General features: G+C 48.1%; 4 protein-coding genes and 2 long non-coding RNA genes across 9 annotated transcripts in view; 2 read left to right on the top strand and 4 right to left on the bottom strand.

The window, feature by feature from the left end:
- The window catches only part of RRM2 (ribonucleotide reductase regulatory subunit M2), a 5,778-nt gene extending 3,715 nt beyond the window's left edge, over positions 1-2,063 (bottom strand). The window contains exons 1-5 of the mRNA XM_066179920.1: positions 1,864-2,063; positions 1,710-1,787; positions 1,217-1,351; positions 1,001-1,117; positions 364-497 (exon numbers count right to left, since the gene is read on the bottom strand). Of these exons, the coding sequence (XP_066036017.1) occupies positions 364-497; positions 1,001-1,117; positions 1,217-1,351; positions 1,710-1,787; positions 1,864-1,992 (593 nt within the window). The 5' untranslated portion in view covers positions 1,993-2,063. The remainder of the gene's footprint in view (positions 1-363; positions 498-1,000; positions 1,118-1,216; positions 1,352-1,709; positions 1,788-1,863) is intronic.
- A 17,530-nt stretch (positions 2,064-19,593) lies between these two features.
- Positions 19,594-23,109, top strand: LOC136287849 (uncharacterized). Its single transcript, XR_010720381.1, has 4 exons — positions 19,594-19,732; positions 20,756-21,098; positions 21,981-22,067; positions 22,453-23,109. It is a non-coding gene; the product is annotated as an uncharacterized lncRNA (long non-coding RNA).
- Positions 23,110-24,435: 1,326 nt separating this feature from the next.
- On the top strand, positions 24,436-40,971 carry CYS1 (cystin 1). The gene is made up of 3 exons (XM_066179919.1): positions 24,436-24,851; positions 34,358-34,410; positions 39,622-40,971. Exons 1-3 carry the CDS (start codon positions 24,639-24,641, stop codon positions 39,722-39,724), a joined length of 369 nt encoding a protein of 122 aa, XP_066036016.1. The 5' UTR covers positions 24,436-24,638; the 3' UTR covers positions 39,725-40,971.
- On the bottom strand, positions 26,431-32,573 carry LOC136287307 (uncharacterized). Of its 3 annotated transcripts, none has more exons than XM_066179918.1 (5): positions 32,273-32,573; positions 31,309-31,376; positions 31,071-31,149; positions 30,864-31,002; positions 26,431-27,732 (listed from the first exon to the last, which is right to left on the bottom strand). In XM_066179918.1, exons 1-5 carry the CDS (start codon positions 32,561-32,563, stop codon positions 27,725-27,727), a joined length of 585 nt encoding a protein of 194 aa, XP_066036015.1. In that variant the 5' UTR covers positions 32,564-32,573; the 3' UTR covers positions 26,431-27,724. The 3 variants fall into 3 exon arrangements, with proteins under 3 accessions (XP_066036015.1, XP_066036013.1, XP_066036014.1); XM_066179916.1 differs by lacking the exon at positions 26,431-27,732 and adding an exon at positions 27,888-29,625; XM_066179917.1 differs by lacking the exon at positions 26,431-27,732 and adding an exon at positions 27,888-28,504.
- Positions 40,972-45,739: 4,768 nt separating the features above from the next.
- Positions 45,740-60,421, bottom strand: KLF11 (KLF transcription factor 11). 2 transcript variants are annotated; one of them, XM_066179914.1, is made up of 5 exons: positions 60,272-60,421; positions 57,650-57,904; positions 53,887-53,958; positions 50,613-51,606; positions 45,740-48,683 (listed from the first exon to the last, which is right to left on the bottom strand). In XM_066179914.1, the coding sequence occupies exons 1-5, from the start codon at positions 60,311-60,313 to the stop codon at positions 48,379-48,381; spliced, it is 1,668 nt and encodes a 555-aa protein (XP_066036011.1). In that variant the 5' UTR covers positions 60,314-60,421; the 3' UTR covers positions 45,740-48,378. The 2 variants fall into 2 exon arrangements, with proteins under 2 accessions (XP_066036011.1, XP_066036012.1); XM_066179915.1 differs by lacking the exon at positions 53,887-53,958 and having other exon boundaries at positions 60,272-60,386.
- Positions 60,422-61,825: 1,404 nt separating this feature from the next.
- Positions 61,826-63,810, bottom strand: LOC136287848 (uncharacterized). The gene is made up of 3 exons (XR_010720380.1): positions 63,702-63,810; positions 63,061-63,286; positions 61,826-62,912 (listed from the first exon to the last, which is right to left on the bottom strand). It is a non-coding gene; the product is annotated as an uncharacterized lncRNA (long non-coding RNA).
- Between the last annotated feature and the right edge of the window lie 5,161 nt (positions 63,811-68,971).

Genomic DNA, 68,971 nt, shown 5'->3' with positions numbered 1-68,971 from the left:
AAGCCACTCTTGCTACAATTTAGCATCCCAGAGTAGAAATGACACAGCAAGCTTTTAAAGCAGCAGTAAAACTCACTTAAAACTTAATATACTCCCCTTATTTCACTGCTCCATCTTTTACATTGTGTAATTCCTTTATTTCAGTACATAGTGATTTCAGTTTCACTCTTAATGTAAGCAAGATCTTACGCCTCAGAGGAAAAAGATATTGTGAAGTAAAACTGCTCTTTAACAGCAGTAGCTTTTTATATGTGAAATTTACATCCTAAAATTAGCCTCAAAACTGGAGAACAACTGACATGCATTAGTTAAATTCTGAATATTTACTGAGTTCTGAACTTTTCAACATCAAGCAATACAAACCTCTCTTTAGAATCCTTAATGTAGGTGTCAATAAGAAGACTGTACATTTCTGAATGTATATTTTCCATGGCAATCTGGAAGCCATAGAAACAACGAGCTTCTGTGACTTGTACTTCTTGACTGAACCGCTCCACCTAGAGGAAATAAATAAGCATTTGCAGAAGTGTTTGTGATTTGCAGGTTAGAGGCATTAATGTTGCATGGACCAGTTACTGATCAGCCCACAAAATCTTCAGATTAATTTTAAAGATGCAGGTTACTAACACCAATATGCAAAGCAGCAAGCCCTCAGAATTTCAACTCAGGTGTTTTTTTGCCCCATGGGAAATGGGAAAATATCTTAGTTTTACTTATACCCTTTATGGGGGGCACAGAGGGCACAAGCAGAGCATGGGCCGGGAAACAGCTGTTACTGTAGGGCAGCACTCAGCACCCAATGGGGAGTGAGCAAACTTGGAAATTACAAAACTGACACCAATTAGTTAATTTACACAGGACTGCCCTATGCATTCTAACGGTGTAACACTCCATGATCCAGCAAACCAGCTGGATCAGCCACAGAAGGCATGCTGGACATGTGAGTTGTCTGGTTATCTACCCAAAGTCATTTTTCTGTCGGGACTTTTTACACACTCACCAGGTTCTCGTTGACAATGCCATCACTGGCAGCAAAGAAGGCGAGGACATGAGAAATGAAATATTTCTCCTCAGGCTTCAGGGACTCCCAGTGCTGGAGGTCTTTGGAAAGGTCCACCTAAAACATTGCAGGATAAATAAGGAACTAATTATTCTCCGGTGGGAGGCCCGTCCCTGAGCGCCGGGGCAGGAGGGGCCGCGGGCGCCCACCCCTCACCTCCTCCGCCGTCCAGAAGGAGGCCTCGGCCTTCTTGTACATCTGCCAGATGTCGTGGTACTGGATGGGGAAGATGACGAACCGGCGGGGGTTCTCCCGCAGCAGCGGCTCCTCCTCCTCCACGCCCCGCGGCACCTGGAATGGCGGGAGAGCGGCTCGGGCTGGACTCGGGGCGGTGCCGGGCCCGAGGGAGACTGAGGGGCTCGGCTCGGCCGAGACCCCCGAGAGGGAGAAGAGCTGGCAGGACGGGAAGACCACTCCGAGGGAGAGGGGCTGGGCAGGGCGGAGAGACTCCCCTGAGGGAGAAGGGACCCCCCTGAGGGAGAGGGGCTGAGCCGGGTGTGGTGGTGCAAGGCCCGGCGAGGACCAGCGGGCTCGGTCGGGGACAGAAAGGAGAGACCACTCATGGGGAGAGAAGAACGGAGCGGGGGTTGCAGGAGCCTCCGGGAAACAGGACAAGGGCAGGCGGGGTGCCCGGGCGTTCTACACTCACCGGATTGCTGTCGCCCTCCTGGAAGATCTTGCGGGCCGTCTTGCTGGCCAGGACACGGGCGCTGCTGAGCGCGGGGGGCTGCGGGGAGAGACGGGCAGGGTGAGCGCGATGCGGCGCTGCCGGGCGGGGGATGGGAGGGCGGGCGGGAGCTCACCGTGTTCTCCTTGTCGCTCAGCACCAGGCCCTTCATGGGCGACAGACTCTTCATAGGAGACTGGCTCTTCTTGGGCGACACCCGGGGCTGATCGTGGCGGGCGGCGAGAGGAGTGCGGGCGGACAGCATGGTTGAACCTGCAGCGGCGGCAGCGGCGGCAGCGGCGGCAGCAACAGCAGGAGCGGCGGCGGCGGTGGCGGCGGCGGGACGAGCGGCAGGAAGAGGAATATCCCGCGCAGGCCCTTTATATCCCCTTCGAAGTTGGCGCCAGAATGGCCGGCTGGCCACTCACAGCCCTCGCCGCGCCCCCCCCGCTGCCCGCCCCCGCGCTCCTATTGGCTGGTGCCGCGGGTGGGGCCCCGCCTTCCATTGTAGTGGCGGCGGCGGGAGGAAGAGACCCGCCCGTCGCTTTGGCGCCAGCGGCGCGCGGGAAAGGCGGGAGAGTGCGGCAGGTCCCGCCCCGCTCCGCTCCTGCCAGAGAGCTCCGAGTGCGGGACCGGCACCCCCCCCGCCCGGGAAAGATTCGGCTGCCCTGGGAAAGTCCAAAACTCGTCTGGGGTACAGATCTGGAAATGCCACTTTGCTTTGCTTTTCCCGTTTCTTTTCTGGTCCCTCCCACCTACCCATTCATTTTCACTTTCAACACTGATCCCTGAATTTGGATAGAGATTCCACATTCCTGCATTGAAATTGGCAGAAACTGGCTTCCTGGAGAAACTGACTCCGTATGCCACCCGGTTTCACGTGTTTTGAATAAGTAGCACAAGAAAAGAAGTATATAGGTATGAAGAAGAGGCGAATATTCATAATTTTTAAATCAGCTTTTATTTTTTGTTGATTAAATTGCAACATCGTTTTCCCCATCCAATTCCATAAGAGATCTGCTTCTGTCGGCTAAAATGCTTTCTCTGAAGCAGTTTGAAGGAAACCAGGAGCTCAATGAGACTTGGAAGCTCTTCAGTCACATAGGATGAAGAATGGCCTGGACTGGTCCCTGTCACCTGATCGTATTGTCAGGGATGATGAGTTATGTGGCCCAGCACTGCACTGTGCTTGCCTGGAGAAGAGGCAGGTAGAGCAGGAGGACAGCAGAACTATATGATGGTACTATATTAAATTTGCCGCTGTGGATTTGGAAGAAAAACAAAAGTACTCCCCTCCAGCACCACCTCTGACACTGTAAATTCAAATCAATTATTCATTTTAGCAGGTCAGTGTCAAAGTCACAAATTTGGCTCTGAGCTCTCTTCAGCTGGGATATTATCAGAAATGGCCAGCAGAGACAGTAGGCTTGGGGTTTTTTTGGTCCTATTTAGGACATCAGACTGGTGCAGACAGCCACCCAGATGTTCTGTGTGACTTTCCGAGTTAAATATGCATCCCAATACACACACCTAAATATACGTCTCCAACCCAGGAGAGTGAGCACCACAAAACCCACCCTAGTGGGCAGTCTGGACAAGCACAAACACGCTCCTGCTCTGTCCCAGGAAACTGGTCCTAGAGGCAGGAGTACCAGGCATCTCTCAAAAGGCTCACAAGTGTCCATGTAACATCCCATTATCTCCTGCCACCTCTACAGCTGCTGGGAGAGTTGGCAGAGAGTTAGAGCAGCACCCTCCCCATCCCACCCAAACTCATTTACCCTCCCATCCCAATAAAGAACCCTAAAGCCACCACAAGCCCTGGGCCAAAGGCTGTCACAATGCAACAGCTGTGCTATCTCTGCAGTCCAGCTCCTGTTCTCAGAAGCCCATGCCAGTGCACCAAAACCTTGTCCTGAGGACAATGGCTGTGCAAGGAGAGAAAAGTCCTAGGGAGAGCACAGAGAGGGCGTGTGAGGAAGCATGTTGCAACTCTGCCACTGGAACTGCCACAAAATGGTATTTCAAAATGAGTGTCCATGCTGAATTTTCCTATTACAGCAGTTTAACCCAACTGTATTTGTCCCTCCCTTCATGTACATCCTCTCCATGGTGCAACTGCATTTTGGGACTGGCATTTTCACAGCAGCTCCTTTGGCAGAGCTGGGTTTGAAGGCAGTAGGCTGCTGCCCTGCTCTGAAGTGCTCAGCATCAGGGATGACAGGGATAGTGACCAGGGATGTCAGCTAGCTCCTGCCCTCTCTTTGGGTGTGTGAAAGAATGCTCTGCCCTTATGGCTTCGGGCCACTAGTTCTGAGTACTGGGTGCTTAAAAAAAACAGCCCCAGACTTGTATTAGTTTCTCGCCTTCTTTGTTCTCAGGAATTCAGACACTCAGAAAGGTGGAACTAAGAGCAGCCTGGGGTGTCTGGGTGAGGTGGGTGTGGGGTGTTGTGTAACCACCCTGTTTGCAGAGTGCCCCCCAGACCCCCATGCTGGAGTCCCAGCACCCAGCTCCACCCAGGCCCTGACATTCTCATCAGCTGCCCGTGGAGCTCAGCAGCAGCCTCTGTCCCAGCGCTGCTGTTGTGGTACCCTCCGTGCCAGCATGGCAAAGCCCTGTCCCACCAGACACAGCCTACAGGCCCCGTGGCCCCCTCACACTTCTGCTTCCTCAGGATGGCTGTTGCTGTGGCTCTCAGCTCACTGTCCCGATGGTAATGCTCAGGGCAGGGTTCTCCTTACTCACAGGATTGGTTTTCTTCCATTTTAACACAGATTACCTACAGATCAGATAAGTAGTGACTCCAGGAGGCAGACTGCCTCCCACGGCTGCAGAAAGTGGTCTGATTAAAGTCAGTGAGGAGAACTGACTCATCCCTAGCTGAGGACTCAGTGTTTGCTGATGGTTTACTCCGGATTTATTTGCTTGGTCTCATCCATGCCAAATCCTGAAATCCTCACTCACTGCTCAGTCTGGTAGGGTTGATATTTGTATAGAGCACCATGCTTGAGAGCCCCTGTTTTGGTCTGAGTTCCAGATGCAGCACAAAGAAATCTAGGTAGTCTAAATGTAAGCTGAGACAGGGTAGGTGAGCAGAAGAGGCCACCAGCCAACATCTCTGAGATGGTAAGTGGTGGTCTCAACGGCCTCCACTTTTTCTAGCAGGTTTGGAGGTAGGCCTCAGCATTTTCTCAGCCATCTGTGCTGAGGAGAATGCTCCACATCCCTCCAGAACCAATCTGAACCATAAGGACTCAGACCAAAATTTCAAAAATTTGAATGAAAAATTTCCCCCTATAGCTGTCTACCTGTTTAGAGGTGGTCACCCTCCATTTACTCCAGGATTTATAACTGCAAAAACTGAACTGCAGGGCCAAGGACACTTCAGCAGGCTGTTTCACTGAGAAATCTAGAGGAGAACAAAACAAGTCTTCATTAGCATGATTCTGGCTGGTATCACATTTGCCAGTGCAGCCCATTCATTTGCAGCACCATCATTAGCCACATGCTTACCTGACAGTGAGCTTCTTTGGTGATAATGAGCTGTTGGAAAGCAAAACCCTCACAGGGTTAACATCCCCAACGCCTTGATTTTTTTAAAAACTGTCGTTCTTGCCTATTCAAGGTCCTTACTCAACATTTACAGCTCTCAGGACAAAGTCTGCAGGTAATATATGACCACATGCAGCGTTTTAACGGTGTAATTGGACATGTTTCTTTGCTGTTCATGAGACTCAGCTCACTGCTGCAGATATAGTCCCACAAGTGCCAGGTGGATGATGCAGCACTGAAAGACTATTAAGAGCTGGAAAAATGAAGCTTTCCAAGCAGCTGCACTGGCTGGCCATTAGTAATATGCAAAAGCAGCACTGATTCTGGTGCCTTCCTCAGGATCTGTGAGTACACTGTGGAGCTGGAGTAGCAAAGCCCCCATTGCATTCATACCTGTGCTCAAGAAGGTTGTCACCTTTCCTGGCTGGTAGCACCTTCTTGTTTCCTGCAATAGCAGAAGGCAATGGCTCCGGCCTCTTGGCCCACCACTGACTTGCCTCAAGCAGTCAGTGTTTTGGTCTTGTTTTGGTCTCAGCTCCTGTGCTCTGGTCATTGAGACAGTGGCTGATCTCTTGCCACACATGGACAGCTACAAGTCTCCCTCTAGCAGCCTGTCAGTTACCACAGAGCAGTGAACTTTCCTGAGGGTTACATTCCTCAGCACTTACTCATTCAGAACTGCCTGTTGGAGGGTGCAGCCACAGGTCCTTAATTTCTGAGCAGGCCCATGTTGGTTGTGTTGAGCAGGGCTGTTGCACATCAGCACTTCTGGGACACCTCCTTAGTGCTACCATACACACACAGTGGTCTGAGCCACCCTTTCCCTCTTGGTCCAGAAGACAACCTTGCCATCTCAGTAAGGCAGCCAGGAGCGCCCCTGTACTTCCAAACGGTTCCAAAGAAAACCAGCCTCAAACCATGAAAGTCAATTAACTGAGGAGACAAAGGTGGGACTTCAAATGATTTTTCTTAACTGGGTCAGCAGTGGGCAGTTTTTTTACCACCCAAACCTTATTCACCTGCAGGGAACTCATATGTGTTCCACATCCCTGCTCTGTCTTCTTCCAATGACCTTTTCTTCTCCAGCAGAGACTTTTTCCCCCCTGGAAAAATGCAGATTATCTTCAACAAAGTGGATACCTCCTACTACCAGACTTCCTGGTGTACATTGGCATTCCTATCCTAAGAAACCACCAAGTCATGAAAAGACTGAGAAAGAATGCTGCCTCCCACTTTTGGGACAGTATAACATTTTAGCCCTTTTCTGCTCCAGATGGCCATGACATTTGCAGTCATCCAGCAGGGCAGTGAAAACAGGGAGACTTGTCATTGAACATTTTTCTGGTGGCATCTGCCAGACACTTCCCTGCAGAGCATGAAAATGTTCAGTATTTGTCAGGATTCAATTACAATGTTGCCAAAGAAGGGACTGGGAAAAGCCAGCTCCTTCCATGCCCTGTCCTGTTGTTCTGCCTTGGCAATTTCATTGTGGGGTCTAGCAGTGACCCCATGGTGATAGGAGAAGGTGCAAGGGACTGTTTACCTGGTCAGTCCCTGTGCATGAACAGGCAGCAGCAGCAAAGATCCCAGATACATCCAAGTAAGTGAAAGATGAGCTAGGAATATGCCTATATATGAAGGCAGTAATTGATCCTGGGAATTGTAACCAGGGGGAAAAAAGATAAAATGGAAATTAGAAAACTAGAGAATCAAAGGTGGCCGCAGCACTTAGGGGACCATGAAAACACAGAAAAATGGGTTTATGTTGCACTTGCATTCAAAGGGATAACCAGAGGTAGATAAATTGATGCAGGTATGATATTAAATGAGACAGAGTCCTGTATGGGAATGTAATGGGGTGTAAGGGGTGACCAAAAAAAAAAAAAAAAAAAAAAAAAAGACTATCATCTATTATCCCTTTGGCAGTACTCTCAGGCTGATAAAATAAAATCCCTTGCTTTATAAGGGCACATTTGAGTCACTGTTTTGTGATACTGAGAGGATGAAAACTGGCCAACTGATATATTTTAGAAAGTCACTGTTGGGGCATATCATTACCAGCTCACTGTCCTGACATGCTTGCAAAGTTTTATGTGGTAGATGTGGTGAGTAGTGAATGTGTATAAAAGTAACATGCCCTTGGTATTAATGAGGCTAAATGCAGGATCATGCACTAGGAAAGAAAACTAAAGGTCACACTTATGAACTCCTGGACTGGCCCTGCAGAGACGGGCTCCTGGGTGATGATTCATAACAGCTCCATCAGCAGCTTCCCAGGCTAACCCATGGTCAAGGGAGCAAATCAGATCCTCTGCTCCATCAGCTGAAGGCATGACTGCTTCCCTCTCACATTGTGTGGGGCAGGATCCATGGGGCAGCACCAGCAGGGCTCAGCTCAAGATTCAGCTACCCAAAGGCAAGTATCTACTCATGGGTGGGGTGTGCAGGCATATTCTAAACCGTCCTTCCTGACCTCACTGTGCCATTCCTTCCAGCCACATATCCAGGCCCTCTGGAGCCTCTTAGATGGCACAAATACCCATATTCAGGCAACCAAGTCAAGCCATCCAATATGAGTTGTCTGAAACGTCTAAATGCATTGTCATAATAGCAAAACAAACCCACTCCCTGTGCCCAGTCCCAACAGCAAAGGGTGAAAAGGGTGAAAAGGGTGTTGACAATGTGGGATCTGTTCAGAAGACAGCTCCAGTGCATACCAGAAGATTACAAACCTGCCCTGGAGCAAGATGCTGGAGCAGGCTGTCCTGTTCACTGCTGTGAGAGTGAGCTGGGGAGCAGACAGGTAACCACCCCAACCAAGCATGGCTGTAATCAGCCAGTGGGGAAAAAAGGCCTAAGATCTTACAGCTTTGAACAGTCACCAGAACATGAAGTTCAGAGAGAAGGTATTTCCCACCAGGGGTAATTATGCATTGAACAGCTTTCCTGAGCACATAGCAGATTCCTCAATTCCCAGTCATGATTTCAAGATTTCACATGACAGTTTTATTCAAGTACATTATGTTTTGCTCAGCAGCTACCATCAAGTTTTGCTGGGCATAAAAGGATTAGGATATATTATTTTACTACTCCTTTTGTCTGGCATCCATCAAGATACTCTCATTGCACAGCAAGCTCAAGGGCACGCCAGGAGCTTTTCCCCAGCTATGCCTGTTGGTGCACCCAGTTGAAGAAAAGGGGGAAAAAGAATCTTCAAGATAAAGTTTTAACATTGAATACATAAATAAGTAAATAAATAACTGATATTTTGTTGCAGCAAAACACTCTGGTTTCATGTAACTCCAGCAGAAAAAAAAAAAAAAAAGACACTATAATACAGGAGACAACAGGTCTCTTACCATCAGACACCCACTGTAACTATTCCACCATATATTGCCACATCTCTCTCTTGGGGCTTCAATGACTTGTAACATTTTCAGTGAAGCTGAAACACAAATAATTCCCTTAAAGGATATTGCATTTTCCATATTCCCTTCCTTTCAAAACCCTTAAGCAGATCCACTCCCTCCTCCTTTCCCACACTAGCCCGTGGGGATAAAAGAAGGATTATGTAGCTGAAGTGTCTCCTTCCTAGCAGGAATTGGGAAAGCTTCCATTTTGTAACCATCCTAGACCAATCACAGATGGAGACAGCAAGGCATTACATGACCATTCTTTGCCTATAGTGCATTGCAGAACTGCATATCCATATACAATTTTCTACAATAGTTGCCTTCCCTGTGACTGTCCCTATCTCTTCTTTATTTCATCATGTTACTTTTAAGTTCCCATCTACCCCCTTTTCTCCAGTGCTGCCACATTGCTCAGGACAAGGAAATTTGCACCCTCTTTCCACTGGGACCTTGTTCCCTCCCCACCTTGACCCTGAAGCTCATTTCTGAGCTTTCAGTACCAGCTTTGCTCAGCCACTTCCATTCTCATTTTTTGCAACTGCCCCAGATCCAGTGTCCAGTTGTCCCAGCTCAGCACAGATTCCAGCTCAAAAGCAGCTTTGGAAAGCAACCTGTACCCCATGCAAGACACATCTCTTCCCTGGCTGCAGTCCTGACCCCCCAGCCCCACATCCCTTATGATGAGACCTGATGTCTCCAGCTCCATGCAGTGAAAACACAGGCACATGATAACTTGGGCATGAAGTGTTTCCTAAGGTCACTGTCCAGAAAAGAGATGAGACTGCTACACAGATGCTTGTCCTATCATCTCCTCTCGGCAGAGCTCATGGGTGCTTGGCTGCAAAGTTAATGAGTACAGGCACAGAGCTCAGAACAGCAAGGCTGCAAAGGGGAGAGGAGAGGAGAGAGGGCGCAGAGGATCTGCCCTGTTTGGACTTCTTAAGCCAGTCCAACAATGCCATGATCCTTTTTGGCATTCTCTGGGCACTGCCTGAAGGGGAATGAGACTTCACGCAGATTAGCAGACCGGACGCACACAAAGAGGGGAGCAGAAACAGAAGAGACCAGAGCTCCTTTCCTTCTTCCTTCTGGTCTTCCTGAAATTCATGCACTCTGGTGCCTTTTTTTTTTTTTTTTTTTTTTTTTTTAAGAAATAATATTAAAATGGCCCAAGCTCCTGCCAGCAGCTGCCCTGCCCTGAGCAGAACACACTCTCCCTGTCTTGTGCTGGCAGATATCAAAACACTTTGCAAAGGAAATACCAGAGGTGGAGATAAGCACTGGGTTAAATTCACCCCCACTATATTCAGGTTTCCATTCTCCATATCACCTCCTCCTCTTTCCCTAGCTGATGGCCCATTAATCTTAAAACCCAGAGAAAGATGTGCCACTGGAAGAAAGCAGCTTGCTAGCCAAGCTGAGCAGACTTCAGCCACACCACCTGGAAAGAAAGGGCACTATAGGACTGCTGCCATCACACTGCTTCCACAGAAAAAAAAAACACTTCTCAGTACTCTGAAAATAATCTAGAGCAATAACCTTAGAACTCAGAGAAAGTTGCGCTATGGGAAGACAGCAAAAGGAATTAAGGTCATCACTGTTTTCCTAGGTGCCTGTCATCACCAGGAATCAGTTAACCACCAAGAAATTATTATTCACATGGACATTGAAATGCTGAGAGGAATGATCATCAGATGAGAGCCAAGAGCAGGCCTTTGTCTCCCACAGTAGTGCTAATGGTTAGGGAAAATACACTTTAACTTCTGGCCAAGTATTTCCTGCTCCCACCATTGCCAGGAGGAAAAGGTGCCTTTTCCCAACACCTTTTCCTAATGTGCTCACACTGGTTTCATATAGAAGCACTAATAAAAGGGGAAGATGTCAGGGATTGTGAGGAACATAGACTCACAACTGCTTCATTTTTCAAATCAGTCCAACTGAGTGCAGCCACAAATCATACAAAGTTTTGTTAAATAGAGAAGAAAGCTGTATTGAGCTGGCCTGGCAAGCACAGGATGAGCAACCATGGCTCAGAATTTTATCACCTCTCAGTGGGGCTAAGCTGGCTTGGCTCCCATTGATTGTGGAGAGAGGTGAGCAGCTATCATCTGCTCTGATGAGGCTGAACAGAAGTAGAGCAAAACCAGACATATTTAGCAACAGGGCATTGATACAAGAATCTGATGATGTAAAGAGTAACCACCACCCTGCTGTCAAACCAAAAAAAGCATATGGCTGCCTGCCTTGAGCATGGTCCAGGCCTCAAGGGGCACAGGACAGACATCAGCACCTCCCTCCACAACCCTTACTCAGCCTCCAGAGTCAGCTGGGGCTTTTGATTCTAATTTCATGGTGTGAACCTGGACTTTAGTGAGTGAAGTGCAGTGCCCCTGCAATCTACAGCTTGGCAAGTGGATGTGAGAGGTGGGAACAAACCATTGCTAACTTACAGAGGTGGTGAGGTGAGATGTGAGAAAACACTGCAAAGCACCACTCCTTTAGCTATTAACTAATCTGAGCCAGCTAAATTCAGGGCAGGGCCTAAAAGCTGCCCTGCCTGTTGCTGCTGAGGCAGGAGGAGGCACATCCCCGCTGCGCCAGGCACACGGATGCTCTGCTTGCACACAGCCTGTGTGTGCAACACAACACCACCCACGCTGGGAGCAGCCGGCAGGCTGCAAACCTCTGAGCTCCTTCTGAAGTGCCAGGCAGTAGCTTGCCCTGCGGGCTGGGAATTCTGTACCCAGCACAGAAGCAGCAGCCAGCACCTCAGGGGCTCTGGCACAGGTCTCCAGTTGGCAAGGCTGAGGAGCGACCTTGCAAACTGAGTCTCATCCTCGATCTCCTGCCACTCCCCAGGCTGCAACCACAGCCTCATCAGGGGTTACGAGTATCACAGAGGGGAACAGCCTTCAAAACTGGGTGGCCAAAGCCAAATCACCCCACAAAAGCAGTCAGCAGCACTGTTAACTCACAGGGGACCAGGGCCTGGCAGGGAGGACAGAGTCATGCAAAAGTAAATGCTGCTGAACTGGTCAGCCCTCTCCATCCCCTCTTTTGAGCTCCGAGATGTAATCCAGGCTGTGTGTCAGGGACAGTGCTGCACAAAGGACATCCTGGGTACCATCAGTGACACGTCCTGGTGGTAAACAGTGGGTTTCCCAGACATGCACCACTGTCGCTGCCAGGTTTTCATCCTCCCTCAGTGCCTGATATTGACTGAAGAAGTAGGACATTTCCACATACATCTGTGTTTTGAACTGTGTCGTGTCAGAGATGAAAGCACTGCTGGCTGCACCCCTGGGGTCTACTCATAACTCCAAAAGGTGACACAATAGATGCTCGTGTTTGAGAGGTGCTCATAAAAATCACCATCTGCTGAGGTAACAGAAAACAGTGACTTCTGTCACCAAATTGAACAAACGTTTCCCTGCCCTGTGTTATCTCCTTTTCACAGGCTCCCCTCAATGCCATTTTATGAGCATATTTTCAGACAGCTTCTCACTGTTAGCTTGAGCCAGTTCAATTTCTTATAACACTGTATAACCAGTTAGGGCTGTTTTACATGGAATTTGGGTTTAGCAAAAGAAAAAACACGGTGAAGTTGGGGGGTTTTGTTGGGTTTCCTGGACCTAAACCCACATTAGCCTCTAGGCAGTGAGCTAGAAAAAGCCCCCATGTTTCTAATCTAGAAAAGCTCCCTGGTCTCTATTAAGCAGTAAATGGCTGATTTATTCGCCAGGAGGATGGTGGAGGGGTTTTCACTCACAATCCTTTCAAGATGATTATTATTCTACTTAAAATGCCTTCCAATGTCTGCTTTTGAGTCTAATCCATGTTAAACAAGAGCTGGGAGAAAGCTTTCTCTGCTGAGCTAACAGAAGCTTTGTTTCAAACTCAAATAACTTCTTTATGGGAAGCCCTTCTGAAAATAGTGTGAAACAAACATTGGTGGGGAAAAAAAAAAAGGAAAGAGAAGAACAAATCATAGCTTTCTTTTTCTCAAATTAGATCTCTGCTACTACAGTTACCCTCTGTGTTGTGAAGAGTCCTTCTTTGTGATCCCCCTTAGCTGAGGCCATGAGCAAATCCCAATCCTACATGCATTTATTAACAGGCTCAGGTATTTAAGGGTTAAAAGGCTCACTTATGATAAGATGAAAATTAAGTATGTTGAGATTGCAAAAGAGCAACAGCTTGCTTAGAAATGCCTGTACTCAATAGCCAAAACTAACAGCCATCAAACAACTATTTTAAAAGACCAGATATTTCCTTTTTCCCATTTTTAAAATGAAACTAGATGAGAAGCAATTGAAATATTCAGTAAAAAGCCAGTCAATTCTAGCTTCTGTTTGTAATATAATGTAGATTACTAAGATGTTGGTTCCGTATGATTAAGAGTATTTAAGATAAAATCTATGAAATAGCCACATCATAAATTCACATCGAAATCTGAATATTACCAAAAAAGTTTAAGAAAGCTAAATAAAAAATCAAAGTACTAAGAATTTCTCATGTCTCACCAGGTGATATAAATTTAGTTCTCCCTTATAAAAAGTTACTGAATTCAACTTTAAAAAGGTCTTTGTTCCCCTTGTGTCTTAAATGACAATTTAAGGATACATTTCTAAAAGCAGCACACTCTAAAAGTCATTGCATGACTCTTCTAATAAAACCAAGGTAACCTTGGTACAACATTAAAGCAGTCAGTGTTAATGGATTACAGACTTTTAAGCAATCCTGCTGCAGAGGCATCCAAGGCACTGCAGGAATGTGGTGGTGTTTCCCTGCACCAGGTTTCGGTCCAGGACTTCTCCATCTCAGTAGGTGGCAGATCATTCAGATTATGGCCTGTTTGGATTGCTCCTGCCATGGAGAGCTAGAAACACTGCAAAAAGCAGGCAGAGACAGTGACTGAGGCTGAGGGAGAGCAATCCATGCCAGTCACACCACAGGGTGAGCCAGGGATGAGCAAGTTCCTCTTAGATGGGTGCAGGAGGCATCACCACTCAGTCACAGAGGGACAGACACAAGTGCACAGGAGGGCCTGGTGCTTGGCATGCTCTGCCTGTACTTTGTGAGTGTGGTCTAGCATGTGGGTGCATCCCCCAAACATCAGTTCTGGGGCGTGGACATTTCTGAGACCACTGAGTGGCCAGGAGCTGCACAGCTTAAAACCTGTCTTCAGTGGGCCCAGCAGGACCCATTCTGCTGGGTGCTGAGTTTAGATACAAGGAGCACATACCTGAAAAAAAGAAAGATAAATTCAGTCACAGAGCCAGTTAACAGGAGAATGAAGAATAAAATCTGATCTTCTCCCTCCAAGGCAAAGACCCATTGCCAATGGTTCCCATTGTATGTTTTCCACAGACCCCAAGAACCTTCACACTATTTCAACAGATCTTCAAAAATCAGCAAAAGCTATTGTCACAACAGGCTGAGGCTCACACCTCTAAGCATCCTTTGGGGACCCCTCACTTCAAAAGAGAACACAAAGATCTGCTGCATTCAACCCAACAGTTCTTGAATCACTGCCAACTGTTGAGCAAAGGCTCGTTATGATTCTGTGGACTGACTCAGCTAAACGCAGCATGGCATTACATTGCCTTATGGGAAATGAGCCACCATCAGCACAAAGGAAGTCCAGCACAAGGTTTTATACCATACAATTTATTATTTCCATCCTTATTACACCAAGGTGTCAAACGAGATCCTGAAGATGCAATGGCAGCAGTTAGCATGCTAATGGCTGCACTCATTTTCAGCATCCTACAAACCACTCAGACTGGGGAAAAAATTGCAGCCTGCTTTGGTGTTAGCACTTTGCAATTAAATCCTCGCCTTTCCCTCTCTTGCTTGGAGCACTGTCTTGCTAGAAATAGTACAGCCACGCCTGGCTTCCCACTTTTCTCACATCTTTATTATTCCAGCAGGCTGGGGCCACTTGGTTTGTGAGGGCCAGCAATTCATAAGCCCTTACCTTGCTCTGTGGAAAGCAAGGTATCATTTCATGATAGCACAAAACTCACACTGGCACTGCTTTGTTATACACAGGCTTTGGAGCTTTGCAGGGAAATCCATTAACCATGTGCATTTAGAGGAGACACAATTACTCTGCCTGTAACTGCACCTCGGTGAGTCATCCTGCAGCAACACCACGGACATTCACTAACAATCACCACTCTGAGCCTCCATAAGGCAAAATGTGATGTCTCTTCACTCAGTTGTGCAGCACATTGCCACAAGGAAAGTGAAGGCAGCTTCTTCCACAGACTTCGTAACTGCAGTTGCAAAAAAAAGAAAAAAAAAATCCCCCCCAAAAACCCAACAACAACAACCACCAAAAAAAAAAAACAACACACACACACACAAAACTCTTAATTAAATAAGTTACTTCAAAACGAAGATCTACCCACATTAGCAGGAGAATTAGCATTAAGTTCTTTTGGGGATGAGGGAAGTGTTTATACCAGCCAACAAAGCTTCTCTGAGCTTTCTGCTTTGCCCATACAGAGAGGAGGTAACCACATCCACCCCCAAGAGTGGCCAGAAAGGTTCATTAACTGGTGGTCACACATTTTCACAGGGAAGCCATGTGTTTACAGTTTCATTTTGTCATAATTAGGGTCACATACTAAAGCAGTGTCTCCAGGACTTTAATACCTCATTTGTGTAAGGGGCATTTCACAAAACTCAGAAAAAAAAAAAAATCCTGGCTATTAAGCAACCTATTATACCCACATCCATACACTCATGCCTTACAGATGCCCCGACATGTCTCAGAAGAAGCAGGTAGTAGGCAAAAGCTTTACTTGCTCATGACTCAATGGCATTAAACCAATTTTAACTAACTCTCTGATGCAGGGATCACTATTTGCTCCACTGCTAAAAAAAAAAAAAAAAAAAAAAAAAAAAAAAAAAAAAAAAAAAGTTTTGCCTTCATTGAAAACAAGCCTGGTTCAGGTGGCTATCTGAACACAAAAATGGAGGGAAAGCAGATGGATTGCTGTCCTCTGGGCTAAACCAAATATACTTTTCAGGACTGGTCAACAGAGATTACAAAGCTGTGCTGTTCATTGTGTAACCTGAGCTGTGACTTCGCTGCAATTGTCACTGACCCCAGGGTGAGGCATTGGTCCCTCTCGAGCCCAAGGCACCTGAGCAGATGTGACAATGAGCTTCCATATGGTCTGTTAATGAAGGTCACTAAAGGCTTTTAGCAGATACATGTTTTGATATCTCTTGTACAAAACCATGTTTCCATTTCATCACTGTCAAATGGTATTTGAGTGTTAATACCTAGAAATATCAGAGGCACTTCACCTCCTTCTTCTGGGAATTTCACCCTCTGTTTTGAAAACACAGACTTGACTTCATGCCCTGCTGAAGTGTTGCTGACATTTCCTGACATCCTGGAGCTGGCTAAACAGGGACAAGAGCCTAGAGGAAGAAAAGGAAAGATTTTAGCAGAGATGATGTCCTGGTGGTATTATACACAGATATTTAAAATCAAGGGCATAAAAGGGTTATTTAAGGTCATGGCTGGGGTCACAGTAATAAACAGTTCAGGCCTGCAGAAAATCAGAGTAATGGCAGAAGAAACTCACATGTGAGATTAAAGGAAATTAGTATATCTTGTGACAGATTCCATAATTTTGTTTGAAATTATTTTTCTATGCAGAGCATTTCTGCTTCCTGTGGTCTGCCCCCATAAAATACCCTCATCTCCCCTGGTCTACTTAGGCTTTCAACTTTCAGCTACACATAGGTGACAAATCCACCAAGTCTATAATTTATGCACATGTGTATCTACCTTCAACTTTCCATCATCTCCAGAGGAGATTCAGAGGGTCCATCTGTGCATGTAAATAAGGCTGGGCAGGACTTGTCTACAACCAGGGGCCACCTGCCACAGCCTGGACACCTCTCTACAGCTCCATTCTCCTCACACCAGTCTCCAGTCTAAGAGCAAAGCTGACCTCCCCAACACCTGTGGAGGCCAAGGAAAGGATGGACATTTTGAGAGAATAATAACTGATGGATCTGGACACAAAAATTAGTGTTAGGAGTAATCCTGAGCAAAGAACCTGAGCATTTCAGTGGCCTCTGTAGGAAACATGAAAAACGCAGCACCACTATTGAGCTCAATAGTTTCTACTCATCAGGAACTGGGTTGTGTGCTGTTTTCCCCCTGTGCAGACAGGCTGTATGCACAATACACCCTCCTCTCCAGGTGGAATGTGATTGCCCAAGAAATCCCAGAGTTGGACTTGGTGGTCCTCATTGATCCCTTCCAACTCAGGATATTCTGATTCTGATTCAAGTCATGGGCTGGTGTCAGTGCTCTACTCAATCACAACACTCATTACTCTTCCCAGAGGAGCTCAGCAACAGGACAAGAGCCACACACTGGAACAAGGGAAATGAGTTTTTACTGTGAATGTGATCAGGCATGGAGTAAGCTTCCCAGAAAGGATGCGGTGTCTCCATCTTTGGAGATACTTAAAAGTGGACAAAACCCTGAGCAGCACAATCTGGCTGGCCAGGCATTAAATGGAGGGTTGGACTAGAGACCTTCCAGGGGTGACATCTCTAGGATATCTCAAATGGTTCTGTTTTCCCATGTGGAGATTCAGTTTGCTGGAGTCTCTGCTCCTCCATGAGCTGAAAAAGTCTTCCTTGCCAGCAGTACCAATTTGCCCATCTCCATTCCTAGTGAAGCTACTCCATGTTTGCAGATGTCAGAAGGGTTTACAAAACCCAAACCCTTGGATCTGTGACCCATATTTCTGGGGAGTTCAAGGGAACAATCCTATGTCTCCTCCTTCCCCTTTTAATTCCCAGCAGCACAAAGATGAAAGCAATGCCAATCCCTGAGCTCTCATACCTCAGGCCTGCCTTCTGGAAAAGCACAGCTTGACAGTTTTAACTACATGCTGAAAGGTACTTTGTACATTAGCTACAGTCTGTACAGGTGAGCGTTTTTATAAAGGAAATGCTTTTTACAACTTCCTTGCCATTAATCCTTTCAGATGTGCAATACCAAAAATTGTACAAGTTCTTTCAACTAGAAGAATGCTAAGGCTTCCCCTGAGGTAAAAGCACCCAATTTTGCACATTAAAGACAGGGTAGATGAAAGGAAGGTCTCTTCACAAGTGGTCTCATCCTGTTGACTCCACCATTCACAGATAAAACCCTGGGAAGCCCTGCCCTGCCTCTCCCTCAGGCCACCCAGCTCCAGTCCCACCTCTGCTCCATCCAGGAGATGGATATGCTCTATCACAGGCCAGCTTCAGAAATCTTTTTAACAAACCCACCTTGTCTCTGGGACTGGTTAGGACACACCAGTTTGCCAGCACCAGGATAGGTCATGCATACCATGGAGGCCCCAGGGAGAATCCCAGCACAGCCATCAGAACGTTATTCCATGGCCTGTGACATAAAACCCAGCATTACCCAAATGCATGTTTTCATCCCAGGTCATCTGTGAGGCATGGATGTAGCTCAAGTCTGAAGTGGGCTAAGGGCAGAGGGACTGCCAGCACAGCCCAGCCCTCAAGGGACAGGAGGTCAACCAATTTAACAGTGTCTCAAGTCACAGGAGTTTTAAATTTACCCTTGACTCTGCCTCTCTTGCAGGATTCCAGGCTCTCAGGCTGGAACAGAAAGCAAAGGTGTGGGTGTCTGAGAAGAGATGTCCCTGGTCACAGACATCTGCGAAGCTCAACTTGGAAAAGTGGACCAACAGCAATGCTGGATGTCACAGCTGCCTTTTGCTCTCTGGACAAAGCATCATGAGGCTGCAGCAAATCTGTGCTGGGCAAGCAGCTGGGGAAGTGTTCCTGTAGCCCCTTGCCTTCTTCCAGGCTGGGACAGGGCAAAAGCCACAGGAGAACTGGGTGCTGTCCAGGCAGCAAAACAGTTTCTGCTGTACAAAGCCAGGCCCGTCACCTGCCTGCTTCCCTATTCCCTGCCTGGTGTCACCCCAGGCTTGTGCAGGTCTGCTGAGGTCCAAGCCCAGCAGCCCCTGTAACTCTGCTCAAGTCTGGGATTTAGTGCTGTAGCTGAAATCCTGTAGCCTGCCAAACACTGGGAAAGTCAGCCTGTCCAAGGTCACCCAGTCTTCACAAACTTCAACCCTGTCCTCACTGAGGGTGAGAAAAAGTCTTCACAAACCTGGAACAAGAACAAAGTTTCTGCAGGAAGGGGAGGTTCATCTCTTGCTGATTAGTTTCACACACCCACAGAATCTCTGCAGAGCTCTCCTGCTTCCTTACCCTCTTGTGTTTACCCAACAGAGTTAGAGCCAGCCATCTCTACGGGCCACCCACCGTGAATACCGGGACAAAGAGAGGAGAAAGACATGACCAGGAGCCTCAGCAGGACACCCAGCAGGGCTCTCTGCAGGAGAGCAGCCCGCCGGGGATGGAGCAGAGGTGTGGAGTCTACAGGGGATCCCTCTTAAGAGATATGCTGGCCTTGGGAGTCACAGTGGGAAAGGCCAGGAGAAAGTCAGAACTGAAAAAAGCAAGCTGGGACAAACTCAAAGGGGCTGAGTGGAGTCAAGGGTGGCATTTATGCTACTGATGATGTGAGAACACCACGAAGACAGCTTGAGTCATCCCCACTTTGGTAACTGCATCCATCCTGCGGCCACTCACTGACTGGAATTTGCAGCTTGAGTAGTAAGTCACTCCTGGGAACACAGCACTACCAGGTGGACACCAGCTCATCAACCTTGTGCTGTGTCTTACCTGCTGTGGAGCTTCCCCCCCTTCACTGCAGCTGACAGTGATTTTGGCCTTTTTCCTCATCTGGCCATAGTTTGAGATCACAGAGGGACTCAATAGAAAGGGCTGTTTTATGAGCACACAAGCTCCTCACACGGGACGTACCACACTCCAGCTGTGCACAGCTGCCTCTCCAGCGCGCAGAGACACTTGGGCAGGAGCCGGCTGCAGCTGCTGCTGGTGGAAGTGCTCCCATGGCCTGAGCCCTCTGCGCTCCCAAAGGAAAGACAGCAGGAAGGCAGCGTGGTGAGAGACACGAAAGACAACTCTTTGCTGGGCTGGGTCTTTGTTCTTGTGTTTTTGAACAAAGCAGAGCCCGTCCCTTGAAATGTGGGGAGCAGAGAAGTGTTTACTGGCAATGCTTAGGCTGTAGTAAAATCCAAGATGTGTTGACAGGACACTCCTAAAAAATATGCTTTTATATTTAAACATCTGTTCTCAGCTCAGGTTTTTTTGTGAATTAGATGAGTCAAGCTACAGCCCTGGGCCAAAGCCTAGCTCCATTAATTACACAGGGGCAACCTCCCTCCCTCCTCCAGCTGTGGCTTCCCCACTGCAACCTGGCCTGAAGCTGCTGTAGGATGGTTCTTCAGTCAGTGAATTGCTCCTCTGCAGCAAAGCACCCACCTTTCTCAGCCTGGAAAGGTATGTTCAGTGTGAGGCAGCACCTTGAGGAGGAGCAGAGATGAAACAGGTTTTAGGAACATTAACTCCTAACCTTCACCTTCCAACTCAGTCTCATGGACTTTTCTTCTCTGCTTCTATATGGCCTCTCTCTTGCAGTTATTTTTCTCTGGGGAACTTGTTGGAGGCAAAGCAAATTTCCTCCTCCCACTCCCTGTTTGGGTCCCCAGACAGACAACACTGGCTCTGTGCTCTTTCTCAAGTCCAGCTTTTTCCATCCACTGAATTTCACAGCACATCAGCTCAGGACATGGCACAGACCCACCAGATATAAGGTCTCTGCATCAAAGCAAATACCTGAAGAACTGTTAACATTAGAAATATATTTTTAGAAGGTTTTAGGTTAGAACTGTAGAAAAACCCAAGTTTATCTGGGTAAATGTTTGGAGAGCCAAGTGATGGATGCTGGCTCTCCTTTGAGCAAGGTACACATTGCCTTTGCTACACACAAGTTAATGTTAGAAAGGCAGATTAATATATAAACTTGTTCACTGAAGGGTAACACCAATGCAGCAATTTACGGTGGGGAAATGAAGGTTTGCCTGCTTGTTCCATAGAGACTAAATCTTGCTGTTCTCTTCTCAGAGCATGGCAAAAGCTGCCTAAGCTAGTTCGAAATCTAAACAACCTTCTGATGGACATTCACTGAACTTCTTCTAACAAATCCACAGTGAAAATCTGTACTAAGATCTCCAGGCTCTCACCAAACATGCCATGGTGTCCTCATGGTGCAAGGCAGGAATGTCCAGGTCCTGGCAGTGGTCAGCCAGCATCTGTGCCACAGTGGAAGACAGCCAGGAAGAGGCAGCATCTCCCCATGCTACATTCCAGGGAAGAGGACACCCTGTGAAGGATGCCTGGGAAGCATGGAAGAAATCATCACCCTTTCAGTCAGCAGGCAAGAGGGAGAGATCCATTCTGACATTATGTATGTTAACTCTGAATTTTAATCCTTTTTGTGGTTAATACAGGTGACCACCAAAAAACCCTCATAGTTTTCCTGAACTGTTATGATAAGGGACTGCATCTATCTCTGTTGAAGACTTGCTGAAAACACAGCAAGTATTAGGAAAGAAAACTAAATCTAAACACATGTGCTGAGACATTTATTGTTATAAGATCAGCTCCTTCAGTGAACTAACCACAAATATCTTAGAAAATTTCTGGTGGGAACAAAAACCTGGAAAAACCCAGCTCCCCAGGTTTTGTTTGGTTATTGTATGGGAGGGAGCCTTATTTTTCTCAGCAAGGAAACTACTTGTGTTTGGCTTTCTGGTGCTCCCATCATAACTCCTGGTAGTGCTGCAGCTGTCCACCACACCTCACCAGGGTGAACAGCAACACAGCCCAGCACAAACACCCCTCCCAAATGCTCATGCTGGGACCTTCTCAGGGTTTTTTCCCTGCCAAGGGAACATGTCTGTGGTATATTCTTCCAACTTCCCCATCCCTGCCTTGCACCAACGCTGCCAAGTGCAAGGGCCAGGTTGGGCTGGGCTGGTCCCTGCACTGGCTATGGCCATGATCTGTCCTGTGGCCAGAGGGTTGGTTGCTCCAGAAGTTGAAGACAAGAGAGCAAAGACCTGAGGAAGCAAAAAGCTCAGGCTCTGCATCATAGAAGAACAACAATTCCTTGGCTTTAACAAAGAATAAGTCTGAACTAGGTGGTTTGACCCTTTGAGATTACAGTGAGGTATAGGATAGGGTCTGTGAGATCATCCCGCAGCAACCATGGACTGGGAAGAAGACAGGGAACAAAAAATGTCGCTGGATATGGCTGCAATTTTTCACAGGCCCTTTCTCTTCACAGATGAATGTCTGTCAGGAGAGAGGAGTGACAGTCCTGCCTGTTAGTCTGGGGATAGAATGAGACATGGCATGGAGGAGGAAGAGTCAGGTATGAGTTAACAGTATGGTTTAGTCTCATACTTGGGGAGTGAGCAATCTGAAAATCAGATGGGAAAGTCACATTTTGTCCAGGCAATTGCATGTCTCAACTCCACTTTGGCCTTTGCTCATAAAAGTCCAATCAAATTCTACAGCAGGATAAATAAGTGCTAGTGGCTTCAATGGATAATGGTAATCTTTAAAATAATCCCACATTTCTCAAATAAATGTGATGGTTTAGAAAGACTCAGATGTTAATATGTACAAGTACAAATGTGTGTGTATATGCATGTATGCATTTATCTCTCTATAATTAAATCTTTTATTAGAAGGCATGATTGAAGAGTGCTAACAGCAGGCATCCATAGCATACATCCTTTTCTTTCTCAAAGCAGAGGCTGAGAGTGGCAGCACAGCAGGAGTCAGAAGAGGCCATCTACCATGTAACTCCAGCATCCACGTCCAGAAGAGCTCCTGGGCTCCCAGAGGATTTGGGAGAGGATTTGAGCACACTGTGCTTTTGATGTGAAGGATTCTGGCTCCTTGCTGGTCTGGCTGGGTGCCATGCAAAATTGATCCACATGCCATATTTGCCACTAGTACTACACATTTCCACCATTGCTCTTGAAGATCAGCCAAGATACTATCCACTGGCCCCGCTGGGAAACGGTCTTAAACGGCACCAGGCCATCATAAAAAGGAATTTGCCAAATTTCATTGATTTTTCTGAGGAGTCATGTGCTTATCAGTCATTTAGCTTTTGGGAAATTCTGTCCTTAATCCTCAGCAGTCCTTCAGGGGCAGGGAAATATCACTGAATGGCCTCAGAGTCCTTCAGTGTCACTGCTAAACCACAGCAGCATTTGAGATCACTGCTGCTCAAATCCTGTCCTGGCTCCAGCAGTGATCTGCTCCAAAACACAAGGCATTTGGCTCATTTTGACAGCTGGTTCATGGAGCCAGGACTGCTTCCAAGTGAATCTGGGGAACTGTCCTGGAATGAACTGTTTCCATCCAGGCAGCCAGGAAACTTTCCAGGAGGCTCCACTCCTTCAGAGACAGCCTGCAGGGATGGAGGAGGAGGAATTTGCTCACTTCTTGTTGAGAAGATTTTTTTGTCTCTGATGCTTGCAGAGCCTGTTCCCTTGGGACATTTTGTTTTGGGCTATTTAATCCCATATTCAGCTCCACCATCTCCTTCTCAGCAACCAAGCCTCATAATTTCTCCTTCCTCCAAAACCTGCCTCAGAGCCAAAACAACTTTGTGACTGGCCTGGCTTTGGACCCAGGGCTCTGCATGTGACATCACTCCCCCCCCCCCCCCCCCCCCCGATAATCTGCTCTTCCAACAGAATATCCTTCTCAGTCACAGTTTTTGTGGGAAGGGACCTATAAAGGTCATCTAGTTCAACCCACTGCCATTCCACTATACCCAGTCTCTCAGAGCCCCATCCATCTGACCTTGAATGTTTCCATGGATGGGGCATCTGCTACCTCTCTGGGAAACCTGTGCCAGTGTTTCACCACCCTCATCATAAAAAATATCTTCCTTACATCTAGTCTAAATCTGCCCTCTTTTAGTTTAAAACCTTACTCCTTGTCCTACCAGTACACGCTCTGGTAAAAAGTCCGTCCCCATCTTTCTTATAAGCCTCCATTGCTATGAGCTCATCTTTCTGGCAATGATCTGACCACTCGTTGCCTTCTGTCCTTCAGCCCCTCCACTGCAAACTCTTGGGCTCTAGCTCAGTGGTTTAGGAAGAACCAGCAGAATGAACGACTGGTAGATGCAATCATTGCAGTCAGTGCCGAGGAGCAGCAAGAGGAATTACACCTCTCTGGCTCTGGCCTTTATCAGCCTCTGGTTTGGAAGGAAGGGAGGCAGAACGGGCTGGACACCAAGCAGCCACTGTACTCCCCTGCCCTCCGTCCCTGGAGGGAATGACAGCCTTGTCTTTAATATCTTTAATCTTCTACAGTCGAACAATGTGCAAATATGGCTGGAAGCAAAGAGCAGCAGAGGATGGCTGGGGGATCAGTTCCACAGGCTTGACAGGCTGTCGGGAAGCAGAGTGATTCCGTCTGAGGGCATGGGCGAAGGGGGTGCCCGCCTGGCCCACCTTTGCCCGGGGGCTTCCCTGTAACTCCAGGAACACGGCCGGAACCGCACTCAGCGCCGCAAACCTGCCCCACGGGGCATCCCCCGGGCTGGGCTGCTCTCCGAAGGTCTGCAAGACCCGGCTGCGAGAGCTGTGCTGAAGTGTAGTAGCCCAGCAGTGTTGCTCCTGCTGCATGGTTCCCGAAGGTGACAATTTCCTGCCCCCAGCTCTGGGAGATGTATGTAAGGATTTGGTGCTTGTGAGGCCCGAGCTAACGGGCTGGGCTGGAAAGTTTTGGAAGGCACAGGGGAGCGCGGCAGCCTGCCCAAAACCGCGATCAGAGACGGCCGCGCACCCCTCCCCTGCGCCGCCGGCTCCCTCCCCCGGCCCTGGGGCGCTCCGGGGTGGGATTCTCCCCCCGCAAGGCTCCCGCCCCGGCCGGGAGAGGCGGCGGCCCGGAGCGCTGCCCGCCGGCTCCGGCCATGGGCAGCGGCAGCAGCCGGCGGCGGGGGCCCGCGGGCAGAGCGGGGCACAGCCGGGAGCTGCCGGGGACCGCGCCGGCCGACGGCGAGGGGGCGGCGGCAGCGCCCGGCCCCGGCCGCCCAGCAGCGGCCGCCGGCGGCAGCGCCGAGCCCCGGGCCGGCGGCAGCAGCGTGGAGGCGGAGGGAGGCGGCGGGGCCCCGCTCCAGCAGGCGGTAAGTGCCCGCCCGGCCCCGAACGGAACCCCCGACCCTCCCAGCGGTGGCCCTGGGCCCCCCCAGCCCAGCCCAGCCCAGCCCAGCCCAGCCCAGCCCCGGTGTCCCCGCCGCCCTCGGCGCCCTGCCGTAGCCGGCGCCACCCGCCGCGGCCGTGCCTTCCTCCGAACATCAACGGCGGTAAATTCTTTTGATCTTCGCTGCGAGCCAGGCTCGATGCTCTCTTTGCGTTTTCTCTTTGCTGCTCTCTTTGCGTTTTCAGTCTCCGATGCAAGGAAAACACGGTCCCGAGAGGGGCCGCCCCGTTCTTCGGTCTCCCGGTGCTACTGAAAGTTTCTTTTCCTGGCTTGTGGAAATAGCTCGACTTTATGAAGTTCGGCTCCTGCGTTTTCCTGGGTCAGGCTTGTATACAGAAGTTTTAAAATGTGAACATAAAGCTGTCCTTTAATGTTTACTAATCCGCTGTAACTGCAGTCTGGCTCTTCCTAAAGACACATTTCAGTCTCTAACAAATAACAGATTTGCTTCCGAGGGAGTTGAGATTTATCTTTTGGGCTTTTTTTCCAATCCAAGAATAACAGCAGCATATATATCAGCTGGTGATGAGGCTAAAAATCACCAACATCTTTCATCTTAGCTTGGCTTTGGAAGCTGTGTGTCTTTTGTTAGATAAACAGTGCTCTCCACAGATACAGAAAAGTTGTCAGAATAAAGTAATAAATTCAAAAATTGAAAGAAATATTTAGGACCCAGGAACATTTTGCCTTGCATGCCTCGGTTTTGCTCTTTAGAAGAGTATCATTTCCGTCACTGAACTGCATGCACATCTGTGGGTTAAGGATTACTTTAATACAAACTAAATTTTCCATTAGGAAACTTGGCAGGGTTCCATATAAGAACCTTTTATTTAGACAGGTTTTAAAGAAAAACCTCAAAGTAAGGTTTTGAAATTGAAGAAAAAAAAAATAGAAATCTTGTACTGACATTTTTTCCTTGCTCTTTAAGCTCCATGGCCTCCTACAGAAGAATGGAGCTCACTCCAGCATTATTTTCTCCTCTGAGGGACTCTCATTTATGAGCAATCCTCCTGACTTCTCCCATTTATCTTTACTTATGGCAATAGATGCTGCTGATACTAATTTTCCCTCCTTTTCCAGATGTGAATATCATGGCTGGATCTTTAATAATTCTATAAGCTGTGAGTTTTCCTATGCATAAGTATCTTAGCCCTATTCTGAAGTGATGTATATTCTGAGTTATATCAGAAAGGGAATGGAGCTGCTCTCATCTTTCTCTTCTAATTCCCCTAGAGACAGTTCACTATGGCAGTAGATACCAGTGAGCTAATGACAAGGAGCAAACTGTAGAGGCTGAGAAATTTAAGATGTGGCCCTTGGGGGTGTGTGGGGGTCACTATGCCCCACGCCCTGTTCCAGACTTCCATCTCTGGCAGAAATGGTGGTGAGGAACCTGTAGCATCACCTCAGCCACCTCAGGTTGTGGTGCAGACCCAGGGTGGGAATGCTGTCAAGCTTTGCAGCACAGAGATGTCTATGAGGGTCCTCAAAGCTAGACTGGAGCAGGTATGTGGGGCCTTGGCCATCCAGTGAGGCCAAGTGTGTGCAGCACACAGCAGTGGGGTAGCAGTGATGCTGAGCATCTTGTGTATCTCCTCATCCAGCTGTTGCTGCTGCCTCTTTTTTGGGAGGAAGTTCACAGCTCTGGTTGCAGCCAGACAAAGACAGCAAAAAACTACCAGTGTTTTTCAAAGATACAAAAGATGTACAAGAGAAGTCTCAGGTAGTTTCAGGGCAAACTTGAAGCTTTTCTTGGTAGCACTTTATTTTCCTGAACCTGAGATGGCAGAGACAGCAGTCATGGGTTTACTATTCTGACTCCTTGAGGCCTAAAAAGTCACTAGCCTGTGAAAAGGAGAGAGGAAACTGCAGCACGAGGTTTTGGTTGTTTACTGTGCAATTTAGTCTTTTAGGTTGCTCTGAAAACTGCAGTCCCACCCTTCCCAGGAGGCTGGGGGAGGAGCTTTCTGGAAAGGGATGTCAACCTCATTGCATCGCTAGTAGTTTTGAGGGCAATTTCTCTCAGTCTTGCCAGCTTTTCAAGTCATTTGTAGTTTTCTCTTGTGGTAGGAACTTGCTTGCTTTGCCCTATTCAGTTGTCCAGATTGAAGGATAAGCAAAGAAATTCGAGAAGAAAGGATGAGTTATTTCAACAGAGTTAGTGGGGGAAAGGTGAGGCAGGAAGAGGAAAGGCAACAAGGAGGTATCACAGTAGGAAAGTCTGATGAGAAATAGCCCCTGGAGGAGCAGATTCTGGCCAGTGGGAAAGACCTGTGACACCAGTCAGAGCAGAATTGCCAGCAGGACTCATGGTTCTGCTGTCACAGCTGGGTTTCTCCTGGGCATGATGTGCATCAGTGTTGTGTTTCACAGCTGAACCCTGGCACCATTTGCCATCCAGCAGCAAGCTAACAGCACTGATGGGCAGTCAGGGCAAGTGACAAGGACTGGTGGAGAGGCTGCAGCTGCCTTTAAAGGCTTGAGCCACCTCTATTATATCAAATAGTGCTTGGGAGCAAGAAGGGTGAAACCATATCACAGCAGCAGGCTGGGAACCAAATCCTGATGGGAAACCTGCCCATGCCTCAGAGCAGACCCCAACACCTCTTGTCAGCATCAAACACCCGTTTTCAGCTTTGCTCTCAATTCCGGATGGTTGTACATGCTTCTCCTTGTTTCTTTGCTCAGGACAGAAAAATATAGTTGAGGTTTTGTAGGTGCTGCTGCAGCACAGAGCAGGGGTGGCAGCTCTTGGTGGGAGCCAGGGCAGAGGCTGTGGCCTCAGGCATTTCCCCATTAGTTTCCTGAAATGGAGGGATAATACAGACATGTTAGGGTTTTGGTTTTAACAGCTTTTTCCATGGCATCATCACTCCTCCTGACTGGAGACGAGATGTGATTTCATCAAGCAAATCACCCCAGCTGCAGCACAGGAGCAACACAGGTAGAGGGTATATTCACCAACTTCTACAGGGAAATCATATAAGTTTTAAACACCTGTGTTCAAAGCTTTCCCTTTTTTTTTTTCAGCCAGATGTTTTTTCTGCAGACTGACGTGGCACAGCGTCACCTCGTGGCTGGCTGGTCCCAGCTGCAAACACAAAAGGGTCCTGAAGGGACATGAAATGCCATGCCCCATTAGTATCTTACAGGAACTCGTGTTTATTTTTCTACTCTTGTTAAAATGTGCTTCCCTCAAACAGAAATTTGATCGTTCTAATTCCACATTGTTAGCAGTTTATTTCAGCATTTTCTTCCTGGTTGTGTTAATAGTCAAAAATGCCCTCAAATCAAGACATTGTGTTACGTTACATTCCATAAGGGAGCATGGGACCTTCAGAAAATGTCATCTCGAGCTGGATATCTGGGACTCTTTGAACTTCCCAAAGATTATTTCAGATTCTGCAGTTAATGTCCAGTTGTAGATCTGGCGGTTGCTGAGTTAAAGGTCCTCCCTCTGTCTCCCATTATATTTCTTGTCATGTTCAAAGCACCTGAAACTTCACCAGAGTCCAGAGCAGCAGGCTGTGCTGTCCCCTCAGCCAGCATCACTCTCCCAGCACAGCTGTGTTGCACCTGGAGTTGGAAAACTGCTGACTAGGTATTATCCACAATTCCCCCCTCCCTTAACTTGGCAGAGCATGGGTTGCTTTTGACCTGGAAACTATTTGTGATCTAAAAAGTAAGCCCAGGGCATGTACAGAATAGCTGAGATAGCTGGTGTTTCAGTAGGGAGGAGAGGAAAAGCGTGGGAACTCCTTGTCTCCCTGCCCACTTCCTGTCCACCGCCTGCTCCCAATTCCTTCGCTGGCCAGAGGATGTTGCTGCAGATCAAAGCAAAGCTGGAAGTGCTTTGCCTGGGGTGCAGAGCTGGGGCCATGTGTCACATTCGGTACCTACTGGCACACTGGGTAAGCCATTTTTTTTTTTTTTTTTGCCAGCGGTAAGTGTGTGCGGGTTGGAGAGGCTGATTGCAGCAGTGCTGACTGTCTCAGCCCGCAGTCCTGTGCTGCCGTCGCTGGAGGGTGCTGCCCTGCTGCGGCAGCGGCTCAGCCCTCCGCGCTCGCTGCAGACTGCACCTGCAGGGCGCTCCAGCTGATGCCCTCCCTCCCTGCCGCGGCAGCGGGTTGGCATTTCCGCTCAGACTGGTCCGCTCGTCCTCTTCATGGAGGTTTGTGAAGAGGGATTTGGGAGGAGAAGAGGCAGGGAAAGAGGCACTGGCATACATTTTTCAGAAACGCTGCACCGCATCCAGAGGACCAGCACTGGCAGAGATCACACTGCTCCCGTGTCGATGCTTTACGTGGCTTGGACGTGAGCTGCACCTGAGCTGCACTCAGGGTCCGTATCTCTACTGCATCTCAGGGCTGTATCCGTACTGGTAAACTGTACCATAGCAGATGCCTGGCACTGGACCGTGGTGGTCTGCCCCACTGAGCTGGCATGATTTTTGGTCAGCACCAGCTTGTAGTCTCCCAAATAATGCCTGGGCATGGCTTAGGGATCAGCACAGGGACCAACTCAAAGAAAGCTTGAATTTGGCCTCCCAGGTTTGGAGACAATATTAGTAGTCAAGACTGTAGCTGGCTGGTTTCAGTGCAGCTTGGAAGCAGCTCTAGAGCCTCCAAAGGTACACAGCTCCAGATCACCCTGTGGAAAGCTCCAGGAAAGGGTGTTCTCACCCAGCTTAGTCACAGCTGCTGGAGTTGACAGAGAAAGTATGGGGTTAAGGGCTGGCAGGGCCATGAGGAACACTTGGACTGGACTGGGGAAGTGGGAAGCTGCACCCCAGGAGTGCTGGTTTATGCACACAGCAGAGAGAAGTAGCTCTTGCTTCCAGCTCTCAGCTTTGCCTTGCTCCCAGGAGTTGCTGCCCTAAAGGATGGCTGAACTGTGTGTGCAATGACTGTCAAAGCATTCCACCCCACATGTCATGACATTAAATTAAATGTGGATACATGCTGCGAGCTTAATATCCAAGCCTTTAAACTTGGAGGAGGGAGTGATATGGGGCTTTGTGGCACAGCAGACCTCAGCACAAGCTGTCTGTGCTGAGAATGGGGTGGAAAACAAGGAGATACACCATGGTCTGGATGAGTAATAAAAAGATGACTGCAAGCTGCAGAAAGGAGAAGCTGACTTCATTTATCTCTTACCAGGACACAGGCCAACCAGGCCAGCAATTACTTATTTAGCTGTAGGATAGGAACCCATAATATTAAAGTGTCCTGACATGCACATCATCCTAACCCACATAAAGGGCTAATACTAATTATCTGCTGAACTTGCAACATACCCATTACAGCAATCCCGAGCCGGCTGGGTGGGGTCAGTTTTTATTGTGTCTCTCAGCCCAGGGCAGCCGGTGCTCCACTCCCTGCCTGCTGCCCGGCACACGGTGTCACCCGGGCACCGCCGAGCCTGGTGTCCTGTGCCCGCAGGAACTGGGAGCAGCTCCCAAACCACGGAGACTCTCATGGCAGGGAAAAGGCAGAGGGTGGAGGTGCCTTTTGTTTTCACTTGCCACCATTTTTGATTCAGGCACTGGATGAAATGTTGGTAGAAATCTACCTGTGCCAGTTCCAAATTCTCTTGGGAAATAAGTTTTGCTGCTGACAGATCCCTTGGAAAAGGTGGGAACAGGTTTTGCACAGAGAAGCAGATTTTGCTAACCAGAGCTGCACTGTCCTGATGACGAATTAATTCTGTCTTCCACCCACACAACACGTACAGCTCGTAATATGGAGGAGTCAGCCACAAGGGAAGAAAAAAGAGACAATCTACTGTACAATCCAAACCCCTCCCTAAAATTATCCAAACCTATCCTTTGCACAGGAGTATTGGAAGCTGGATTCTCACTGTGGGAAGAACATCATCAAAGCACTCCTAAAGAACTGTATTTCCCTTGGTGCTGAGGATGAATAATGTTCCTCACCTGGCAGAAGGAAACTCGGTCCACAACAGTAGTCAGTCCAGTGGATGATGGATGAGGAGCTACACTGTGGGATGCAATCCCGGAAGAAGTCAGCCATCATCTCCTGGCGCTGCTTCTTGCTCTTGTTGCGTGTGGGAGACTGCCAAGAAACAATCATAAATAACCAGGAGAGAACTGTCTTACCTCACTGTCAGCTTTCTCACATACCTTTGTCTCTGCTTGGACCCAGAAGCTCTTTCTAGAGTAGTTCAGCCTCTTCCAGAGAAAACAAAGAGCAGGGACTCTTCTGAAAGGATGTGGAATGCCTTTTGACAGGAATTACACTAAAACGCTATGAAAGACTAGCAACATCTTTTGTCATTTTAAGCAGGCAGGTAGGATGTGAAATACAGTGGATAACAGACACCTTTCCTGGCTCCTGAAATGGAAGCTGCTAAGGGCTCACCTGAAGAGATGTTCACCCAGAGCCATGAGAGCGGTGTCCTTGCTGCAACTCTCCTCAGCTGCTGAAGCCTGGGAGCCAAAGGTGACCACATCAGCACAAAGCACTTGCAAGAGGCAAGGAAGAACTAAGCAGTTTGCTGCCAGGCAAACTCTGTCTGCCTCACAGTGTCTGAGACCACGGTGTTTAAACCTCCAACTCCTGTCCATCCCCCTTGAGAAGTCGCTGAGGAAGGAGTGTAGGGAAAATACCTCCTTGCAAATTAAAATCAGGTGCCATGCAATACCTGCAGACACCTAGGTGGATATTTCTACCCAGTGGATGGCACATACAAGCGTGACCAATACCAAGAAATTTAAATTGGCTCAAAACTCTGTGTGAAGCCATCACTGTTGTACCAGCAGTGCCTGTAGTGGGGCATTGCCCCTTCATAGCTCCCCCAGTTTCCAGCAGCAGTTCCATGCATGACCTTGTGGCAGCAGAGGTTTGAGCTATTCCAGGAGCATATACATGATCTTACTGAGGAATCGCTTGATCCCATCCAGCCCTGCAGAAACACAGCAGAGGAACTGGCAATATCTCTGTATTGCAAGCTTTTCCACACCTCTCCCTGGTTCCTTTGTTTCCTGTTGAGGGTTAGGTTCCTTTCGTTTTGTTGCTTTTTAGTTAGGGAATTTTTTTCCCATAAGTTGCTAGGAAAAACAAAAGAAGTGGCCAAGCTCAGGGGAGGGGGGCATGTGGTTGCACTTCTCTTATCTGGCAGTTTCTCTCCGAGGGACAGAGATACACATTTGGGCAGGTAAAGGACGGAGCTGGGGCAGCTGCTGGCTCGCTCTCGGCTTCGGAGGAGTATGGTCAGAGCTGCTGCTCGGGGAAGGGAATTCACTGCTGCCAACAGAGCTCATCCCAGAGCTGCTCCTTCTGCTTGTGAGAGCAGCCACTGGACTGAGACCTTATTAACACCCACCTCACTAATAAAAGGGACCTGTCCCGATCTCCTCGGGTGCCCGGGATCCTGAGCTCGCCTCTCCCTGCCCTGCTCAGAGCCGGGCCGCCAGTGTCCCATCCCCGCTGCTTCTTGGGCACTGCTCCAAGCTTTCACTGCACTGTAGCCACGCAACCTCTGCCTGCTGAGACTTCCGGCTGTTCCAGCTCGGTGCTTCCGAGAGTTCTGCTGGGGCACCAGGATCGTTGGTGCACAGGGGGTTCTGAAGCGAAGCCTCTCCTCCGTCGCTCCCCGTCTCGGCCCAGCCGCCATTGCCCCGTGCTCCCCGCGCCACAGCGCCCCCTGCAGCCGCGGGGGAATCACCGCACCCGCCCTGCCCGCCGGGAGCCACCAGCGCCCCCGCTGGCTGCGAGCGGAACTGCACCGAAGGGAAAGGGACCCTGCCCGCGGCCGGGAGGGGTCACGGGGCCCCGGTGCTGTTTGTTGTTACTGCCAGAGCTGGTGTTTGTTTGACTTGATACACACACCAGTAAAGAATTGCTATTCCTATTCTCATGTCTTTGCCTGAGAGTCCCTTATTTTCAAAACTATAATAATTCAGAGGGAAGGGGTTTACATTTTCCATTCCAAGGGAGGCACCTGCCTTCCTTAGCAGACACCTGTCATTCTAACCAAGACACTTCCCTTTTTTCTTGTACAGAAAATATTTTCTTCTTTTCCATACTGATGGAACAGCTTTTCATTTCTGTTTTCTGGAAGGCCCTAGTTTGGTGCTACCTGTTTAACTTGTTAGTGTTGTTGTGAGATTCAGGGTAGCTTGTATCAAGGAGGCCCACCAGCTTCAGGACCGCACCTCAGAAAAGATAATGATGAGCCAAGATGCAAAGCCATGTCCCTGTCCCACTCCCTTTCCTGTGAGAATACAGTAAAAAGGTAAAAAAGATGAGAGATACATTTTTCTCAGTAGTATCTGGCTACAGAGGGTTCATTTTATTACTGGCCCAGCTGGGGACAAGCAGTCCATCCCTGCCTCCTGCTTAAATACCATTATGTTCAACTTTGATTGCTCCCCAGGTATCCCATTGAAAGCCTGTAGATTCCAGCATAGGGAAGATGGATGTTTCACCCCAGAAGGTTAATTTTTCCAGGAGCCATCTTTGTCAGGTGAAAATTGGGTTGATGTTGCAATGACTTCCTCCCTTAGCAGGTATTTTCATACTGTTACCTGCAGCTGATGGCGCAATGGGCATTCATGGAAAACTTGGAGGTTTAACAGTTCAGTGTTCAGGGGTTTTGGTTCTATAGCCAGCAGCCACCCAGCTGCCCTGAATGCTGAAACAGAACCAGCAGAACAGGGCTTGTAAAGGAGAGTCTATTGTACCTGTATTGTCTCCACAGAGGTTGTTTGGGGGTTTAAACCAGGACATGTTGCCCACTGTAGACAGAGATAAGTTTCATAGAAAGAAATAATGGTTTGGGGTGAAAGGGAGCTTTGAAGATCAGTTGGTTGCAACCCCCATCAAGGGCAAGGACATCTTCAGCTGGACAGATTGCTCAGAGCTCCATCCAGCCTGGCCTTGCACACTGCCAGGCATGGGGCAGCCACAGCTTTTCTGGGCAACCTGTTTCAGTGCCTCACAACTCTCACAGTAAGAATTTCTTCCTAAGATCTAATCTAAACCTGCCCTCTTTCAGTTTAAACTTGTCCTCATCCTGTCCCTTGTCCTATCACTACAGGTCTTGAAAACCTACTTGTCCCTTGTTACAAGACACTACAGGTCTTGTAAACAGCCCCTCTCCATCTTTCTTGCAGGCCTCCTTTAAGTACTGAAAGGTTGCAATAAGGTTTCCCCAGGGTCTTCTCTTCTCCAGGCTGACCAACCCCAACTACCTCAGCCTGTCCTCACAAGAAAGGTGCTCCACATCTCTGATCATTTTCATGGCCCCCCTCTGGACTCATTCCAACATGTCCATGTCCTTCCTGTGCTGAGGACACCAGACCTGGATGCAGCACTGCAGATGGGGTCTCACATGAGGAGAGTTGAGGGAGAGAATCACCTTTCTTGACTTTAAAGTGTTATAACTGTCTCTTATCTTCTCTCCTAGGCTTTGTCAACCAGAAGCCCACCAGGCCCAGAGAATAACAACCTCAACCATCAGTGAGTATCCCCTGCTTTTGTGGTATCTTCAGGGAGGAAAAGCAGGTGGAATAAAGGGACCTTTATGCTATTTCTGCATTCCTCACACTGTGCAAAAGAGCTGGGAATGCTGTGAAGTGGTTTATAGCCCTAAATATTTTGCCCTTTTACTTACTTGCAAATTTGAAAAAATATCAGGATCTGCTTGAAAAGATCCAGGCTCCAGCTCAAGTGTAGTATAGATGTCATGAGCAATCATAATTTAGGATGTCCATATGTCAGAGAGGCACCTTGGAGTAGTAATTAGTGCAAAGCTGTGGAGAATCGCTCCAACAAAGAGCTCAGGCCCTGATTCACCTGTGGGCTCTGCAGCATGTGAAAAAGGAGAATAACATCTCTTTGCTCCCCAGAAATCGTAAGAGAAAGCCCATAAGATGCTCCAGTGCTACACCAGTTAGAGACGTGAGTGTCCCTTGGAGACAGGGAAATGGTGGGGACCTGCTGCTCTGGGTGCCGAACAAAAGAAACCTGAAATTTTCCACAAGCCAAAGCTGCCCAGCAGAGTGAGCCTCTGAGTCTGCCTGCACCAGGAATGGGGGAAGTTTAATACGTGTTTAAAAAACCCAGGTGAAATGAACAGGCTTGAAAAACCATCTTAAAATACCACCTCCTTCCATTGAAGAATGACTCTCTTCAGCATTAAGCTCTGGCTGTCACCCAGCCCCTCTGCTCCTGCAGCACTTGAGAGGAGACTAATCTACAGATGTTGGTCATGGGCTGTGTGACCTACTAATGCCCAGCAGTGCTGGTGGATGTCAGCAGAGCCCAGGCACCTGATGCTGTCCACCCTCCTGTTCCTGCTCTCCCTCCCAGCTGGCAGGGAGCTCCCCTGGCCAGGCTGCTGCTTCCCAGAGCGCTCAGAAAACACATCTGCCCTTGGCTTTTCTGATGACAAGGCTTGTACAAGTGCTGTCACAGGGACTTTACCCTCTCCTGTGCTTTCCAGCATCCTCAGTGGGCTTTGGGCTATGATGGCAACTGAGCAGTCTCCTCCTGGAGTGCACAGCCAGCCCTGCCAGGCCCCTGTGCAGCGTCCCAGCCACAGGCCCCACTGGCCCCTCACACCCTGCAAGGCTTTCCTTCTCCCATCCTCTTTGACATGCAGAGGGAAGGTTTGAGACAACAGAAAATATTTTCTGATCAGGGATGACAGAGCAGGAGATTATTTCCATTTAGATAACATTTACTTTATACCCACTGCAGAGTCCCATAGCACAGTTCACATGGGAAGTGCCTATACTGCCTGAGATAAGCAGTTGCAATTTCTGCTGGCAAGAACTATGCAAACATTTTTTTGGAAATGGCACAGCACCCAGCAAATTTTTGAAGACATCAAATCAAATAAAATCAAATCAAGCCATGGAAGGAAAGGTTAATGTGCGTGCGTAGGTGTCTCATCCTTCACATTTCTGTGGCTTGAGTCATTCTAGGTAAATACTCACTTTACAAACAGCAAAAGTCAGCCCTGTCCTGATAGAGTTGCTGACTGAAGAAATTCCCATAAAGCAAATTAAAGGAGAAGCAAGTGTCACAGAAGGAGAAGAAGAACTAGATAGGGAGACTTAATAGCATCTGTCAAGAGAGCAGTCACGCGAGATAGAGGTGGTGTGCACCTCCTGTCCTAGAACATGCCTGTGTGACACCACATAAGCATCTAAACCATCCCCTGCTAAGTACTTTGGATGTGCTCCTGGTTGGCCTGTGTTACCTCTCATCCTTCCTTCCCCAAAATCTTTTGGGAAATGCTCTCTAGCATCTGGTAGTTCATGGGTGGATGACACAGCCCAGGCACATGGTAATGATTTTATAATTGCTGCCAAGGTTCGTGGCACTGGCAGGGTTACCAGGGCGTTGTTTTGACCCATTTTTCAGCTGCTAGGTCTTGCAGAAGGCATTTTAATGATTAACCCTGGACTTCCCCATCCTCAGCAAAATGATAAAAAACACTGGCCTAGATTCACCCCAACCTAGTTTTCAGCCACTTAACTCAGGTTTATGCTTGGGAGCTTGTCACCCATCAGGGCCATTGTCATGGGAGCCTGCAGGCAGCTCTCCCCCACACCAGGCACCTGCCTGACACCAGGGATATGGCACTGACAGCCATCCTCACTGCTGGGATCTTGCTCAAAGGTGGTTTTGCTCACTTTTGGTCTAATTTCGCCGTTTGCCTTTCCTTCTCCACATTGTATAGTTCATTGTCTTTACACTTAACAAAAAGACACACCCATGATTTCTGCTTCCCTTAAGAAACTTTTAACACCAAGATGCCTGTAGCTGAAATGGAGCACGTTTCTTGCTTTCCTCTTTTCTAAATTGCTTTGCTCTAGCCTCTTAAATCACTTTTATTGCTGCTTTCTAAACACCCTCCAAGCTGTTAATAACATTTTATCTGTGAGGCGCGCAGAAGCCTGCCCAGGAATCCTGATGGAGCTGCACTAGCCTTTTCTTTTCTGTCCTATCACACTGCAAATTCCCCTCTTGTATACTTTTCAGCTCACTCTTCTCTCAGCTTTGCTCCTTCACAGATTTCTCTCCTTCCCCAGAACATTTGGGGTTTGAAAATCTTTCCACACAAGGTACTGACCTGTAATTTTCCTGACTGGAAGGTCTAACAGCCCTCAGATGGACTCAGTTGTGTTTGAAGCCAGGCTCTGCAGCCCTGGCACGTGGTGACAACAGGAGCAAGATGCCTCCTCTGCTGCTGGAGCAGCTGGAGGAGCACGGGAACAGACCTGTGGTCCACCAGCTTTTGTCCCGTGAACATCCTGAGCTTGGGATTTCCCTGCCACAGCTTCTCCCTGATTTTTAGGATCAGCAGAAATGACTTCATCAACATGCCTTTGAGGACGTTTAGGTTGGGATGGCCTCAGGAGGTCTCTAGTCCAGTCTCCTAGCTCTAACTCCAAGCTGGATCAGCTATGAAGTCAGAGCAGAGTGCTCCAGGCTTAGTCCCATCAGGTGTTGAAAGCCTCCAAGGACAGAGCCTGTGCAACCACACAGATTGTTCCTCTGCTTGCTGTCTTCAGGGTGCAGAAGTTTCTCCTTTTATCCAGATTAAAGCTCTCATTTTTTATTTCAATTTTCCCATATTAAATGATACAGAACTTTGCCACAAATGTAGAAATAGTATGAACAGCAGCTCGCTTTTCCTTTGCTCTAGAAAGAAACCCAGCCCTCTCTTTTCCTCTCATTTCTGGGGTGTGCATAGGGAGTGGAGTCTGCTTTTGTTTTTTCAAAAGCACATCTGTGTCTCAACGAGTTTTACCTGGAGATTTTCTCCATGCAAACCAAAGCATCAAGAATAATTAACAGTGGGAAATTATGTAACTGCTAAGAGAAACAATGGCTCTTCTGTGGGCCTGCAAGCAAGCTGCCAGGAGCTCTGCCTCTTACTCATCACGTAACATAAAATTAGTTAGAGGATTGTCACAATGTGGAGTTTAAATCAATAAATTGTGTGTTTTAACTCAGATGTGTGCACTTCCTTTTCCTATTATTGCTTTGTAAATGCTGCTGTATGGTTAGAGCTCTTGGACTTGTAGCTTTCTTCTCAGGTCTTTTTTAGTGCAGTGGAAATCAGATACCCTGCAGCCCTCGGCAGGGAAATGAATAAAAGGAATAAGCAGAAGACTTGGGTTGCTAAATCCTACTTGCTGCTAGCCAAACTTGCCATCAAGGGCATAGTGCAGTGTAAGTAACTGTAGAATATCCACACTAGCCAGTGTCACCAGCTGGCCCTCAGGTGACTCCAGGAAAAGCAGCAGGCTACTTCTGACACACGGGGGGGTTGGCACAAACACGGCTTGGTCAGAGCAGCTGGGTTGGGCAGGAGCCTCTGTGGCCAGGGCAGGTCAGAGCAGAGGGAGGGTTGCACTGCACTGTGGCCACTCACTCCACAGCTGTACCTGTGGGAGGAGCACTGGGGATGCCCAAGGAAAGCAGTATTTAAGCACCTCCTCTGTAGGAGAAAGTGTCCTTAGAAAAGCATTTCAGGGTTATTTTCTTCAATTCTGATTCTACATTTACATACCTGCTTTGGGGCTGTTCCTGTGATTTTGTCTAGTAAACGGGTCCTCAGATTTTTTTTGTTAAAGGATGCTAATGGATGAATTTTATTCATCCCAGCTGCAAGAGCAATGGTTGGGATAGATCTCCTACTTAGAGGAATTCCTCCTTAGAGGAATTCAATAGGTAATACATGGTGAGTCTGGGACAGATCTGGAGCCATGCTAGTGGATATGAAAATCTCTCCTCTTTGGCAACGAACTAACTGGCACACAAACCCAAAACATTTATTTCTAATTTACTTGTTCTTCACTAGTGGATGGTCACAAAGTCTTGGTTGTCATGGCATGGCAGAGCACTTTACAGTCTGGATTTACCAGCTCAATTCTCCACTTAGCTCTGCAGCTCACCATGACCTCCATTCCAAGGAGCCTTGTGTTCCAAGCCTGATAGCCTGGCTCGCTCACCTCCCAGATCTCTACAAGGCCAAGGAGGAGAACTCACTTGTCAGTGCTGGCTCCTCTCATGAGTCCTGGAGGGCAAGGTCAAGTACACTAAAATGGTAACATGAGGTACAGTGGTCAAAGCCTGCAGAAGCCTTGTCACTGTTCTCCCTTATGCAGGTAGGGGCAGGTTTCTGTTGTACCCAACATAAACCACCTCTGATAACACAACAAACCCCATACCAGTTCCCTTTGAGTCATACATCAGTTCCCACTCATGGGAGGGCTGTGCTGATGTGGAAACAAATAAAAGCCGTAAGAGCAGCTTGAGGGAGCTGCATTCATATTTTGGTTGAAACTCAGATCCCTTACAAATACGAACAAAATAATCTCTTTTTGCATAAAATGTTAAAAATAGCATAAAGACTACAGTGTCCTTTAGCTGGGCCTCGAACCTAATTCAGAGGGTTCTGGGAGCTTGATCTGGAGCTTTGTAAGGATGGTACTGTAATGAACTCACAGACTAAACTGGTGGCAAGTGATAGCAAATGTCAGCAGGCAATGTGCCAGTGGGGTATGGGAACTAGACGTGACAGAGTATCTGTGTCTCTGCGAGCCATGTGCAGCTCCATCTTTCTATTCACAAAAAAATGAATCAAGGGTCTTCTTGTATCTTCAGAGCCTGATTCTCATATCACCAATAATTCATTCCCTTCCATGATAGGTGCCCAGAAAGCAACAAGAAGCCGTTGGGGCAGTCCACAATATTGTATGACTACTCAGAGGAGGAGCTCATGGCAAGCATCGAGCGGGAGTACTGCCGCTGAATCCAGTTCCCTGCCACCAGAATGTCAGGCATGATCCTGGAAGCCCAGCTGGGCAGAACTGCTGCTGACAACGTCTCACACAGCAAGACAGCACGGGAGAGGTGGGTGGTGGAGGGTACTGGAGCATGAGAGGCAGCATGGCTGCTTGGGAAGCACAGAGAAGAAAGTTCACCTGATCAGCTCCAAAGAGCATGACGATCCTCTCCAGCTGCTCATTTCTGATTGGTGCCACTGGAAGAGGGATCAACTTGTCTTAAGAATCAATATTTAGAAGCTCATTTCTCAATGCTGTTTATAAATGAACATGTAGTAGAATTAAGTGTCATACTAGAGGTGTTGAAATGTGGTGCTTTGAAGGAAGATCTTGCTTTGAATTTAGTAAAAAAAAAAGGCAGCAGAATCATCTGATTCAGAACGTAAGGGGATGTTGAATGAAATTCGTGTCTCTGCCACTTAAAATGTGCCATATGTACTCCTTGGACTGTGCAAGCCTCAGGTCCAGGTCTGAATTTGGCACTGTCTCTTTCAATCTGGTCCCCAGTAGGGGAGATAAGAGGAAAAGGGGATTGAGCCCACCATCTAATACATATGCAGTGTAATTCCAGAGTTCAAATCCCACCACACTGGCAAATTACCCTCCTGGGAGCCATCAGGTAACACAGGGTTTGTGTGAGCACTTTGGGGCAGGATCCCAGCATAGGTGTCCTACCTGAGGCTCCTGGGCATGGATCCATCCCGGTGATGGGAGTGAAAGCAGGAGGCACATCCCCATTTCAATCATCCTCCTTGAGAGGGACTTGCATCTCCTGTAGAGCAGCTGTTGGGGATCAGTTTTCAGAACTGCCACTCCTGACCTTTCCCTAACATTTCCTGTCCTACAAAGAAAAATCACTGCATTTTACCATTAGCTGACTGCAAAGTAAACCAGAAGGTTCTCTTTTCTAAGGAAATAGTATTTTCAGTGCTCCCAGACCGGGAAACCTGGTATTTTGGGTTTCTGCTTTTATTATGCCTGCATCTTAACGTATTATGAGTATCTGCTTATTATGAGAAGTAGAAAAATACTTTATTTCTATCCTCAACTGAAGCATAAAGGACATCAGATAAAATCTTCACTATGTGTAAATGCAAGAAAAAACTGCAGGGCACCTCTTAAGATGCTGTATTTTACGTACTTTATGATTCCTGGGACCTGTGAAACAGAAATAAATGCATCTATACTCTGAAGCCCTCAGTGAAGGCATCAAATGTTCTGAAAAAGGCTCTCTGGCTTACATGGGAAATCATGCTCTGGTACCTGCAGAGACTAAGCAGGATGCATCCCTGAGGATGGCGGGTGGGATGCCTTGAGGGGGGCACTAGATCACATCCCTGGCACAGAGACTCACACCCCAGTTGTCTTCCCTGCAGCAGCCTTCAGCAAGGCTGGACATTGTGGTCTGCCTGGGGCGCCACCAGGCAGCCCAGGGTGGGCAGTGAGCCAACCTCCCACAAAGCTGTGCATGCTTGGAGACAGGAGCTCCCAGCACACCAGCTGGGGTGGGTCAATAGGACCAGAGACAACTGGAACAGGTTGTGAATGCCCCTTCCCTGGAAGTGTTCAAAGCCAGGCTGGATAGTGCTCTGAGCAACCTGGACTAGTGGAAGATGTCCCTACCTATGGCAGGGGGGTGGGACAAGGTGATCCTGAAGGTCCTTTCCAACTCGGGCCATTCTATGATTCTGTGGTACCTTGGAGGCCCAGAAATAGCTGGAGTAGAGAGCAGATGTCCCTGCATTGTTGGGAGAAGTTGGGCCTTCTGGAGCAATGGCTCTCTAACACTCCTGGAAAAAATCCAGTTTTGAACAATAGCACTTCTTTCACAGGAAGTAATTTTTAGACCTGTAAATGTCACTGATCTGTGGCAGGAACACAGTTCCTCTGCAGTTTATCAAGAGTTCACTCACCAGATCTCCCAGAGCTTCTGTTAGTTTTCAGCAGCTCTCAAAGACCTACTGGGATGAACAGAATTTGCCTGTGGAGAGCAGAAAAAACACGGTGACCCCAGCACCACAGGGGATCACAGTACTCTGTACTCTTTTCTAATCACTATAGTGGTTTATATTGTCTTTGAACTTGGATTTCATTCTCTCAACTAAATCCTTCCTTCTGTCAAGGTCCCCTGAGCCTCTGGCGCATGAGGGGAGGTGTTTTGGTGAGTTCAGTCACAGCTCCCCCTTCGTGAGGGCAGGGCCAGTGGATTGCTGCCTTTTTGGATGGCCTCCAATGACACAGCAAACCAGACGAAAGCCACTCTGCTGTCAGACCACGCTGTGACAGGAGCAGACAGGGACAAGGGCTCTGCCTCCCCCCAGGTTGCTCTGCATGTGCCCTGCCTGCCCTTACAGAGCTTCTCTCTGAGGTGACTGGCCCAGGTAACAGCTCTACAACCCATTTGAGACTCTCCTAAAGGAAAGCCTAAGTATTCACAATTACAGAAATGGACTAATTAAAAAGAACACCTAAACTGCACATAGTGTTAGGCTGCAAAAAAAAAATCTCTCTACTGAACACATCAAAGCACTGAGCTGCTTTGTAAAATGAGCTGCTAAAATAACCAAGAGACAAGCACATTTCTGCACTTGGAACATAGGTGCAGTGGGTTTCACAGATAACCTTTTCAGCACCACCAACAGAAAAGGAGCTGCAGAAACACAGGAAGGTCCATAAAGGAGTGATGCAGGTGGGACAGTCACTGCACTAGGGAAAAGGTGCAAGAAAGAAGTTTGGGGATGTAAGGAGGGACCTCCAACTGTGGTATGGTCTGGCAGGCTTTCTCTGTGCCATAAAATGATGTGTGCTCAGTACTGAGCTCAGACCACAGCACCAGCCGGCACAGACAGCTCACAGCCATCTGTCTGATTCTCATACCATGCAGAACAGGATGGTGGTACCCAAGCAGGTTCCCAGTCTGCCCAAGAACTGATGGGGACTGTGCTCCTTCCTCTGTGTCAAACCCAGCAGCACGCCCAAAGGGGACAGTGGCAGTGGGGCTGGTGCCTAGGAAGCCACAACTACAGTTTAATTCCCTGGTGGCAGCATAGCTCTGCTTTTGGTCCATCCTTTGCTCACAGAAAATAGGACACTAGATCATTTGTAGGTAAATAATAATATGGAAGCATTAGCTGTGCCCATGACAGATTTCAAGAGAAACTTCTTGAATTAATGGGTTTTTCAAAAAAAAGGACAATCTCTGCACTACAGAGATCACTTTGCCACATCTCAGGAAGTGAATGTTGACATCCAACCAGCTGAATTATTGGAAAATTCATTTTCTTTTCATGGTATTTCTCTATAACACCATCAAACCACAACCGCTTGAAGGACAAAAAATTATTCAGCTTGCCAGTACCTCCTGCCTCTAAAACACTTTGCTGGAATTAAGCAGGGTTCTGGAGAGTCTCTTATTCATCATTTTGGAAACTACCCTCCTGTTCAATACCTGCAGCATAAGACAGGATAGCTGACAATGGCCTTTGAGCTGACACCGTTAATCTCCATTAATAAACCAGCAAAAGGCTATTATTTTTAACCAAATCACGACATTATTCATCTAACAAAGACAAATGCCACATGCTGCATTTTGCACTAGTCCAAAAGGAGCAAGAGAGCCTTGCTGAAACAGAGCCTCTGCCCCAGCAAGGGGGGCAGCAAGGGGGGCACAGACCTGGAGCTGTGCCACAGGAACCTCATGGAGCTGCCCACCACACTTGCCAGCTGCCTGGCACAGACCACATCTACAGCAGGGTTCCCCCTCACCTCACTCTGGACACAGGACATGGCAATTATTTGCACAGGGTGGATTAATCTGGGCAGTGATAACCAAGAGAAAAAAAGTCACTCTGAACTCAAGAGATGCCAGAAGACAAACCTAAGGGAGTTTCCCATCTGGGAATTCTTCCCATCTGGGGACAAACTCTCCCAGGAAAGGGTATGCTCCAGCTTCCTCAAGTTTTTTGCATGTTTTAAGATGTGCCCATTGCCTTCTGCACACATCAGCACATAAAAGTCATCAATTTCCTTCTACACCTGCAGACTAAAGGAGAAAATGAAGAAGGCTGCACTTGACAGAGGATCCCAGGACAGCCTGGACTGTGAGATGTGGCTGAGGCTTTGCAGCTTCCTCCTGGACTGTCTCATCATTTCCTCAGCCTGATAGGTTTTGAGTCATGATTTACTCTTGCTGCAGACATGGAAGCAATTTGCCTTCTTACAGCCAGAGCCTGCCTGCCTCAAGCTGCCTTGCCAGACGTGGATGGAAGGTAAACAGGCAGATGGGCTCACAGATTAAACTTCGGAACCAGCCAGATTTATCCCTGCAGATAACTCAAGCCAGCGGCAACCCTGGGGCAGGACTCAGCTCATGAGATGACAGATGAAGGATGTTGAGTACTGTTTTCACAGCTGGAAAGGGAAAGTTAGCCAGAGCGGTGGCCTCACCTGGAGGAGTACACCAAGCATGCAACCACCCTGCAGCACAGGCCACCACTGAAGCATCAGAATGGATTCACTCTTCCAGTGTCCAGACTTCAAGAGGATCAGTGCTCATTGATTTGCAAGACAGCTCAAGCTGCTGCTCAGCCCCGGTGGCTGTACAACCACACAGGGTGGTGTGTGTAACAAGCAATGCCACTCTGACTGCAAGATGAAGCATTAAGCCAATAGACATGTTTGAGCACAAATCAATTGTCCTTTAGAAAATGATTCCTTTCCATGGATATAGAATGACTTCAAGCCAGAAAGGCTTGCCCTCAACAGTCCTTGTGTCAGCAAAGGGGTAGTTGTAAAGTCTTCCTTGTATGCAGGCTGTTTTCTCTCACTGGGTGAAGCTGTTCCAGACTCCAGCCCCATTAGGATGTAGACTGAGTGCACCTCCTGGTGCACAGAACAACTCAGACCACATCTTGGGTCTAAGGAAAAGCAGAAAGGTGAGCACAGACTGTGAAATCCATTGCCATGTTTCACATAAACAAAGCCAGGGAAACAAAAATCAGCAAACAAGTATTCTTTGAGATATAACTGGATGCTCAGAAAAATCTTCCTTGAAAAATAGTAGCAGGGACAGGTAGTCGGGACATCTTCCCCTGGGAGATAAAAGCATTGTGGCAGCCTGCAGAGCCCAGGGGCTGAAGTTTGTGCTGTTCTGCCAGAGCATTCAAACTGCACCTAAGCTTTCCCTTCCAGTTGTTCTCCTGAGAAGGAAGCAGAACCATCCATGAGATCTCTTTTCACCTTCCTCACACTTGCAAGAACAACGTGCTCTTCTGTGGACAAAGCCTGGAGTCACCGCTCCCAGGTCACTCCCTGTGAGGGTTGTGCCTGCAGAGACTGAGCCACCTTGCAGTGAAAGGCTGTGACAAAGAGCTGGAATCATTACACCTTCACCCTTTCTGCTGGAAATAAGCATTTCTGCAGATCAGGAACTGGTCAGAGGGAAACAGCATAAAAATGTAGGTAGTTGCTGCTGCTGTCATCATCACTGGGCACCACCTTCCCAGCTGAGACTGGGAGGTAACACCCAGCCTGCCAGAGCCACTTCCCACCAGAGCAGGAAGAACTGGGGCTAGCACAGCCATCTTTTGAGTTAAATTCTCATCGCTGCCTTTTTTCCAGCATTCACTCCATGCACAGCTTGTGACAGTAACAGCACCCAGCACAACCCTTCTGCTGGAGGCTGGGCTGGAAGTGGTGTAGAGGTGGGAACTCTTGTTCCCAGAGAGAAGCCCCAAGGACTGGTGAGGTGTGTACTTTCTACCAAAAACACAAGATGAGTGGTGTAAAATCATCAATGAGTGAGTACTGGTCAATTTACAACAGGATCCAAAAAAATCCTGCCTTTACAGATAAGTGAATTAGCAAGCCCCCAAGTCTTCCACTGGCCTAGACACACAATCTAATCCTGAAGGATTTATGTAGTTCTGGGATGGACGCCTATGAAACCTGAAAATCCAAGATTTTTTATGACTTAAAACCAGTCACATTACATACATTTTATTTAATAAAAGTTAAAAACACGTACAAAAATGCAGTTCCATTTCCTTAAAATATAGGCTCAAAATAAAAAGACTGAACAGTAGAGTTCAGGCAGTAAAGTGCAAAGACAGCAGCTATGCCAGTCATGCTTAATCCATAAATAACCCTTACACAGCAGGAAGGAAGAGACAGAGCAGACACAGCCACACCGCGGCACAGCTATTCACGCACATCCATAGGAGAATGATCCACACATCCCAGAATGGGCTGCCAGAAATTGCAGGCCAGGTACACCCAAACAAGGAAGGAGCAGTTGCTTTTCCACATCGTTAGACACATACGTGACACACTTTTTAGAAGTCTGTATTCTCCAGTCCACCGTTTCCCCCCCACCCCGTAATGCAACAAACATGACAATTTATATAATTATGACACGAGTTTCCAAACTGTTTTCTCAGAAGAGCACCATAAATGGTCAATCTGTAAAAAAATGAAGTGCTAAACTGGCTACTAAACTGAGACAGGACATGCTTCCCCTGGTTAAAAGCATGCAAAAAGAGCATTCAAAAGCCAGACTTCTAAGGGATTTCTGAGAAAAAAAAAAATCCAAAATGTAATCTCTTTTTAAAGAGCAGCAACATCTCTTTGTTCACCACAGAAACTTGGAAAACTGGGTAACAACAGAGAACAGCAACACCACAAGGATCCACTTCACCAGGAAAAGAGGTTCCAACTGAGCCCTTTGGAGAGTCCAAAGCAAGGTCCACACACATGCTCACTGGCACGTACACTGGGGTCAGTGGGGTTACAGCACGTGTCAGTGAACAAGGTACGGGCCTTTATAAGGTCAGGCACAAAAACTTCAGTACACTTAGCACAATACTCCAATTTAGTGCAGTTTGAAAACTTACTACTGTTAATTATAGCTACAGACTTTAGTGTAAAAAATAATGACATAATCTCCTTTAACTGAAACAGGTCTCTGCCGATTTCAGGAAAGTGCCAGTTGAGGTCGGCAACTCAGCACTTACATAAATGAGATCCATACTTCGCCCACACTGGGAAGCAAGACCAGCATTTCAGAACAAAGCAGTAAAAGAGAGAGTGCATTCCTAGTTATCCACAGTTGAGGCATATAGAAAAAAGAATCCTCCTCAGTGCTCAACTAAGCTTCAGTGCAGGAGTGGCTGAAGGGAGAAGAGTCCAGAAGGAATAAGCACTCAAGAAATATTTCATTCAGTGGGGGAGTTGTCTCTCAGCAAAACACCTGGTGCTTTGCTCTACTGTCAGCTCTGCTACAGTACATACACACTCCTCCTGCACCAGGGGAACGGAGCAGTCCGATTGGGCTGTGGGCATTTTGTTGCTCACACCATGCTATTACAACACAACACTCCTGCAGCCATTGGTTCCGTTTCTTAACTATCATTACACTTTTGTGTAAAAGAAAATCCATTCAACAGGGAGAGTGTATTGTTTAATAGAAAAGGGTGGTTTTATACAAAGTACTGTGGAGTATAAGGCCACATGAAGAGCATCATCAAGTTGACATGGTGGCTATTACTTAACTCAAGACACAATTAATACTTCCTCTGGTGCATTGATACAGTTAAAAGAAAGCCTTGAACAATTTTCTATAAGGTGCACAAGCATCCACAATACAAAAAAACCCTTTAATTTTTTATTTCTCCTCTACTCAAAAAAATATAGAGAGAGACCCACTAAATTTTCATGGTCTATCTTACCATTCTTGCATTTTTCAGTTGATTTTGATATGTTGGTTTAGTAGGACCAAAAATAAAGCATAATTTTTAGTGTCAAAATTTCTAAACAGTGTTTCTGCTTCTACCTCCATCAGAGCAGTCAGGCTCCTCCAAACTTTCAGTGGAGGCTCCAGTGGAGTGTCGACTCGGGAATGCTTCTACCAACAGCCATACTGGCTTCTACTTGCAAAGGGTACGAATTCATAAAATGTTGAGAATTTCACCACTTGTATTCTCAAATAAGGTCATTTTGGTTTGGTTTGTTTTAAAAATGACAGTCTCACTTTGATCTCCAATGTACCTGCATAAGGCAGGTGTAAGAGCACTAGTCCATTGCAGGATCAGGATTTGCAAGTGTGAAAACACCAACCAGTATGAGTTATCAAATAGTATGTGTTTACAAAACACTCTGAATGCAATAGTTTAGGTTTACTGAAAAAGGAGTTTCCAAAACTGGGTCTCATCCAGCACAGCCCTACTAAAGCAAGTAATTTGCCTGCATAACAAGACTGAAATGAACAAATACAAAATATATTTGGTATAGAAAATAGTACTATAAAAATTAAAAACCATCCTGTTTTACTGTCCATCAAAATATTAACAGCAAGCATCACAAGTAACTTTTTTTAACCTATTGCCAAAATAATTTCCAAGGAGTTCTACTTTCCTGAAGTGCTGGTGATTGCAATTGCCCAAGTACTGAAAAAAACAAACAGGGTAGGGACGAGGAAATATGATAGATTTCTCACATAGCACTATCAACAGAGGACCTAAACTGTGGGAAACTAAAGTACACACAAACAAGGGGGAAAACAAAAGCCATTGCCATCGGAGCTCTTCCTGATCTTCAGAAACTGCAGGGAAAGCGCTTCTTCACTCTAGCCCTGGCAGACAGGTGATGGCACGGGGATGAGCATACTCAGAGCGCTGCTGCTCTTGGGTTTCTCTGCTGTGGCAATTCTGCTGAGTTTGCCCACCTCTGTCTGCCAGCTGGGGGTCTTCTTGGTGGTCATGTGGCGGCGGGTGTGCTTGGTCAGGTGGTCGCTGCGCATGAAGCGGCGCTCGCACACCGGGCAGGAGAACTTCTTCTCCCCGGTGTGCGTCCTGCGGTGCCGCGACAGTTCATCCGAGCGGGCAAACTTCTTGTCACAGCCCTCCCAGCTGCAGCTGAAAGGTTTTTCTCCTGCAGGACACAAAGAAAGCATGTGTTACTTCTGAGAAGCTGTGTTGCAGTCTTGTCAAAGAACTAACTTAAAATCTGCCCTGCAAAAACCAGTGAGTTCCACAGCACTGCTCCTCTGTGCACTCAATGTAAGATTAAGTAAAGTTCTGTTCCAGGGAAAAATAATAGGTATAATTTCTACTTATTTCCTCGTATTTCTCTTTAAGTGTTCTTTAATCAAGTCTGGTTTTTCAGTTGTCCAAAATCCCAGTTTAAAGAAATAGAGCCTTCATAAACCTGCCTTATCCAGTGATGGAACTAGAAGCAAGCTCCTGCTCCCATCCCACATCTCTCTGGCTGCAGCATGTTATCCACAAATACTGTGGGCAAAGAGGAAGCCTGGAATGGAGCCTCGGGGTCCTGCTGCTCCAGTGATCCAGTCTACCACACAAACACATGCCAGCGAGCACTCCTGAGGCAAAGCCTGTCCTGCCAGGCCCCACAGACCAGGAATGGCAGCAGTCATCAAGGCTGCCCACATCAGCTGCTGCTCATCCTGGGCCACTGCTGAACATCCCACCTGTCCTGAACAACCACAACTGCAACTACTGCCTGCAACTCCCATAGAGCTCCAGATGAACATCTACTAGGTGGCCCAAAATTATGGGGACACTTCAGAGCAGAAGAGAAGGGACTCACGGAAAGGAAGCCCCACAGGAATGTTCTTACTTCAGGTATTGAGAGCCAAGTCTCTGTCTGCTGGATGTGCCATCATCTAGCTAGTCAGCATGCAGGGAAAAGGCAGAAAAAGCTGAACTACTCTTCCTCCTGATCCTGTAACGGGAAGTGGCTAGTGAAGGGTCAGTGTGTTTCACCTGCCACTGATGTCTTAATCACGATACAGGGACACAGACAGGCTCCCTGTGGATCAGCAGATGTGCACAAAGCAAGGCACTTGCTGATAGTCTGTTTATCCTGGAGCATGGGTTTAATTCAAGAGCCTCTCAAGCCAGAAGCAGGAGCAGCATCATCTTGTATGGTTTACAAGAATTATCAGCTTCATGCAGAGGTTAAGCTCTTTCCCCAAAGGAACTGTAAAGACAAGCTGCCAAACTAAGGCAAATCCTGTCACACAAGCTGACATCCAATGAACCATTGACTGTGGGGTAACAGCAGGTAGGAGAAAAAAGTCAAGGAAAACAAAAAATAGACAGAACTATTCTATACCAATCTCCCACTATGCCTATCCTTCAACATCAAAAATAATCCTTGAGAACTCAAAGTTAGTTTTAATTTAAAAAGATCCTGGAACCAGAAAAAGGATAAGTAAAACCTATGTAGACTGTTTCCACACTGACCCAATTTATGGAGCAAATCAGTTCATATTAATTACAATTAAATTTCATTTCAAAATCTCCCATTCTGCAACTGAATAAACTGTTAAATTCCTGTAGGAGCTCTACTTCCTAACACAGCAGCCCAAAATCTCTATGCATTCCCATTTAGCCTGAACAAAACTCTGGGGGAACAAAAAAAAAAAGCAGTTACTGAGTTTCTGTGGTTTTTTTACTCATGTAACAACTAAGACCAACTAACTACCTGTACTGTGTGTTGCTTACACCAGACCTCCCCATGCTCCAAAACAAGGGACTCACACAATTCATTTCAATCTAGTCCAGATGGCAGGATTCCACTTAGATCTAAACGCACACACACACACAGACAGCAAAGCTTCACTCCAACTAAAGCCTGTGAAATTCAGCTAACACTACAGGGTCAGCTGAGGTCTCAGAACAAAGTATGTCTTGTTTTGCTTGTCCATGGAGAATGAACATTCCTTCCATCCCTGAGATGAGCAGAAGCTTCCCCATCACCTGCTTTTTCCCTTTCCCACCCCTATCCTGTAAAAAACATGCACCCCAACAGAAGCCAGAGCCCTCTGGTACGCACCAGTGTGGGTGCGAAGGTGGGCTTTGAGGTGGGAACTTTTGAAATAGGTTTTCTTGCACCCAGGGAAGTCACAGACGTAATTCCTCCGCCTGGAGAAGTCCATCTGGGGGGCACAGGTCTGACCAGAGGCGATGAACACGGGAGCAGGGGCGAGGGGCAGTAACTTGGTGCTGCCAACAGTGACCACGGTCTGTGGGCACTGCGGTGTCTGTGTGACAGCGGGCTGTGGAAGAACCAACATGACAGTCCCCTGAGGCACAGAAGGTCTCATGAGCACAGGCTGGGAGAGCGGGGCTGTCTGCGGTAAAATAGGTTTCACGGGAGTTGAGAGTGCTGGAGTTGAAGGCTTGACATAGGCATTGATCATGCTGCTTTGTCCATTTAAAGGGATCATTTGACAGAGAACTTGGGGGCTTGAGACAGGGGCAAGTGTCACTGGGGTAGCTCTTTTTTGCAAGTCATTCTCACAATTCTTTGGTAAGTGGGTTTGTGGTGAAACAGGCCAGACTGGTAGTTGCCCTTTATTGGTCACAATATCACTGGAGTCATGTGCATAAGGCTGATGTACTGGAGAGGTTTTGTTGATTAAATCATCCACAGCACACGTGTCCTGTGGCAGTCTGGAATGTTTTCGGTCATCGGCTCTACACCAGTCTCTGGAAGTGCTGTAGCCTGAAGTTACCTTTCTTTGCTCTTGCACAGCAGGAATGTGATGGTAAGCAGAACTATCACCTGTGTGACGTATGACACTTGTTGCCATGGCCCTGCAAGGCTGAGGTACAGAGGATTCAGCGACCTCTGGCTTCTGACTGCACTGTTGCCCCACGCTGAGAACAGATGGCTTGGTTATGGGAGAGGCACCGGTCGCTGATGTGACTGAGCAGGCAGCTGTATTTGCCATGACAGTCCTTGGTTTGGAGTAAGTGACTTGTGAGGACATGAGCGTGGCTGCCGACATCTCAACGAAGTCAGGGCTGTGCGGAGGCGTCATGCACTGCAAAAAAAAACCCACACCAGTGTGGATCAGTGTAATTCCATAGCACAGTTTTCCCATATCTTTACTCTGAAAAATAAAATTACATGCCCTCTCCCAGCATCTCAGAACGTGCCTCTTAAGGCAAACTGAATAAAGTATACTGCTGTGGTTTAATCCCAGATGGTAACCAAGTCCCATGAAGCTCACTCATCCTCCACCCCCAAGACAGATGGGAAGCAGAATCAGAAAAAGGTAAAACCTATGGGTTGAGATAAGAACAAGTTAATAATTCAGATCCAGGAAAATAATAAAATATGAATTGTAATAAAAAGGCAGATAAAAAGAGAGAGAAATAAAGCCCATAAAGAGAAACAAATGATGCACAGAACAACTGCTCACCAACCATGTGGCCTCACCCTATGCAGTGATCAGCCCCTCCCTGGCCAATTCCCCCCATTTTATACACTGAACACGATGCTCTATGGTATGGAATATCCCTTTGGCCAGTTTGGTCAGTAGTATCCTAGCTGTGCTCTCTCATGGCTTCTCCTCCTCACTGGCAGACAAGGAGGCACTGAGAAGTCATTGGCTTAATTGTTGCTGAGCAGTGCTTACTCTCAAACATCAGTGTGTTATCTACATTATTCTCATCTTAAATCCCACAGTACTGTACCAGCTACTCGGAATAATATTAACTCTATCCCAGCTGAAAACAGGACAATATCCACCCCACATTCTATGCCATTTACATCATGCCCACACTTTTCAATACATCCCAATTAACCACCATTATTTTTCCTGTCTTTTGATACAGGTATCATTCCCTTAGTCTATGGGCCATCCCTCTAAATCATCTGTTGAGTTCATTCCATGCATCACTTTGGAATGTGATTCATAGCAGTTCTTCAGGGCAGGAAACATGGTGCGTTATGTTGGTTATGTTGGATTCCTACCTACTGGAATCAGTTCTCACTCCATCACTACTGTGTTTGCCCAGTTTCATCAAAGTTTGTTCTTCATTAACCTGGGTGATTCCTACTGTAATACCCTTGATGTTGCATGTAGCCAGCTCAGCAGTGGTGACATGAATGTTAGTGGCAATTAACATCATACAATCCAAATCACTGGCTATTCTCACACAGAACCAGATCCCTGGAAGCAAACTTTGGATCTCCCTATCCTCCCACATTACCCAGGAAGTGCACCCAGTAATCCCATGGATGGGTTTGCCATTGCCTGACGCAGGAATAACTCCGATTGTTTTCCCCAGAAGCTTTTTTTGTGTGCACTACAGGAACTTCATCCCCTTCTCCACTATGTTATTTGAGCACAGCTGGCCCAGCAGGCAGATCCTCTAGTGCTGACTGCCCAGGAGGCCTTTGCTAAATGTGTATCTCACTGTTTGAAGGTCCTACCACCCATTGCTCTCAGTAAGTCTCTTCTATCATTCAATTTTCCTGGAGACTAGCATATGATAGGGAATGTGATAAACCCACACAATGCTATGCTCTTCAACTCAGGTGTCTGTGAGGTTTGTTTTGGAAATGAGTCTTGTCTGGCTGAATTCTTTCTCAGATGCCATGCTGCAATAAGACTCACTTTCCAAGGCCTAGGACAGTGTTCCAGGTGGTGCCATGGGACACGGAGTATGTTTCCACTTATCCAGTGGTTGCTTTCACCATCAAAGCACATGGTGCTTGCCTTGGTGGGTTTGTGGGAGTCTGACTGAGTTCATCTGCCAGGTGTCCCCATACTTATATTTCAGCCACTGTCCTCCACACCAAAGAGGCTTTAAGTGCTCAGCTTGAATAACTGAAGTGTATGTTTCACAATGATGGATAGCCCTACAATAGTGTCCATGGTCCAGTCCACGCCGCGATCATCCCCCATCCACATGTTGTATTTCTTCCTTGATGGCCTCAGATGTCATGGGCTCATCAAGCAATAAATAATTCACTCTTGTGAATCTTGCCAATCCAGATCCACCTGAGCCACTTCAATCTTAGGAGCCTGATCCACCTGTTGGTTGTTTGGAAGTCCCGTGGTGGCCCAGCTCTTGGGTACATGAGCATCCCTGTGACGTACCTTCACAACCAGGGTCTCCACCCAGGCAGCAGTATCTTGCCACAAGGCAGCAGCCCAGATGGGTTTACCTCTGCTCTGCTTCCATCACTGCAACCACCACCACAGGGCATTTGCCACCACCCATGAATCAGTACAGAGATAAAGCACTGGCTGTGTTTCTTGTTCAGCAGTGTTTAAAGGCAATTTTCACCTCTGCAAAGTAACTCAATTTACCTTCTCCTTCAGCAGTTTCTGTAATTTTTTGTAGGATACGCCATACAGCGACTTTCCATCTTCAATGCTTTCCTACAATACAGCAGGAATCATCAAACACAGCATATTGTTTCTCATTTTTTGGTAACTTATTATACAACAGAGTCTCTTCAGCACATGTCATCTGCTCATCAGGTGACATCCAGGAACCTGCCCTCTCGCCAGTCCCAAGAGTCTTGAAAGTAATCATTATGACTGAGGTTTCCTATTTGAGCACCTAGTGTGACCAGCAAGACCCACTTATTCCACGTAACATCAGCTACATGATGTGTAGGAGAACCATGCTTTGCACATCCAGTCCAGGACCAAATATCAGAATGCCAGCGGGAGCTGTGCTTCAGTACCAAGCACTCCCAAAGCAGCTGGAACCTCTTTGTAAGCTGCCAGCATCTCTTTTACAGCTGGAATACAGTGGGCTTATTCAGATCCCCTGTACCCCCCAACTCCAAAACCCTAGAGGTTGACCCAATTCTCCCCTGGTGCTTTCTGCCAGAGGTTCCAGGTAGGGCCATCTTCCTTGGTGTAGTGCACATTTTTTGTATCTTGTCCTGCCTGGACTGGCCCAAGGGTCGGGGCAGAGTTAATACTCTGCATGAATGATCTCCTGTTTAATTTGTTCAAAGGCTTGTTGTTGTTCAGGGCCCCATTTGAAATCATTCTTCTTCGGGGTCACTTGACAGAGAAGGCTGACAATTAGACTGTAATTTGGAATGTGCATTCTCCAAAAACCCACAATGCCTAAGAAAGCTTATGTTTTTCTTCCTAGTTGGTAGAAACATAGGTGTTATTTTGCTAATCAAATCCATTGGGATCTGATGACGTACACCATACTACTTTGTTCTTAAAAACTGGATCTCCTGTGCAGGTTCCTGGACTTTACTTTGTTTTATGGCAGTTTTTAGAGAGATTTAGACTATTTTCCTCCCCTTCTCAAATAACTTCTGCTGCTGTATTGCCCACAAAGGTATCACCAATATAGTGCAGGTTTTCCAGAACTAGATGAGTCTATGGCAAATGGTTCCGATTTCTGCCACGTGCGTTGGGCACACTGACTTCATCTGGATCTGTGGGTGACCGTGCCTTGATCACGTCATAACAAACCCCCTCAGGTACCAGGTATCTCTCCTCACAGCAGCCCACCTGCCTGGGTGACAATCTCTTTCCTGAAGGGATACCTTTCCTTCACACTTGACAGAGCTGTCTCAGCTGAAGACTCGTATCACTTTTCCAATCACCTCATCAATGCTCTCTTCCCTAGGAAGTCAGCCCAACTGCTTGGCTTCCCTATCTCCTAATTCCAGGCTACTAACCCCACTGGAGCAGTCAGGTGATAATGTGCATACTTGGACAGCAGCTGAAACCTCTTCAAATATCCCACAGATCTCTCAGGATAGGGATTGAGTGGTTACCTCTCGTTCTGCCTCTTCCTCCATCCAGTTTCTGTGGTGGCCCTGCTTCATCCTCCTTTACTAAATGAGCTGACTTTAATGTCCATTTCTTCTTGTGTACAAGGACAACTGATAATGGCACAAGCTCACCCTCTGGCTCAGCTGCATCATCCCTTGCTGGGGTCTGAGTAGCCACACTGCATGATGCCAGGGTCTGAGCAGCCACAAACAGTTGCTCAGCCCTAAACAAGACCTGAACCACATTCACAGTTCCTGGTCATTCACAGACCATGCTGGTTTCAGCATCTCAAGGATATTCAAAATTTCCAAAATTCCCATGCCTGGAGAAGAAGAGGAAGACTGTCTGTGTCTTCTACACAGGTTGTCTCTCCGAGGCAAAAAGGGCCACAAAAGGTGCCATGATTAGCAGTATCTAGTAGATGGTTCCCCAAGTACAGAGGTGATGAGAGTATGAACACCAGATTAGTTTTAAGGCCAGCAGTTCTCTGCTATCATAATCCACTGTTACAAAGTACAATAAAATGATAAGCTCAGCCCAGCCCCCAGAGATGATACCACAACACTAGGGGGAACATACACATCAAGGAAATTGTTACATAACTCTGATAGCAAATAACTCAACACTGTGATTAACAACTAATAAACTAACAAGATGAATCCTGATAACAAATTTGCTTCAACACGGTCTGGTCAGATCTGTCATGGAAGAGAATCAGAAAGATAAAATTCATGTGTTGACATAGGAACAAGTTAATAATTGAAATAAAGTGAAATATAATAACAACAATTGTAACTATTATTACAGGGAGATACCAAAGAGAGAGAGAGCAATAAATCCCAAGAGAAACAAGTGGTGTACAGTACAATTGCTCACCACCCACTAACCAATGCCCAGGTCCTTCCCAACATCCCTGGTCGTTCCATTTTTTATGGTATGGAATATCCCTCTGGCCAGTTCAGATCATTTGCCCTGGCCATGCTACTTCCCAGCATCCTGTGCACCTCCTCCCTGGCAGGGTATGGGAATCTGAAAAATCTTTGACCTGGGTTAAGCACTGCTCAGCAACAATTAGAACATCAGTGTGTTACCAGCATTATTCTCCTCCTAAATCATAAACACAGCACTCACTCTGCCAGCTACTAGGAAGAAAACTAACTCTATCCTAGCCAACACATTGCCTTATCTCATGGCCATTCTGATTATGCTCAAAAGCATATTAATAAAAGGAAGGCAATAAGGCAGCTGTAAACCTGCATAAAACACTGCAAGTATACTCACTGCACACAAAAAAGTCTTTCATTCCTTTCTCCTCAGCAATGGGCACAGCTGTAAGAGGCTATGAGCAGAATAAACAGACACAATAGATACCAATACTCTACCTTTCCATTTCAAGCTCCCAGCAAGCTCTAGATCTTTTTTCAATGATTACCTCATCATCTCATGGCTACTTTTTAGATAAAGACAAATGAAACTGCTCTGTCCCTTCTTATTCCTCCATTTCTCTCCGTGCTGTCTTCCTGCATCACCTCTCCTTCCTCCTTTACCACTGAAAGGTATCTCTTCTGCTGCTTGAGACAGTGTCAACGCTGAGCAGCAGGAGTTATTATGGCAGCTGCTTGTCAGGCTGCTCTTATCTCAGCCTCTTTCCTCTATTATTCCCCTTTTTCCTGGCAACTGCATTCTAGAAGCCTACTGGTTGAAACGGGCCTTAACCATCTAAAACCTTAATGGCACCAAGCCCTTTTTTAATACCTACTTTTGTTGCAACACAAATTGAAACAAAAGAAAAAAAAATTGGATTCAATCAACATTAGTCAGCTGGAGTAGACCAATGTCTGGAGAAATAGCAGACTACATGTATAAACACATAGTACAGAAACTAATTAAATTGCTTATTTCATAATGGTAACGTGTACTTTCTCTTACAATGACCAGTGAAGCATAATGCCGTCAAAGGCCTTTTTTTATACAGTGCTTGCAGATACGTTGATGCGAAATCATCAAGGCTCACTCTGCCATTCTTGCTCAAAGTGCTCCAAGAAACCTACAACAGCCATCTCGACATCCCTGTCAAATCCTATAACCTGTCAACAAGGCTTTCACACCTAAATTTAACAAAAGTCTATGTATTTGCTACCAGAGACAGCAAAAGACCAAACTCAACACGCTCACCTCCCTACTCTGTGCACAGAGAGCACAGGCTGTGACAAAGGGACACCTGAGCACGCCTGTCTTTTCCAGCCAAGTTAAAGCATTGCAGGGATGTGACATCCAGCTGTAGGGCACATTTATTTTGTGTTCATGTTTTTCTTACCAGTGTCGATAGATAGTCCTTTGGTAATTCAGCCGTAGCCTCAGCGTGCATTGTGAAATCCCCAGAATCTGAGAAGGGCGTGAGGGGCCTTATCTTTAATATGTCACCTTTCTGCAATCTTTGACCCCAGGAGCTCATACAAACAAGGGCTTCAACAGCTTCAATGTCGTTCTGCTCCAAGGTGCTGCAGGTAGACCTTTCGCTGTCATGACGCTGCCGTTCACGGATAGACTCATAGATGTCCACAATGTCAACCTGAGGGTAATCGGATTTCTGGCTATTAGGACAAGTCAGGATACAAAGCTGACACCACCCACACACTGTCTGCTCACAACGAAGGTCAATTGAAACAGATCCCACATCCGTGGCAAGACTTTTACCAACTGGCTCAACTCTCACTCTCCCTCCAGCAGCTCCTCTCCACATTCCCTTCTCTTAAAAAAAAAAAAAGAAAAAAGAAAAAAAAAAAAAAAGGTGATTTTTCCAGGAAAAGAATAGGTATGTGTATGGCTTACATCTGAACAAACACATCCCATGCTTGCATACAAGCAAAAAAGAGGAAAATCCTGACTTCCAACCTTGTTTAGACAAGGCTGTTTCCTGAATCCAAAAGACTATTCAGCACTAGTCTCATTCTGGAAACATTTAGAAGGTAAATTTCAGCTGCCAGTAAGATGCTTTAAGGTATCATCATTGATCTGGAGTACTGCACATCACAAAAGAATTTTAATCTTATTTTTAATAGGGAAGCCAGGATGGGGGAAAGATGGAAAGAAAATAGTCTTCAAAGTGCAGTGGGAACTGTTTGCATTGTACTTTAGAAAGGTCTGATAATACATAGGTGCTAGGTATCTAAAATGCACTCTGAGTAACAGGAAGACAAATGTAATCATACTGATTTCTTGCCAATTGCAAGCATCACAGATTATTTGTGTGTGCATGTGTACACATTCAAAACACTTGACTTCTCTGCAAAAGGATATCCAAACTTCACAAAGCTCTCACAGTGCTTGGCAGTGGTTCCAAAAGCTATGCTAGGCTGATGGGTTATCACTCACATGCCAGCTCAGTCTCAGCTAGGCATCCAGACTCCTCCAGTCTTTAGACACACCAACTGACTTGAAGGCTGGGATTCAGAAGCGTGGACCAAGCCTCTTGAGCCTATTGCTGTTACACAGAGTGCTTCTATACTGCAGGAAAAAAGTTTGAACTCAAAAGGCAACACTACACCATTAGTATGGCCTCAAGCCCTAGAAGGAATTCTACTCACTGGGTGACACACTAAATCAATGGGTTTTGATACTGAGTTAAGTGATGTGGGATGATCCTGATTCAACAGTGTCACAAAGCTGTAAAGCTGAGTTTACACTCCAGGGATGTGCAGGCAAACATTCTAAACCTAATGGATCAAAAATGTTGGTACTGCACTCACAGACGACTTTCATCTAAAACATGAGGTACCAGGCATGGAGATGGCATGATTCAGGGGCTGGAAGGGGTAAAAGCGATTAACACCTTGGAGAGAGACTTCTCTAAGAATTTCCACTGAAAAACAATGAGAGGAAAACATGATGTGTGCCTGCAAGCCTGGACCTCAACCTCCTGTCACACCAGGGCACGCCAGGCGAGGCTCTGCACGGAGCAGATTCTGCCAGTGTTCCTCTCAGTGCGACTGCAAGCACCCAAGCCAGCAGGTTTATTTTTTCAAACCCTACGTTTCAGAAGAGCAGCTTTCCCTGAAAAAGCATGGGAAAAAAAAAAAAAAAAAAGGTGCCTCGCTTCCTCAAAAAAAACCCCGAAATCAAAAAAAAATTTAAAAAAAAAAAAAAACCCTCACAAAAAAAGCTCTTTCTGCAGACGAGCCCTGCAGAGCCCAGGCTCCCCGTCTGCTGCCAGGGAAATGGCCAACCGCGCCGGGCGCCTGTCCTCATATCACCCCGCCGGGAAGTACGTGCGCGGGATGCAGGCAGGATGGGGACGGGCAGGGACGTGCGGGGAGCGCGGGCTGCGGGCGGGATGGGGATGGGCAGGATGAGGACGGACGGGCAGGATGAGGACGCGCAGGGCGGGTCGCTGGCGGGAAGGATGGGGCACGGGCCGGGAGCACGGAGGGCGGGCGGGGAGACGCGGGCAGTGCGGGTCGCTCCCGGGCAGGATAGGGGCGGCGGCAAGGAGGTGCGGGCAGTGCCGGCTGCGGGGTCCCACCGCAGGGCAGCGCCTCCCCCGCCCGCTCCCCGCCCCACGGCGGCTGCCCCCGGCCGGGCGGTGCCACCGAAAGGAGGATGGCGCGAAAGGGAGGAGGAGGAGAGGGGGGCGGAGGGCAGCTCCCACCCTGTGCCGCCCCCGCACGGTCTCTGAGGGAGGGCCGCCCCCCTCCCCTGCAGGTGACCGGTGCAACACCCGCTTCTGAGGGCTCTGCCCTGGCACAGCCGCCCCGTCCCCGCTGCCCAACCAAGCCGCTCCCCGCCGGGTGAGTAGCGGTCTCTACCGAGGCGGCGACGGTCCCCGCACTCTGCCCGCCACCGAGCACGTGTCCGGGCTCTACCGGCGCTGGCTGCCCCCACCGCCCCCACCGCCCCCTCTTCCCTCCCTCCCTCCCTCCCTCACTCGCCCGGTGCTCACCGCGGGCGCATCTCCCATGTCCGAGCAGGGCGAGCCGTGCATGGCGCGGCTCGGGCAGACGGCGTTGGTGGCGGTGCGCCCGGAGAGCGGCAGCGTCAGCGGCGGGAACGGCGCGCACACGGCGGCGGGAGCGGCACCCGGCAGCGCCGCCTCCTCCGCCCCGCCCGCCGGGAGCGGCGCGGCCGCGCGCTGGGGGAGCGCTCCGAGCGCAGCCTACGCCAAACGGCGCGGGGGGGGGACGGCCCCGACCAATCAGCGCCCGCCGCGGCCCGCGCCCGGCCAATGAGCGGCGACGGGCGGCGTGATCGCGGCGTGCCGGCGGGAAGGGCGGCGCGTGGGCACGGCCGGCGGGAAGGCGGGGAGGGGGCGGGGCCGGCAGGGGCGGGGGAGCGCGCGCTGGAAACTGGGGGAAAGGTCGGGGGCGGGCGGCGGCCGGGAATGCCCGCGCGCGGGGGGGCGGGGCCGCCGCTTTCCCCTCCCCCCCGCGGTGCGTGCGGCGCGGCACGAGCGCTCCCGCCAAGCGCCGCCGCCCGCGTGAGCGGGGAGCGCCCCTGTTCCCGCGGCTTCCCGACACCCGCCGCCAGTTTTCCCGTCGAGGTCCTGCCCGCCTCCTGCGATAGGGAAGGGGTCCGTTGCCTGCCCGGCCACGCCACTGCTTTGCCGGATGGAGGATCTGGGGTTACAAGTAGCGTAAACCTTCTCCCAAAATCCACGAAGGATCAGTGTTATGGATCAATGGATCAATGGATCTACTGGTGTTGGAAGGCCTCCCGTGGGCCAGCCCGGCATGTGCCTCTTAAAAGCCTTCAAGTCACAACATATATTCTATTCAAAAATGTGTGTTCTTCTGTTTACCCTGTCCCCAGCCCTTGTTTTCATTTACCAGTGGCAGCTGAAGTGTATTGGCGATGTGATTCCCAGCAGGATTTGTGGTTGTACTGAGCAGCACCAAGAGCTGGCAGTGGCAGCACCAGCTACGGCAGCTCTGCATCCCAAAGCCTGCAATGGGACAGGAAAGACCTGGTCCCCAGGGAGGGTTTAGACCTGTGTTCCCAGGGACAGGACAGATGTGGGTCCTGCAGGCCTCTGATGGCTGCTGGCCTTGCCAGCATTATCCCAACCCACCCTGCCCCCTCCCTTATGCTTCCCTGACACAGAATGTGGATAGCAAAAAGGATTTTATCCTGCTGAATTATCTCTATTTGTTCCTTCCATGGTTTCTCAAGACATTACATCCTCAAGTGTCTGCACAGAGAATCATCTTGAATCTCTGGGCTCCTTCTGCTGTCAGCTTCATTTTGCCACTGGGGTTTATTTTTTCCATTACAGCTCTTCCAAATCCCTGTCCTTCCTTGCTGTCCATGTAGTTTCTAAAGCTTCACTGCACTGTGCTCATCCCTGCTCTCCATTACTGCACATTTCATGTCCTTCAGTTTTTCCAGCACTACCACTTCCCAGCCCATCAAACAACAAATTAAAAGGATCTCCCTGCCAGCACTTTGCAGTGCAGGTTACCAGCAGCCTTCTCTCCATATTTGCATGGGACCTACTGTGCTAGAACCCTGGCCTCTGCTGTATGACAGTAAGGAAAATGCTGATAATTCAAACTGCAAATCGAGTTCTAACATTAAAGACTTCTGTTCTCAAAAGGGAATCGGTTGTGTGACAGAGAATGAAAAAAAATTTGTGAAAATGCCATCGGTGACTAAAAAGCACAGTTGAGGTGGCTCAATGAGGACACAGGGTTTGTGCCTCTCAACTGCATGGATCCTTCTCAAAAAAAACCCTTTAGGGAATTGTAAACTTAGGAAAATACTGTTCTATTATGCATGTTTTTCAGTTGTGCTGTAGTTGGGAAGTGACTTGTGTTTGTCTCCTTGTTTCTTGTAACACGTGCAGTTCCTGCTCAAAGCACTTACTCACACAGCCTTAGTCATTGACAGCAGAGACTTTTAATTGAGTAATAGCATCTGAAGGCAGCACAGCAGCCTTGCCAGGGAAGAAGCAGTCACAGGGAAGTAGAGTGGAATCATTTCTCCTGACTCCCAGCAGGGTGTTTCCCATGTCACACACCACAGACTCTGCCTACATGTTCCAGGCTCCCCAGAGGGCCTCGCTACAGCTCGTGGATGCAAGACCAGTTAAAAAAAGTGATGTTGCAGGTCTGTACTCTGACTTGTGCTATAGGGAAAATGTGCTTGATTATGTTCCCCTTGCTAAGCTAAAAAAGGGAACTAAAGTTTTTTTTAAATAAATCCTTGGAACTCTTACCAAAGCCCCCCGGTCTGCCTTTTTCTGCTCCTGCCAGCTGAGGCAGTGTTAGATGAGGAAGGAGCACCTTCATCCTCACATCAAATATCAGAGGTCTGAACCCCACAAAGCCTGAGCCTCCAGCCCTGGCAGCCTTAGACCTTCTCCCTCTCTCCCAACTCCTACATCTCCTGCTTTCTTTCTCTTCCCAAGGCTGCACCAAGATGAATAATAAAGCAGTTAACATTATCCTGTTTCTTTATACTTGGTGCCTACACCCACTGATTTCCCCAAGGGTTTCACCCAGCAGCACAGCTTCCTGAGAAACGCACGAGCGAGATCCTCCAGATGATCCACACTGGCTGCAGTTCCACTCCTTGGAGGCAGTGACCTGGAACAAAGCCCAGGTATCCTCAGTACTCCATTCCAAAGAGCCCAGAGCAACCTCCCGGTGTCGGTGACTGCAGGATGCCGGTGTCCCTGCCCAGCTGTGGCAATGTGGTCTCCCTCCCAGCAGAGCCATTCTGCACCAGACCCACCCCCTTCCAGTGCTGCTGCTGCTCCAGTATTCTCTGGACCGGGCTCTCCGAGGACCATGTGGTTTTATAAAAGGCTGTTTAACTCAGACCGCTGGCAAACACTTCAGAGAAAAGCTTTCTTTGTTGGAGATAGACAATGCCTTTGTTCCGAGGTAGGAAGGAGCAGATGTAAGTGGCTGCAGTGGAGGGTTGAGAAGGCTCTGCTCTGGTTATCTTATCCTTTTGGCTGGGATGACAAGAAAGAATCAAACATCCTGTGTGAGTAGCAGGGAAAATAATACTGTAGACTGAAAACAACAAAAGGTCATGCAGGCAGCTCTCCCCCATGCCCTTTTTGTAGCTAATTATGCCGTAAACCATTCAAAAGAGACTGAAGGGAGAATATTACAGGCTCAGACAGTTTTCCTAATATTTAGCAGTAGTTAAAAATAGACCAAAGCAGTTGTCTGGGGTGCAGCTCTACAGTTACTGCATTTTGGCAGCAGCATCTGGTCTGGCTGCATAGAGCAGCTGGCTACTGTAGCAAACACACAGAGCCTAGCAATAAATACAGATAATTACAATCAGAGCTGCCGTGCAGGGGCCGTGAGAAGATACATGGGAAGAAATGAAAGACTGTGATAAGATGCATGTGGTAAGACCTGTGTAAGGATGCATCTCTGTCCCCTCTCCCTCCTCTGTTGTGAAGGACAGAACAGTCAGAGCTGCCACAACCCCAGACTGACCCAAACCACAGCAGCAGGCGGGAGAAACGCCCCAGCAGGGAGGAAACTGAGGAGCCCTGCCAGGTGGCATCTGTTACCAGCTGATGGAAACGGCTGCAGCAGCCCGTGGCCAAGGGCAGGAGCGTGACCAGAGGGATTCACCCAGGAGAATAGCAGAGATACAGAAGGTATTTATGGTCAGAGTTATATACAGGGTATCTCTGAGAAATAGTGGTGGGAAAGGGATAGAAGGGATAACCATGAAGAATAGAGGTAGGGAGAAAGAGAATAAAAGAAAGCAGGACCAACAAGGAATACTTCTTGGCAGAATAATAGACTGTGGCCCAGCTGACATCGAGTGTGTGTGTGAGGGACGTTTTTGGGCGCTGCCTGTGCCGTGGAGCGGGCGGCTCTGGCCGGAGAGACCCTTCAGCCCCGGCTGCCGCTGCCGGCCCCTGCAGGGGTGCAGGGACAGGGACACGCTCCCGACGGGCTGCAGGGACAGGGACACGCTCCCAAGGCGCCGGCGGAGCCAAGGGCAGGGCTGGACAGCGAGCCAGCGGGAAGGGCAGTGCCGACGTGCCGTGCCCCCACGCTGTCAGGCTGTGCGGGCCAGCTGCCCGCGGGGACATCTCATTTATGGCTGCGGGTGTCGGATAGCGCAGCAGATCCCGCCGCCCGCCCCGGCACACCGCCTACGTGTCCGCCTGCAGGGACAGCCTGTGACAGCAGCTTGGCCCAAAGGGAGGACAGACCCACGGTCCTCACGTGCTCTCCCCAACTGGTTTGAGTCAAAAGTCAAATTCTTCCTCGCCCGCATCTTTCGTGTTCGCTTTCAGAAGCAGATTGAGCTTTTGGTGCATGGGTAAGCATCCAAGGGGAGTGGGGAAGCAGCCAGCACAGCATAAGGAAACATAGCCAGATTACAACAAAAGGAAAGGCTTTAAGAAAAGAGCCACAAAAACTGTTTCCTGCTCGGTTTTAGACCCAGTGTGCTGAAAGAATAAACACACGCTGCCATTTTTTTTCTTCACTCCCAAAAATATGTTTCTACACAAATAAAAAAATAAAAAAATTAACCACATCAAAGACTTTGTGAGGCCTGGCAGTACCACAGAGAGAAATCACCACTCAAACAGATTTGTTATGAGTATGTGAAACATAGTGTTTACTGAACTAAAAGAATGCAATTCACAAATATTGATTACAGGTGCAGACTGTCCACAGGTCCACTGTAATAGAAATAAAAAAGTAAGTGACAGTGATATAAGTGTGACATACTAGTGCACCATCTGCTTGCTTGAGTGCACCATCTGGTTTTTCTACTGCTGCTATTTGTGCCCTGATCCTATTTTAGTGGCACCAGGAGATGGATTTAAAAACCAGCAAAAATTAAAATTACATGCTATTTATTTATTCTTCTGCTTAAGAGGACGTCTTCATTGTTTTCACTGTTCCCTTGACCTCAGCATTACTGTTAGCTAAGCCTACACATATTTTCTGACACACAGTATCCTAAAGCATAGGCAATGCTGACGGATGTTCCCCTCTTTTGATCATCTCAGGACTTGCTGGGGCAGCTATCAAGCCTATGCACAAGCATGTGTTTCATACTGAGTTGTCTTCCACATGTTAACAACCTTGCAGTGTTTTCATGCAGCACTCAGGTTATGGAAGACATTCTGCGTGACCAGAGACTGACTTGTGGACCTCAGGATATCATTCCTAGTGAGGGTAATTGGTACCACAGGGGCAGCAGTGGCCTGGAAGTGGCAATGGCTCCCCCAGTGCCAACACTGGCATCTCCCCTGGAACACTGTCCACGGGCACCCAAGTGTTGTGCAGCACCAAGTACAGAAAGGTGCCAAGCCCCAGGGAGGGCTCTGGGTGGTGGTGGAGCTTGTGGCTGGTTACAGGTGTCCTGCTGTCTTGTCATGTGTGTCACCTTTTTTGACATTGGATGGGGCTTGTTTAAGATCCTGCTTTTCCCCATGCTTCACACTGGCTCTGGATTAGCCAGCTGATATCAGAGGGGCTCTCTGCATGGCTCAGATGTACAATCTCTGTCCCCGCCGCTTGTCTGATAATGTGAGACACTACTGAGCACCTTCAACAGCTTCCCCGAACACCCCTTTCTGGGAATGGGCCCTTCTTATGTGCCTGGGAATGGCTGAGACATCCCAGACCGGGCTGTCTGATGAAAAGTTGTTGCTGCTTCAGGTCATGTCTCTAAGCAGACCCTAAAATAAGAGTCCATGTTACTTCTGGTCTAGTGCCTTATCTGTATTCCTGCCACCCTCCCCCCACCCACTTCTAGGGTGACTCCTGACCCTGCACCTCCTGGGGAATTAATCTCACACATATCCCTGCTCCACATCATCCTCTCTGCAGGTTTTCCATCTCCTCCTCCCTGGAGCTGCATCTCCTATGCTTTCCTTCCCCAGCCCTGCAGAACATGCCTCTCCCTTTCCCTTCTTGGCCTTCTCCTGGTAAAATATTAAGAATAAGGAACATCCCTGTACAAATGTCACTATCAGGGGTTACAGTTACTGACCGTCACTGAAAGTCAGACAAATGAGGGGACTGAGCAGGGGCAGGAGACCAGCCAGGGCAATCCTGAGCAGAAGTAAACACAAAGCTTGTGTGGAAGAGAATGAGACAGATGAGAAGGTCACTTTCAAACTACTGTCCTTGGCACCAAACGTGCCTCTACTGCTGCCCCCTGCACATGGATGTCCTCATGGACACCAAGGCTCAGCCCGGCTTGCCCCTGGATGTGTTCTGCCCAGGGGTGAAGAACCTGGCAATGGGACCACCAGTGCAGTGGGAGCGTGGTCTGGCCCCCTTGCTGCTCACTGATGCACAGGGTCTGCAATAGATGAGCAAGAGACAGAAGCTGAGGTACCCCTGCTCGATGTGCTCAGCTTTGCTTGCTGCTTCCTACAACAGCACACACGTATGAAATTATGTCAGAGCGGGTGCACTGTGAATTCTGCTGCATAAGATGCTCCCCGTGGCAGCCAGCTGTCACACCACACACATGCAAACAGAGAGGTGATTGTAACCCACCAGCAGGTTTATAAATAAACTCCTCACCAACCACTCTGGATACACCATCACCTTCTTCCAGTTTCCTTGGGTTGTGCTGTGCCCACTCCCATCTCTGCTCCTGGCTGCAGGGTCTGCATCCTGCTTGCCTGACACCTTCCTTTGCCTCCGCAAACACTCCCAGTGGGCAGAACAGCTGTGCTCTGGCAGACACGTTGTCTCCAGCTGAGTCAGCCCCTGCTCCCTCATGGGTGACAGGGTTTCTGTTTCCCTCTCCAATGCCACATTTGTCTCATTATGTGTCACAATGCCAAATGCTGGGGGTCCAGAGAAGAGCTGCAGCTGGCAGGACAGACACCAAATCCAGGGACAAGGACACGTCCCTGGTAAATGACAGCCAAAGCAAAGGAGGGCATAAGCTGAGGAGATTTCTTGTAAGGGTAACTTCCCCCCCCCCCCCCCCCCCCCCCGCCCCCAAAAGTGCTTGCACTCAAACTATGCCATCAATGATTTTTATATCCTGAGCAACCTCCTACATAAAATGCTGAATTAACTGTATATTGAAGGACACAGTCAAGTATAGGATTTTACTGCTGAAAAATAGATTTTCCATTAATAGTTAAATAAATTAAAAAGCCCCCTTCCAAGCTTTTTTTTTTTTTTTTTGGGGGGGAGGGAAGTCAGTGTCAATTGAGCTGCTTAATAGTTTAAATCCCTGTTCTAGCATCTAAAGGGAGGTATCTCACCCCAGCAATGGCCACATCCCATCCCTGCCCCAGCTGAGGAGCTGGAAAACTGCAATTCCCGTTGTGGTACTTCCTTGGCAGCATTGCTAGTCATACATGACTCAGTCGGCTCCATTCACTCTCTCAGCTGCAGAACAGACCCTGCCTGTTGTTTGGATCAAGTATCCAGCCAGCTTGATACTTTTTCTCATAATTAGTGCTTGCCTGGACTTACTCACTGCAACTCCCTTTGCATAGTGGAGATCCTAATATCCTAATACCTCCCTTCAAAAGCACTTTCCCACTTAGTTTTACACTATTTGCATAAAAAGGACAAGGAGTCCCTATTTTTTTCTCAGCACGGGTAAATCTTTACATCAGCTTTGGGTGTGCACTTCCCCTTCACTACTGCAGCACTTCAGGATGTTCAGAGGTGCAACAAGATGACTAATGTGAAATAAACTCAGGTTCCAATTCTGTGCTGCAGCTCTTCTGGTGGGTAGCCGTGCTGTTTTCCCTTCCTGAGTACAGGCAACGCTGTTTCCACTCAGTTTCTCTCCCCTTAGACATCCTTCCACAGTGCCAGCAGAGCAGAGAATTGAGCCAGCACTGTGTCTTGCAGTGCTTTTTCAAGGGGTGGATGGTGTCCAGGGATGCCCCCAGCTGCACGTCCCACTCTGGGCTGCTGCATGTCTCTTCCCCATGGCTGCAGTTCACCTGAAGCAGTCCCAAATCACCACTTCATCTCTGATCTCTCGGTATCATTTTCTCCAGGAGACCCAGCACATACCTTCACAAGACAAAAGGCACAAGCCCAAACACAGGAAGAGTTTCAGAACATCAGGAAATACTTCACTGTGAGAGTGACCCAGTACTGGGATGCCCAGAAAGGCTGTGGAGTCTCTGTCCCTAGGGATATTCAGAAGCCCTCTGGACAGGGTCCCAGGCTGCTGACTGGGGGTGGCCCTGCTTAAGCAAAGGAGTAGAACCAGGTGCCCCCAGACATCCCTTTCAACCCCAACCATGCGGTGACCTGTGAAGAGCAGTCTGAGGCTGAACATTCCCAGTTCACAGTTCTGCTGAGTGGGAAAGGCCCTGGACTGGGGACAAACATTGCTTTTACCCAAAAACCTTCCCCACCTACCCAGTGACTTCCAGCCTTACAGTCAAACTGAACCCTGGCCACAGCTCTTTCTGCTCCAACACCATCCCTCCTTTTCTCCTGAGCAATTGACCGAAGTAAGCTGAGCTGTGAACACCCTGTCTGAATACCTTAACCTGATAGTTTGGGCTTCCATTCAGTGCCAAACACAGATTTGCCTGGCTGGCAGCTTATTTTTTGCCCCCTTTCAGGTCAAGCCCTCCTTCTCCCTACATCAGGGCGTGAAATCCCAGTGCTGCTGCAACCAGCCAGGTCCCTGCTGGCCAGATTTC

The sequence above is a fragment of the Chamaea fasciata genome, unplaced genomic scaffold (genome assembly GCF_029207755.1).
Source record: "Chamaea fasciata isolate MVZ Bird 193981 ecotype frontalis unplaced genomic scaffold, bChaFas1.0.hap1 SCAF_3, whole genome shotgun sequence".
In the NCBI taxonomy this organism is placed as follows: Eukaryota; Metazoa; Chordata; class Aves; order Passeriformes; family Sylviidae; genus Chamaea; species Chamaea fasciata.
This window is presented reverse-complemented; position numbering and strand designations above follow the sequence as displayed.

Excerpts from the sequence above, each read along its gene's own strand:
- CYS1 (XM_066179919.1), top strand. The coding sequence starts at position 24,639 with ATGGGCAGCGGCAGCAGCCGGCGGCGGGGGCCCGCGGGCAGAGCGGGG. Across the intron at positions 24,852-34,357 it reads GGGCCCCGCTCCAGCAGGCG|GCTTTGTCAACCAGAAGCCC; the intron begins GTAAGTGCCCGC and ends CTTCTCTCCTAG. Across the intron at positions 34,411-39,621 it reads AATAACAACCTCAACCATCA|GTGCCCAGAAAGCAACAAGA; the intron begins GTGAGTATCCCC and ends CTTCCATGATAG.
- LOC136287307 (XM_066179916.1), bottom strand. The coding sequence starts at position 32,563 with ATGGCGGCTGGGCCGAGACGGGGAGCGACGGAGGAGAGGCTTCGCTTC. Across the intron at positions 31,003-31,070 it reads GGGTCCAAGCAGAGACAAAG|TCTCCCACACGCAACAAGAG; the intron begins GTATGTGAGAAA and ends GTTTCTTGGCAG. Across the intron at positions 29,626-30,863 it reads ACCGAGTTTCCTTCTGCCAG|CTGTGACTAAGCTGGGTGAG; the intron begins GTGAGGAACATT and ends CAACTCCAGCAG.
- KLF11 (XM_066179914.1), bottom strand. The coding sequence starts at position 60,313 with ATGCACGGCTCGCCCTGCTCGGACATGGGAGATGCGCCCGCG. Across the intron at positions 57,905-60,271 it reads ACATGGGAGATGCGCCCGCG|GTTGACATTGTGGACATCTA; the intron begins GTGAGCACCGGG and ends GATTACCCTCAG. Across the intron at positions 51,607-53,886 it reads AGAAACTGCTGAAGGAGAAG|TGCATGACGCCTCCGCACAG; the intron begins GTAAATTGAGTT and ends TTTTTTTTGCAG.